The following is a 72,089-nucleotide window of genomic DNA, read 5'->3' on the forward strand; positions in this document are numbered from 1 at the left end:
CAAATTTGTTTAAATCCGTGTTAGTGAGCACTTCTCCTTTGCCAAGATAATCCATCCACCTGACAGGTGTGGCATATCAAGATGCTGATTAAACAGCATGATTATTGCACAGGTGTGCCTTGGGCTGGTCGCAATAAAAGGCCACTCTAAAATGTGCAGTTTTATCTTGAAAAAAGACATTTATTAGGCACTGAACTATGGATCTCACATGACTAGGGCTACAGATATGCATTTTTTGAAAACCAGTCAGTATCTGGTGTGACCATTTGCCTCATGCAGTGCGATACATCTCCTTCACATTGAGTTGATCAGGTTGTTGATTGTGGCCTGTGGAGTGTTGGTCCACTCCTCTTCAATGGCTGTGCCAAGTTGCTGGATATTGGCAGGAACTGGAACACGCTGTTGTACACGTCAATCCAGAGCATACCAAACATGCTCAATGGGTGACATGTCTGGTGAGTATGCAGGCCATGCAAGAACTGGGATGTTTTCAGCTTGCAGGAATTGTGTACAGATCCTTGCAACATGGGGCCGTGCATTATCATGCTGCAACATGAGGTGATGGCGGTGGATGAATGGAACAACAATGAGCCTCAGGATCTCGTCACGGTATCTCTGTGCATTCAAATTGCCATCAATAAAATGCACCTGTGTTCGTTGTCCGTAACTTATGCCTGCCCATACCATAACCCCGCCGCCACCATGGGGCACTCTGTTCAAAACATTGACATCAGCAAACCGCTCGCCCACATGATGCCATACACGCTGTCTGCCGTCTGCCTGGTACAGTGAAAACCGGGATTCATCTGTGAAGAGAACACTTCTCCAAAGTGCCAGACGCCATCAATGGTGAGCATTTGCCCACTCAAGTCGGTTACGACGATGAACTGCAGTCAGGTCAAGACCGCACATAGATAAGCTTCCCTGAGACGGTTTCTGACAGTTTGTGCAGAAATTCTTTGGTTTTGCAAACCAACTGTTGCATCAGCTGTCGGGGTGGCTGGTCTCAGACGATCTCGCAGGTGAAGAAGCTGGATGTGGAGGTCCTGGGCTGGTGTGGTTACACGTGGTCTGCGGTTGTGAGGCCGGTTGGATGTATGCCAAATTCTCTGAAACAACATTGGAGACGGCTTATGGTAGTGAAATGAACATTCAATTCACGGGCAACAGCTCTGGTGGACATTCCTGCAGTCAGCATGCCAATTGCACGCTCCCTCAAAACTTGCGACATCTGTGGCATTGTGTTGTGTGATAAAACTGCACATTTTAGAGTGGCCTTTTATTGTGACCAGCCCAAGGCACACCTGTGCAATAATCATGCTGTTTAATCAGCATCTTGATATGCCACACCTGTCAGGTGGATGGATTATCTTGGCAAAGGAGAAGTGCTCACTAACACGGATTTAAACAAATTTGTGAACAAAATTTGAGAGAAATAAGCCTTTTGTGTGCATAGAAAAAGTCTTAAATCTTTTATTTCAACTCATAAAAAATGGAAGCAAAAACAAGTGTTGCGTTTATATTTTTGTTCAGTATAGAGCAGACGAACGGTTCTTGAGATATGCGAAGGAGACACACACACACACACATAGCCTACATACAGACAGAGATTCCTTGCTTTATAGTACTAGTGCAGTGCCCGTTTGCCCAGCTGCTGCACAGAGCGCTGTTTGCTTGTTTATTCAATGTTTATTAATATTGAACATGTCGCGTGTCCAAATTGCACCAAATCCAACACTGCACATCCTTGGGTCCCCAGCAATACACCTGCCAAGTGTAAAGTAGATCGGACGAACGGTTCTCAAGATATGCGAAGGACACACGCACACACACACACACACACACACACACACACACACACACACACACACAGATTCCTTGCTTTTATAGTAGGATGATATCCTGTCTTTTTTTTCTTTGCATTATTTATTTATATTTTTACACTTTCTATTAGACACTTTTTATCAGACACTGATGGAAAACATTTAGCACAGAAAATATGACCAGTTAATAAAAATGTTTTAATTTCAAACCAGTTTACTTTGAGAGAGCAGTCAGCGTGAACATAGTTGGACCACTGATCCTATTTGTTTAACCGACAGAGGCACTAAGGATGGAAAACTTCCTGGCGATAGATTACAGGACACTTAACATGTATTTTTTTTTACATTTGATACTTATAATGCATTTAATGGTAACACTTTAATACTTGGGAAGACTGAGTACTATTCTATCATGGTAGATGTACTCCTATTTTTATCTAGTGAGTGCTATTCTATCAGGGTTGTTCGACTTTCTTTTAAAGTAGAGGATTTGTGTGGTTCTACAATGTCTTTACTATGATGCTTTGCTAGAACATTTCCACTGTTCAGCAAATATCAGTTCTGTAGGGTTTTTAGTCTAAGTTTCCAAATTTAAAGTTAATGGCGCTTACTCCGGGTCCCCAGAGTGTCCAGCATGTGTTTGACCCTTCAACATACAGCACCTCATAGAGAGGTATGTTCGCTAAACAAGATGTTCTACTTGACTAGAGAGAATGACCTATGTTTGCCCCATGTACACTGGCCTGGTAGAAATGACCAGTAGAGGGCAGCAGTATGTTGCAACAACAGTATGTTATTCAGACCTGTGGGAAACTGAGAGTCTGCAGTCTGGATGCATATCTTTGGACATGGGACTCAAACCTGGGACCTTCTTATCTGAGGTGACAGAGGTAACCGCTGACGTCACTTTTATGAATGAAGAGACTCCACGAAGAGGTTCCAAAATGGGATATCCACCATTTTAAAACATGACACCTACTCGACCATACTGATTGCTGGTGTGAAAGTTAAATATATTATGGGTTAGTATTGAAGTCAGGAGTCATCTGAAGATTTTATTTTTCATAAAAGCACCATTGATTGATTTATTATTATTATTATTATTATTATTATTATTATTATTTCTAAATATATTTCAGGTGGCAAACCTTTTCCAAACAGAGTTTTGGAATTAAAATGCTGAATAATTTCCCTTAGAATTTCAAATGAAACGCTTTTAATAAATATTTTTTGCCAAATATTGCCCTATTTTGGAAGTTTATCAATATATACTTTTAAAAATAAAGGTCGGCTTTACTCCAGAAAACAAACACATGTAACAAACATGTAAAACTCACTGAGTTGATCAAAAGCTCAAATAAAAAAATCCAGACTGAACAAAATATCTTCCAAAGAATTGCTTTTTAAACAAGGCCAGCTGTATGGTTACAGTGAGTGTTGACATGCACAGGGTTTTCTGGACAGCAGCTTGTTTCTTTGTAAAGGCCACATTTTTGGATAATGGGATCCGTTACAGTAATGACTATTTTTCTGTGGAGTGAGGCTGCCCTCTAGTGGTTTGTATTGGCTACAGCAGGTGCACAGGTTAGCTGGTTTACTGTAGTTTTATATCGTTGCTCTGAAAGTAAAGGATCAGTATGTTGAAAAAAAAATTATGTGTATACATGAGTACTATGATAAATATATGTAGTTTGATATGTAAGTATGTTGTGGGTACTAAGGGACGCTTTAGGAAACACTCATTGCCATAAAATCAGTAGCCCCCCTATGTGGATTTATTAAAAAAGTACTGCTACTAGGAGTAGTGGTGACAGCAGTAGTAAAAGTAGGCTATCAGTAATATTAGGTGTAGTAGAAGTTGTTATACTAGTTGTATTAGTAGTACTACTAGTAGGCCTATAGTTTAGGTGAGTTTGGTGAGGGGATGACAGCAGGCCTAACTCCTAACTGGTTAATCCCTCTCTCTCTCTCTCTCACTCTCTCTCTCTCTCTCAAAGGTTGAGCACTACTAGTAGTCAGCTGATCGATCTTATTCGAGTTGCGGTTGATAGTGGGATCTTGCTGACATGCTCCTTCACACTCCTTCCAGGCCAGGCTCTTCCTGTGTCTCACCAGGAGTGGTTCTTGTGCGCTGCATTGCTTTCTCCAGCCCAGCCGGCATTTCATTTTGGTCTGGTAGATTTTCAGGCCATGTAGACCTTGCCACAAATGCAACTCACACTTGTTGTTAATTCATTCGCCATGGTTGTCTTCCTTTGGTGCTTCTCACCAAAGGTCCCTTGGTGTGTGTGTGTGTGTGTGTGTGTGTGTGTGTGTGTGTGTGTGTGCAGGCTGTCAGGCTGTCTGCTCACAGAGGAAGGCTGTACTTCTCTGGCCTCAGCTCTGAGCTCCAACCCCTCCCATCTGAGAGAGCTGGACCTGAGCTACAATCATCCAGGAGACTCAGGAGTGAAGCTGCTCTCTGCTGGACTGGAGGATCCACACTGGAGACTCTCAGGTATGGAGAGGCTTGCTATCATTTATATGGGAGTTTATTAAAAGCCCATGTAAGTGTGTAAGGGTGTCTTTAGTTTAATTTGTGAAAACAATGCTACACACATTCAACTGTTCAGATACTGTAGTTGCACTGTTGAATTCAAGAATAAAACACAATAAGGCACAGTACAAATAGTTCAACAGCTTCTTCTGTCACTAAATCAAACAAGCATGATGATGTTTCTCTGCTATAACTATGAACCACTGATTGAGGAACATTGATTTAAGGCAGTTAAGATTATACATGAAGCATTTTGGGATTAAAGGTTACACCAACCAAAAACAATATGTTTCATGATTAAAGTGTCAAGAAACGAAAAGTCAAATTGTTAATAAACAAATAATGGATAGAACATGTTTATTAGATGGAAAAACTGCTGTATTGTGTGTTGTTCTCCCCTTCAGATGCCTGTGAACTCACACTGGACCCAAACACAGCACACAGAAACCTCTTTCTGTCTGATCACCTAGAGAGATTTGACATCTCAAAACAGGTGCTGTGTAGAAATGGTCTGACTGGGCGCTGTTACTGGGAGGTAGAGTGGAGAGGAGAGGTTTCTGCTCTGGTAATAGTTACTCTGCATGGCACAATCACAGAAGAACAGACATACGTATCTCCACCTCTGGCTATGACAGAGTAGCAGTGTATCTGGACTGGTCTGCTGGCTCTCTGTCCTTCTACAGAGTTTCCTTTGACACACTGATCCACCTCCACACCTTCCACGCCGCATTCACTGAACCCCTCTACCCTGGGTTTAGGGTTAAACTTTGGGTTTGGTTTGGGGTTTGGTTTAACGTTAGGGTCGTTTGGCTCAGTGACTCCTCAGTGACTCTGTCAGAGTCCCCTGCTGTGTGGAACAACACTCACCCTGCTGCCCAGTGACAGCTGGAGAAATGATAGTTCTCTCCGTACAGAATCACACAAACACACACATACATGCACACACTTATCTTAAACTGAGAATATTAATGCGTGTGTGTGTGTGTGTGTTCATATAGGTTTTCTACTAATTTTACTGTAAATTGGATGTATTCTGAACAGGGTTTTAACATCACACATGTGCAAGATCATGGATATTTTATTTAGAAAATGAAATTAATGAGATATGCTACCAGAAAAAATCTGATTGTTGTTGTTCATCTTAAAGTCATTTGTTGATGACTGACAGATTAAAATATCTTGTACTTTATTTTATTTGGCATTTTATTCATCTCACCACTCCAAGCTAAACATGCATTTTGTTTTAGTAATATTTTTAAAACTATATTATAGGAAAATTGTCAAAAGATGATTTGGAGTTCAGAGACTTTGGAGAAAGTCCACTAGGCCACATTTGATAGTAAATATCCTGTTTATATATTTTACTTCTTTTCCTTCGCTCTGTGTATCAGACACATGCTGATGAAAATCATTTAGCATAGAAAATGTCATCAGTTGATGAAAATCCTTAAGGTTAATGCACTGAGGATGGAAAACTTCCCACAAGGACAGGAGATTTAACTGTACTATTACTTTTGATGCTTACAGTGCATTTAATGGTAATACTTATAATGTTTTCACAATTGGATGAAGATGTTTTGTTTTCATTGTTTTGAGGACTTTTGTATCTGGGCAGTTTGAATCAAAGGAGAGGATTTGTGTACTTCCAGTGTGTTTAATATGATGCTTCACTTTGGTAGCTAGAACTTTTCCACTGCACTCCTCCATCAGTTCAGCAGCAACAACATCAGCTGCCCTGGGATCCACTGTCACCACTGATCAGCTTCAGTATTGATCATGGAAAACGGGAAATATTAACCTACTTCTGAGTATGATCCAGGACACAGAATTAAATAATATAATCTTAGCCTTTTGTTGCCCCACCCCCGCAACTTGGACCCCCGCCCCATCGCCCCCTCCATCGAGCGACCCCGTCTGTATTTTAAGGAATAGGCTACTCTCAAGTCATCGGCGTGGCGCAGATAATTGTAACAGGAGAAGGTACAGTAATCAACAGTTTACATTACAGTTTACAGTGTATGACTATCTCAGCATGCCTTTGCTGTCACCGCCTACCGTTAGCTCACTGTAGGCCTATATTTAGCCTATAAAAAAGAGGAAATCTCCAACTTTCGCTTTAGGATCAAAACACAGCTCAACACTTTTCCAACAGGTTTCCAACATAGCCTATGAGTGTTTGAGTGTTAAGGTTAAAGTCGTGTAATCAGTAATTTGTTGTGTTGCTTTCTGAACATGTTTAATCGGGACAGCAGATTCCTGCACAGCCTGCAGGTTTAATGGAAAACTCTTTGACTTTCACTTGCACTGCCAATGATACCAAAGTGGGCTTTTTGACCATTACGTAATATAGCCTAAATGTAACGGTTTGAATGTCCTAAGAGGTGGGTAGTGTTTAACAGGATATACCTCTAAAATAACTTAAAATAAGAGTCCTCAGACAAGTTTCACATTGATGATGCTTCCTACTGTGGAAACTATCTTTTCATGTATTATATTTACTTAGCCAGGCTAGTTTTCACTGAGAGGGCGACTGACTCTCTTTCCAGGGAGAGCTGTAGGAAGTTGCATAACGTGAACGTAAAGCAACTACAGCACAACAGTGTAGCCTACGTCACCATACAATAACAGTCAAACTGCGATTTAAAAAACAAAAAACAAAAAAGGCATTCAAATCTCTCGATAGAATAAGCGTTTCATCTCCTGTTATGGTCCACCTCAGCAATACATTTTTTTTTATATTGTAGCTCTCAGTTTGTGTCAAGTCATATTTTAGATCTAAACCGACATTCTCTCTCTGTCACTGAATTTTAAAGAGATACAATTTCTGTAGCTCTATGCATTATGTCTGTGTGCTGGGGTTACTCAGTTCACAGTAGATGATGTGGTTAATGTGCACCATCTAATGGACAAATAATAGAACTACATCATCTGCTTTGTGATGTCTCTGCCACAGGTTTCTGGCCACAGGTTGGGATGTTGGCTGTGTTTCTGTAAAGGTGTTCGCTCTGCTATGAGTCAGTCTAAGGAGAGAGAGGAGGGGGTCCCTCCCTCTAAAACCACTCTGTCTGGGGAACATGACAGCCAGACCAAAGCTGAGAGGTAAGATGAGGATCTCTAACTGTCCATGACTGTTCTCCACGTCAGAGTCTGTCTCTGTTGTGTTGAAGCCCAGTTTAGCAGGAGAGACCAGACTCTCCTGTACCCAGCTGTGTGTCCATGAAGAGTGACTGGTCTATTTCTGAGCCCTTAAACTTTAGAGATGGAAATCACTCTATGGTGCAGAGGTGAAAATGTGTGAAATAGATGATAAAAAACAGCTAAACATCCACATAACATGGCATTTAATGATGGTGGGGATCCTTCCTGTATTTCTACCAGAGTCCAGCAGGAGAGACCAGACTCCCCTGTACCCAGCTGTGTGTCCATGAAGAGTGACTGGTCTATGGAGCCACCTATTGCCTTCAAAGATGGACACCAATCTACTGAGCAAAGGCAAGACTTGAAAAGAAATGAGTATGTTCTTATCTGACTCTACTGAGCATAGGTAAGAAGTTATAATATATAGATTTGGTCTGGCCCCTTTTATTGATTTAGTTTCCTATTTAAAAACACTAAAATCATCAAATGATCAAAGCAGAATTTACAGTGGAGTTCATCTTGTGTTTCTTCTATGATCTGTGTGTGTGTGTGTGTGTGTGTGTGTGTGTGTTGATATCCGGAGACCGAGATCTAATCCATCATGTTTCCTCTGCAGGGTCCATCTGAAGAGTTCAGAGGTTCCCAGTGGTCAGTCTGCCCAGGAGCATCAAAAAGACCTGGACTCCATATTTATGGTGTGTAAATGTACAACACATTTTACTTCAGCTACATGAAATGCAAAACAACAATTATGGTAATTTCTGCCTTTGAATGTATGCAAGATAGTTTTGATGTGTTCCACAACTTTAATATGTACATTTAATTGATATATTATTCTGTTCCAGCTGCTTGAGGAGAACATCATCACTTTTGTGAAGGATGAGCTGAAGAAGTTCCAGAGGGTTCTGAGTCCAGATTACCCAGAATGCTTAGAGAGGCAGAGGGAGGATGAGGAGGTGGTGGATGGTGAGGATAAAGAACAGAGGAGGAGCAGAGAGGCACTTCTGAAGATCACACTGCACTTCCTGAGGAGAATGAAGCAGGAGGAGCTGGCTGACTCTCTGGAGTGCAGTAAGAGGCTTTTAACAGGTTCAGCATGATGTAAAGAGGAAATTGTGGGAAAATGGGAGTCGTTTACATTTCCAGACTGTTATACATGTTGATATTTCTCAAGGGACGTCTATACAACTCCATATTAAATGGTGAATTAGCACAATTGAAAAGAATCTCAATGCTGAGAGGGTGATAGCTCTATGGAGTCCCACTCACTGGCGACTATGGGTAATGACAGAGACAGATGATGCAGTTCAGTTTGTTTGTATATTATTTCTTTGCAGGGGGTTAAACAGCACTAGGCATTACATTATGTACATGAATATAGATGTTGAGATGATGATATGTAGCTTGCTGGTGCCCTCCTATGGAGTATGGTGTCTGAAAGACAATGAAGAGGAGAGGGAAAGCCACAAAGTAATGGGCGGAATACAAGCAGGATACTTTATACGCTTAACACCATAAGTAGTGTGGGAAATATCAAAGCCACTTAATAATGGATAAATCATAAAGATAAACAATAATTAGTAATTAAGCGCTTTTGGTGTGTTTAACAGATTAATATTACTGAAGTGAATCCCCAGAATAAGTTTAAGAATAAGCAATACATTTAAGAATGAACTTAATTGCAGGACTTTTATCATTATCACAACCATTAAAAAGACAGCCCATGTGAAACAAACAATAAGCTGGGCAAGTGCAGGAGGAGTAATGACGTGGCATTACAGACATTGTCCGATGCGGGATATCAAGCACAGGATGCAGTGCGCACACCAGGCAATTAATAATCAGGTAATATTGTGGTCCTTTCTCAAATTAGAAATAGTTCAGGATCGTACATATTCAAAGACGCATACGAAGGCACTTGCTCAGATTAGTTGGTAGCAATGGAGAGCGTGTCCCTCTACGTGGCAGCCACTCCCCGCTGAAGATTCCCAGTGTGTTACGCACGGCGCACAGGCCAGCCAGCAGAGAGAGCGCGAGAGGGGGGGGGGGGGGTATGTTAATAGACCAACAGCGCAATAGTTGCCTTTCTTATTAGGCTGCACACACAGACCTGTCTGTCCATCAGTGATGAAATGAATAGATACCATGGAGTGGGAATACATACATTCACCCAAAAATATTCACATTTGTCATATTCACCATAACATTCACCCATTGATATTATTTGCTGTTTCTTCATTCAGAATCTCTTCCTGATGGTTGCCAACGTAAACTCAAATCTAATCTGAAGGAGAAGTTTCAGTGTTTGTTTGAGGGGATTGCTAAAGCAGGAAACCCAACACTTCTGAATCAGATCTACACAGAGCTCTACATCACAGAGGGAGAAAGTGGAGAGGTCAATGATGAACATGAGGTCAGACAGATTGAAACAGCATGCAGGAAACCGGCAAGAGCAGGAACACCAATCAAATGTGAAGACATCTTTAAACCCTTACCTGGAAGAGATGAACCAATCAGAACAGTGATGACAAAGGGAGTGGCTGGCATTGGGAAAACAGTCTTAACACAGAAGTTCACTCTGGACTGGGCTGAAGACAAAGCCAACCAGGATATACAGTTCACATTTCCATTCACTTTCCGAGAGCTGAATTTGCTGAAAGGGAAAAAGTACAGCTTGGTGCAACTTCTTCATCACTTCTTTATTGAGACCAAAGCAGCAGGAATCTGCAGGTTTGACAAGTTCCAGGTTGTGTTCATCTTTGACGGTCTGGATGAGTGTCGACTTCCTCTAGACTTCCAGAACAACGAGATCTGGACTGATGTTACAGAGTCAACCTCAGTGGACGTGCTGCTGACAAACCTCATCAAGGGGAAACTGCTTCCTTCTGCTCACATCTGGATAACCACACGACCTGCAGCAGCCATTCAGATTCCTCCTGAGTGTGTTGACATGGTGACAGAGGTGAGAGGGTTCACTGACTCACAGAAGGAGAAGTATATCAGGAAGAGATTCAGAGATAAGGAGCAGGCCAGCAGAATCATCTCCCACATCAAGACTTCACGAAGCCTCCACATCATGTGCCACATCCCAGTCTTCTGTTGGATCACTGCTACAGTTCTGGAGCATGTGTTGAAAACAGATGAGAGAGGAGAGATGCCCAAGACCCTGACTGAGATGTACATCCACTTCCTGGTGGTTCAGTCCATACAGGGGAATGTCAAGTATCATGGGAGAGCTGAGACAGATCCACCCTGGACTTCAGAGACCAGGAGGATCATTCTGTCTCTGGGAAAACTGGCTTTTGAGCAGCTGGAGAAAGGCAACCTGATCTTCTATGAAGCCGACCTGACAGAGTGTGGCATTGATATCAGAGCAGCCTCAGTGTACTCAGGAGTGTTCACACAGATCTTTAAAGAGGAGTGTGGGCTGTACCAGGACAAGGTGTTCTGCTTTGTCCATCTGAGCATTCAGGAGTTTCTGGCTGCTGTTTATGTCTTTCTGACATTCATCAACACTGATGTCGATCTACTGTCAGAACTAAAATCCTGGTGGTCTACACTATTAAGAAACAACTCTAGCGTAAAACACCTCTACCAGAGAGCTGTGGACAAGGCCTTACAGAGTCCAAATGGACACCTGGACTTGTTCCTTCGCTTCCTCCTGGGTCTTTCACTGGAGACCAATCAGAGTCTCCTACGAGGCCTGCTGAAACAGACAGGAAGTAGCTCACAGACCAATCAGGAAACAGTCCAGTACATCAAGGACAAGATCAGGGAGAATCCTTCACCAGAGAGAAGCATCAATCTGTTCCACTGTCTCAATGAGCTGAATGACTGTTCTCTAGTAGAGGAGATCCAACAGTACCTGAGATCAGGAAGTCTCTCCACAGTCAGTCTCTCCCCTGCTCAGTGGTCGGCTCTGGTCTTCATCTTACTGTCTTCAGAAAAAGAGCTGGATGTGTTTGACCTGAAGAAATACTCTGCTTCAGAGGAGGGTCTTCTGAGGCTGCTGCCAGTGGTCAAAGCCTCCAAAATATCTCTGTAGGTGCATAGATAAGTGGACAGATTAAATATATTAAATATTAAAAAAAATGTCTGATGTTAAAATAAAAATATCCAAAATTATTGTTTCTGTCTTATCAATTATACTTTTCAGGCTGAGTGGCTGTAAGCTGTCAGAGAGAAGCTGTGAAGCTCTGGTCTCAGTTCTCAGCTCCGAGTCCTGTAGTCTGAGAGAGCTGGACCTGAGTAACAACGACCTGCAGGATTCAGGAGTGAAGCTGCTCTCTGCTGGACTGGAGAGTCCAAACTGTAGACTTGAAAGTATCAGGTCAGTATTCCAAAACCTGTTCAACACATGACCATTTAAATCCTGGTTTACATATAGGTTACTTTAAGTGAATAAATATGGGCCAGATTTGTCTAAAAATTTAAATAAATGCACAAAACAAGTTTCACAAATGTATATCATGTAAATAAACAAGGATGATCATGATTGTATTTTTCACAAACAAATGCCACCCAACTTGAATAAATGTGAAACAATTCTACAAAGAAATACCCCAGCTTGAATAAATGTGAACATTTCCACAGTATATTTGCAAGTTGGAAGTTTTTTTCAGTTATATATTATGTCATTATTATATGTAATTATTGTTCAGTATATTATATTATGAAAATGATGTCATTATCTACTCACCCTTGTGCCAGTTGAAACTCAAGTTAAGTCTGTTAATCCATTACAATCCATAACAAACAGGGAGGTTGCCAGCACAAGTCCGCAGCCTCTCTAACACTGTAAAATTACTACCAAAAAAAAAAAACATGTTCACGCTTGCACGCATCCTCGTACGTTCATGTGAATCTTCCCCAATTCCATGTTTACACTGTTACGTTATGACATGTCAGGCCTTTTCACCAGCACGTGAACGCACCACACATTTGTGGATTGAAGGTCTAGAATAGTCTGTAAAACCCGCAAACAAATGCAATCGAATCCACACGTGTCAGGTGATTTGTGAATGCAGATTCGACAACCTGTAAATAAATACAAAACTCATGTTTTTTGATGTAAATATGTAGATGAAGAACTTCAAATGCAATTTTTATGATATTAATATATAACATTGGAAAAATAAACTTCCGACTTGGAAATATTAAATATATCTATTTAATACTTGTTTCACATTGATTCAAGTTGGGTGGTAGCCTATTTATTTGTAGAATTGTTTGATATTTATTCAAATTGTGTGGCAGTTGTTTGTACACAGGAAAATACACTTGTGATCATCCTTGTTTATTTTGTGATATACATTTGTGAAACTAATTTTGTGCACTTATTTTTTAGACAAATCCATAAATAAACACCTACATTGTGTAAGATTTTCTCTGGTTAGGTAATTTTCAAACAAATTGTGATACCAACGTGCTAACTACCATGTCCATGTCGAGATTTCATTATTTCCTATCCTTACTGCCTCTGTTGTTGAAGCCTAAAATACCAGAAAGAACTTTGTCACAAATTGAGTCAAAAACATTTCAAACCAATTGGACCAAATGAAAACACAAAGCAGATCATAGGATCAACAGTCTGTACTGGAGATAATTATAGATTTCCCTAGCATTTGACTGCATTATCACAATTAAGAGCTGTGTAGTAATGAAAAAATCTAACATGTAACTTGTCCCTTTAAGGACACACACATACATCTTGATAAAACTGTATTGACATAATAGTGTTAGAGAAGATGCACTGTGCCGGGACAAAGGTCCCAGGGATGCAGAGGTACTGTTGTGTTAGTGTTATCAGCCTCAGGAATCCTACTTGGTTGGCTTTACACCAGTCCAGTGGATTTGTATCAAGTGGTGGAGGCATTTCTTAGAAGTAGCCCTCCACTTCGGTTCCATGGTCATTTGTGCGGTTGGGCCGGCTGCGATGACGCAATTCAAAAAGTCGTTAACTGTTAAGGTTAATAAATCGATCATCAATTTTTCTTGAACATCCCTAATCATTAGGATCACTTTTTCTCATTTGTTTTGATCTAGACGGAAGCAATTCTTGCTCTGGCAGATGCACAACCCCACTTGGCAATGAGGCTCTTTGGCAGTGGTCTGGTTAGGGGTCCAAGCATGTAGTGCTGGAACCCTATGGTATTTGCTGGAATTCTTCTTCTTCTTCTTTGTCTTTCTTTCTTTCTTTCTTTCTTTCTTTCTTTAGGGGTCCAGGCATAGGTGCTAGAACCCTATTGTATTTGCTGGAATTCTTCTTTTTCTCCACTTACATTATCTGACCCCCCACTATTCGCTACTCATAGTATTCCCATGATGTCGCATGCATGTCCTACCAATGTGGCGCTTTACAATACACACAGCTCATTGGCTGTGTTTGTCATTTGATTGTAATCACCTGTTATTTTCCTACCAAGATGGCCATGTGGTGATGGAACAGAATACTATGAATAACAAGTAACTTGAAGTTTTGGCCAATAACTTCCGCAGTGCTTGTCATACATATTGGATTTTCCACCATTTTGAATAAAAACCCCCACTTTTTTCACAACTCCTCCTAGGCCATTCATCAAGTGCATTTGGTATCTTAAATAGAGGGCCTGATATGAGTTGTAATGAGTAGTGTGTACCATGTATCTAGCAGTGCGAGTTGTCTGCCTGAATTAGCTTTGCCAATGGGAAATGCCAAATGGGAAATTGTAAAATTTTAATTGTAATGATGTCTATAAAGCCATGTTTAAATTGATTAATCAAGGGCACTAATACAGTTATAATATCCTTTCTGAGGCTTTCAACATAGGTTGGACTGTCACAAAACTTGTCTCTTTGTTTTGTTTCCCCATGCTGGCCCACCAAAGTGGAAGTTGGCCTTGTGTTTAAGGCACTGTGTTTGCAAAGCACAAGATTGAGAGTTCAAATCCAAGACCTGACATCACTAAGTCATGAAATAATAAGACCCTGACAGAATATCTTCCACCAACAATCTTGCTACTTCTGCAGCTCTAAATCTTTTCCTTGCCATACTTCCCTGCAATAATATACAGAACAGAAAAGACACTCAGAGCTGAAATGTCACCTATTGTTTATTTCCCATCAGAAAACAATGAACATTAAACAATGAACCCCTAGAGGAACAGTGGTCTCCGTGGGAAACCAACTATGTTTTCCCTCTTAAGGGAGGGGGGTTACTGGGTGAAACCACCAGTTTTTTTTTCTCTATAAAATCACTATCTTTATTTTAACAATTATTTTTTGGTCATAGCAATTCTTTGGAATGTTTTCTACAATAAATAATCATAGAAATTGCAAGAAAACAAACCTGGATCATACTGTAACCCAATTGTGCGGAGTACTCACAAACCACACATGGACCATGGAAGTATTATATTATATAGTATTATATATAACACTTTGAGGTATATGTCCTCAGTGTGAATGATAATGTGATTTTAGGAGCAAGCCATGGATATGTGATTTCTGCAGGCATGAGCAATCCTCAAAAATAAACAATAAATAACTCTATAATAACAAAGTGTGTGTGTGTGTTTGTTGTATTCTGTAGGTTGTCAGGCTGTCTGCTCACAGAGGAAGGCTGTGCTTCTCTGGCCTCAGCTCTGAGCTCCAACCCTTCCCATCTGAGAGAGCTGGACCTGAGCTACAATCATCCAGGAGACTCAGGAGTGAAGCTGCTCTCTGCTGGACTGGAGGATCCACACTGGAGACTGGACACTCTCAGGTATGGAGAAGCTACCCAGAGGCTAAGGCTATTTAATGCCCAAAGTATGTATGCTGGTTTGACTTTGTTTATCCATCCCCAGTCTGGACCATGGTGGAGGACAGTGGTTGAAATCAGGTCTGAGAAAGTGTAAGTTATTTATGAAAACAAACATTTTACTATTTAGATGGAAAGTTTTCCTACTGTGAATGAAGATGATGGCTGATGTAATGTGTCATCATGAGTCAAACTGTCAATAAATCAACAAATAATTAACAGAACAGGTTTATTCAGGTTAATACACCACTGCTGTATTATGTCTTGTTCTCCCCATCAGATGCCTGTGAACTCACACTGGACCTAAACACAGCACACAGAAACCTCTCTCTGTCTGAGGACAACAGAAATGTGACAAAGGTGAGAGAGGAGCAGCCATATCCTGATCACCCAGAGAGATTTAACTACTGGCCACAGCTGCTCTGTAGAAATGGTCTGACTGGTCGCTGTTACTGGGAGGTGGAGTGGAAAGGAAGGGTTGATATAGGAGTGACATACAGAGGAATCACAAGGAGAGGAGAGGGTGAAGACTGTAGGTTTGGATGGAATGACAAGTCCTGGAGTCTGTACTGCTCTGGTGAGAGTTACTCTGTCTGTCACAATAACTTAAGAACAGACATATGTATCTCCACCTCTGGCTCTAACAGAGTAGCAGTGTATCTGGACTGGTCTGCTGGCACTCTGTCCTTCTACAGAGTCTCATCTGACACACTGATCCACCTCCACACCTTCCACTCCACATTCACTGAACCCCTCTACCCTGGGTTTAGGTTTAGGTTGAGGTTTGAGGTGTCTGGTTCCTCGGTGTCTCTGTGTCAGATAGAGGAATAGAGTCGCCTGCTGTGTGGAGAAACACTCACATTGCTGACCAAAGGCAACTGCTGAAATGATAGTTCACTCTGGACAGGATTACTCACACACACACACACACACACACACACACACACACACACATACACATGCACACACATCTATATCTTAAAGTGAGAATATTAAAGCTACACTAAGCGATTTTCCAACCACTAGAGGGTGACAGAAATCGCAACACATTTTGTAAACACACACAGCAAAACTACTGGGCGACGGAAGCCTTTAAGGACAAACCGTGCATAAAGGCTAATGGCTAAAATAAACGTACCTACGGAGTTACCAGTCTCACTTTGCCAGATTTTTCTCCTGCTGAAGGTTACATGTCCCACAATGACAAGTGAAGAGGTAGGTAGCAAGTTTACTACTTGAAAAGGTTTACTCACTCGCTTCACCGATTCACCATTACCAGAATGTTTTTTCAGGGATAGGAGGGGGAGAGCGGCGCTTTCAAACAGCGAGGGAGGAGACAAGCTAGTTTTAAAAAAAGGAAAAGCTACGACTCGGGCCGAACATGACAACAAGCTGTAGAAAAGAGGAGAAAACAACAACACAGCCGCTGCTGTGTGGCTATTTGTTTATATCATGACGTCTCACGGAAATCTCCACATAGCACTAGTTTTAGGATTGCCTCTAGGGTCTGAAATTGCTTATTGCAGGTATAATGTATGTAATGTATTTTCATAAAGGTTTACTACTATTTTTTCTGTAAATTGAGTGTATTCTGTGTGTCCAACACATAGAATACTGAACATGGTTTTAAGATCACACTTATATAACATCATGGACATTGCATTTAGAAAATTAAATGAATGAGATATGCTACCAGAAAAAATGTGAATTATTGCTGTTTATCTGAAAGTCCGTTATATATGTTAAATATCTTTCCTTTGTACTTTTGTTTGGTATTTTATTAATCTCACCATTCCAAGCTAAACATGTATCTTGTTTTCTACAACTGTTTCACATAATTACATTTTAAATGTATAGCCTATTGTATGATCTTCTTCTTTTCAAGCAAGCATAGTTTTATATTTTATATATTATTCTTTTGTTTTCTAAGTTGGCATGAATTTTCATCACTGAGGAAGACACAATCTATGACAGCATTGATTTTATATTGCCAAACCAAGAAGTCAGGGTCATATTAATGCCAATAAACAAGAACTGTGATAAATGAATTAATATTTTTTTTTAATTTAGATGCAGGTACATGACTGTCCATAAAATCAATTTTCTGCCAACTCAGGTAATACATTTTGGTTTTTTTTTAATTTAACCTTTAAGTTTATTCCCAATGAGATGAAGAATCTCTTGTTTCAAGGGAGACCTGGTCAAGAAAGAAGCATCATGACAATCATAAAAGTAGCAGACAAACAACTACAACAACAACTGTCATGGCCCTGCTTCCCCAGCCCTTTCTCTCTCCCTGGTCTCTGTGGGCTTGGTCTCCTGTTTGTCTTGCTTCTCTTGCCTCTCTTATGGTTGTTTTTCCTGTGGGGCCATGTACCACAGCCTTTTGTTTGAGTTTAGGTTTATACTTTGATTGTGATTCACCCAATGCCACATGCACACATTCCTCACTCATGCAACTCTTTGCACTCAGTCTGATTGTACTCATTGAACACATCCCATTCCATTTAGTTGTTGTGCTTTGTAGTTTAGTTGAGGTTTAAAATAAAATTTGTTTACCATTTACCATGTTGTGGTGCCCCTTTGTGATGGCTTTGAGTCCAATCAGTGTCACCTTAAAGAAAGACCAAATTTTCTGTAAAAATGCTCCAATAGGAAGTAAACCAATATCAAACCAGCAGGCTGATGAACCAAACCTTTTTACATCTTGACTAAACAAAGCAAAGAGTTCCTCATTGAGTCTGACACAAGATCAGTCATGTCAGAGGATTGCATTCTGATTGATTGTGAGAGCTCATAACTGCAAACTCAAAACAAAAAAAGATATCACTAAATTCAAGGAAATTGTCAAATTTTGTAAGAATAACAGTGAATTTGGGTAAAATCTCCCTTTCAGCAGATGCAAAGAGTAGTCTTCCCCCATTGGGGAACTGAAGACTAATAAAAGTCCCGCGGTTGATTTTTCAATGCGGAGGCAAAATAACACAATGTCGTGGTTTATTTTTTGAGGGGGACGTTTTAATCATCTTTTAATATTGGAGGGGACATGTTCCCCCTGTCCCCCGTGCTTCCTACGCCTATGGTAATAGTAGGTGGGTTTGGTGAGGGGATGACAAATGGGATGACAGCAGGAGAGAGCTGGGCGTAGCTCTCTCTCTGTCTGTGGTCGATTTCCTTGTTGAAGCTGCGGACTACTTTCACTTTAATTTACCGGCCGCAGAGAACACCAAAAGGTAGGCTACTGTAACCAACAGTTTACACGACAGTTAGTGTATTATGCTTCTGATCTGTCAGCGTAGCCTTATGTTTTATCATACTGTTACAGCCGACAGTTAAAAGCGGAAATCTTCGTCTCGTCCGTGATCTTATCTTGTTAACGCCCTGTTTAGACTAAAAACATCACTCGACAGTGTTCAGACATGTTAATGTAGGTTTCATGAACTGTAGCTAACATCAATCAATTCAATACAAAACACATTAATTACAATTGTTCGCATACAATTACTGAAACAGTTAAGTCCATGGTATAAAGATAGATTATGATCCAAAAAGACTTACAGGGCTTGGTGAAATAGGGCCTTGTGATAATTAAGGTAGCCTGTTATTCACATACAGTTATCCGTACAATTATCCAATCAGCTGTTGCATCCAGTTTATTGTAGGCTACATAGCTAGAGTGTTGACACATGCAGTTTACTGTGTGCTAGAACGCTTTAAACAGGCACTGACAAAGCCTTGACAGGACAGTCATTAAATGAATAGTTCACCCCCTTCATTTCAAAAATTGGTATTTGCTTTCTTACCACGAAATAACTTAAAATGCAAATGGAAATGGGAATACATACTTTGGTTTTATCCATGCTGCTAATAATCGATGATAGAGCTGGACCGCATAGCAAAAACAAAGTTGCTAGTTTATTGAATGGAATATACCACCAATAGTTACCAGCTACTTTGTGGGAAACTGGGAGTCCAACTGTACTATTGCTACGGGGTCAAACTCTTAAATTGCTATGGTATATTATTGGCTGCATGGATAAAACCAGGAATTGCATTGGTTACCTGCTTGCATTTTGTGTTTTGACTACTTTTGATATAACCTCTACTACAGTGCGTTGTGGTGCCTGATCTATCCTGCAATGGAAAACTTGATGTAGTCAGTCCAACCAACACAGCATGTTGCGTGAGTTTCTGTAAGGCTGTTCGCTCTACCATGAGTCTGTCTGAGGAGAGAGAGGAGGGGCTCCCTCCCTCTAAAACCACTCTGTCTGGGGAACATGACCGCCAGACCAAAGCTGAGAGGTAAGATGAGGATCTCCAACTGTCCATGACTGTTCTCCATCTCTTTCACAGCCCAGCAGTGAAAATAATTATACCTTCATTATTCAGAGTAAAAGGTCTGTCTCTGTTGTGTTGAAGCCCAGTCCAGCAGGAGAGACCAGACTCCCCTGTACCCAGCTGTGTGTCCATGAAGAGCAATCAGTCTATTGAGCCACCCATTGCCTTCAAAGATGGACACCACACTACTGAGCAAAGGCAAAACTCACTTACTCACTCACTCACTCACCCACAGTTAGCCTGACCCCTTGTGGTCGTTAGGTCTACAGACAATGTCTACAGACAATTAAACAAGGACACAGTGTCATAGATTTAAAACGGCCTACACAGTTCAGCAGTACTGCAGAGAGGATGCGAGTGAATGTTCACTGCCATGCCTCCTAATGGCCACATGGGATCAGATCGGCTAACTGTGAGTGAGTGAGTGAGTTACAGGATCATTCACGCACCTCCTCCTCTACTGCTGAACTGTGTAGGCTGCTTTGCATCTATGACATTGTGTGTCCTTATTTAACAAATATTCATCCAAGAATGGCTTTACCAAGTATATATGTTTTTTTGCTGCATTAACCTGCTTCACATTCATGCAGTTAGAGAGCTGCTCAGTATAACCATAGCCTTCTACTGTTGGTCAGCAGCTCTAACAAAACAATTTGGAGATTAAGTTCCTTGCACATTGGTGGTAGCTGGTGGGACAGTTACACATTCGTTCTGATTTTCAAAGCGGATATTGGGATTCAAACCAACCTGCTGGTCAAAACCCTGCTTCTCTAACATTTTTACTACCACCTTTGTTTTATAAATCCTTTGTTTTGAGCAGGATCCAGCAGGGAAGACCAGACTCCCCTGTACCCAGCTGTGTGTCCATGAAGAGTGACCAGTCTATGGAGCTGCCATTTGCCTTCAAAGATGGACACCATTCTACTGAACAAAGGCAAGACTTTACAACAGATGAGTATGTTCTTATCTGACTCAACTGAGCAGAGGTAAGAAGTCATAACATATAGATTTGGTCTAGCCCTTTATACTCTGTTGATTGAGTTTCCTATTTCAAAACATCACATCAAATAATCAGAGCAGCATTTACAGTAGAGTTCACCTTATGTTTTCTTGGTGGAACCATCATGACAGAACCCAGCCACCTTTATCTACCAGTGTGTGTGTGTTTGTGTGTGTGTGTGTGTGTGTGTGTGTGTGTGTGTTGATATCTGCAGACCTAATACATCATCATTATGTTTCCTCTGCAGAGTTCATCTGAAGAGTTCAGAGGTTCCCAGTGGTCAGTCTTCCCAGGAGCATCAAACAGACCTGGCCTCCATATTTATGGTGTGTAATTGTGCAACAGCACATTTTACTTCTGCTACAAATAAAATGCAAACATCCATTCTGGTCATTTCTGGCTTTCAATCTATGCAAGATGGTTTTGATGTTGTCTTCCACAATTTTATTATGTACATTTAATTGATATATTATTCTGTTCAAGCTGCTTGAGGAGAACATCTTCACTTTTGTGAAGGATGAGCTAAAGAAGTTCCAGAGGGTTCTGAGTCCAGATTACCCAGAATGCTTAGAGAGACAGTGGGAGGATGAGGAGGAGGTGGACAGTGAGGAGGAAGAACAGAGGAGGAGCAGAGAGGCACTTCTGAAGATCACACTGCACTTCCTGAGGAGAATGAAGCAGGAGGAGCTGGCTGACTCTCTGGAGAGCAGTAAGAGGCTTTTAACAGGGTTAACATGGGGGGAAAGGGTAAATGGTGGGAAAATGGAAGATGTTCTAATTTGCAGACTGTTATATAGAGATTCCTCAAGGGAGGTCTATACAACTCCATATCAAATAGTAAATAAGACCAATCCCAATGGATAATCTGATAAAACTATTGACTGGTTAATATCTGTGTAGAATGTTGAACACAGTGGTGCATGTTAATAAACAACAGTCGTTGTTTATAAGCAACAGATGATCAGTTATCATCAACATCATCATCAACAGAGTTGCCTTTCACATTGAGCTGCACACATAGTCAAGACCTATTTGTCCACCAATGATGAACTGAATTGGTACCATGGTGTGCGAAAATACATATATTTGCCCAAAAGGGTCCACATTTTTCATATTCACTGTAACATTCACTCTTTGATGTTATTTGCTGTTTCTTATTCAGAATCTCTTCCTGATGTTTGCCAGCGTAAACTCAAATCTAATCTGAAGGAGAAGTTTCAGTGTCTGTTTGAGGGGATTGCTAAAGCAGGAAACCCAACACTTCTGAATCAGATCTACACAGAGCTCTACATCTCAGAGGGAGAGAGTGGAGAGGTCAATCAGGAACATGAGGTCAGACAGATTGAAACAACATCCAGGAAACCAGCAAGACCAGAAACAACAATCAAATGTGAAGACATCTTTAAACCCTTACCTGGGAGAGATAAACCAGTCAGAACATTGATGACAAAGGGAGTGGCTGGCATTGGGAAAACTGTCTTAACACAGAAGTTCACTCTGGACTGGGCTGAAGACAAAGCCAACCAAAATATTCCATTCACATTCCCGTTCACTTTCCGAGAGCTGAATTTGCTGAAAGAGAAAAAGTACAGCTTGGTGGAACTTCTTCATCACTTCTTTATTGAGACGAAAGAAGCAGGAATATGCAGGTTTGACAAGTTCCAGGTTGTGTTCATCTTTGACGGTCTGGATGAGTGTCGACTTCCTCTAGACTTCCAGAACAACGAGATCTGGACTGATGTTACAGAGTCAACATCAGTGGACGTGCTGCTGACAAACCTCATCAAGGGGAAACTGCTTCCCTCTGCTCGCCTCTGGATAACCACACGACCTGCAGCAGCCAATCAGATCCCTCCTGAGTGCGTTGACATGGTGACAGAGGTGAGAGGGTTCACTGACCCACAGAAGGAGGAGTACTTCAGGAAGAGATTCAGAGATCAGCAGCTGGCCAGCAGGATAATCTCCCACATCAAGAAATCACGAAGCCTCCACATCATGTGCCACATCCCAGTCTTCTGTTGGATCACCGCTACAGTTCTGGAGCATGTGTTGAAAACCAGTGAGAGAGGAGAGATGCCCAAGACCCTGACTGAGATGTACATCCACTTCCTGGTGGTTCAGTCCAAACAGGGAAATGTCAAGTTTCATGAGAGAGCTGAGACAGATCCACTCTGGACTACAGAGACCAAGAAGATGATTCTGTCTCTAGGAAAACTGGCTTTTGAGCAGCTGGAGAAAGGCAACCTGATCTTCTATGAAGCCGACCTGACAGAGTGTGGCATTGATATCAGAGCAGCTTCAGTGTACTCAGGAGTGTTCACACAGATCTTTAAAGAGGAGCGTGGGCTGTACCAGGACAAGGTGTTCTGCTTCGTCCATCTGAGCATTCAGGAGTTTCTGGCTGCTGTTTATGTCTCTCTGTCATTCATCAACACTGATGTTAATCTACTGTCAGAGCCACAACCAACATCCTGGTGGTCTACACTATTAAGAAACAACTCTAACATAAATCACCTCTACCAGAGTGTTGTGGACAAGGCCTTACAGAGTCCAAATGGACACCTGGATTTGTTCCTCCGCTTCCTCCTGGGTCTTTCACTGGACACCAATCAGACTCTCCTACGAGGCCTGCTGAAACAAACAGGAAGTAGCTCACAGACCAGTCAGGAAACAGTCCAGTACATCAAGGACAAGATCAGGGAGAATCCTTCTCTAGAGAGAAGCATCAATCTGTTCCACTGCCTCAATGAGCTGAATGACCGTTCTCTAGTGGAGGAGATCCAAGAGTACCTGAGTTCAGGAAGTCTCTCTACAGAGAAACTCTCCCCTGCTCAGTGGTCGGCTCTGGTCTTCATCTTACTGTCATCAGAAGAAGAGCTGGGTGTGTTTGACCTGAAGAAATACTCTGCTTCAGAGGAAGGTCTTCTGAGGCTGCTGCCAGTGGTCAAAGCCTCTAAAATCTCTCTGTAGGTTTATATATAACGGGACAGATTGAATCTATAAAATAATTTTTTTCTGAAGATAAAAAAAAAATCCAAAATAATTGTTTCTGTGTTATCAATTATGCTTTTCAGGCTAAGTGTCTGTAAACTGTCAGAGAGAAGCTGTGAAGCTCTGGCCTCAGTTCTCAGCTCCGAGTCCTCTAGTCTGAGAGAGCTGGACCTGAGTAACAACGACCTGCAGGATTCAGGAGTGAAGCTGCTCTCTGCTGGACTGGAGAGTCCACACTGTAGACTGGAAACTCTCAGGTCAGTAATCCTCAATCTGTTCAACACATGACGATTTATTTCCTGGTATGTATATAGTTTACTATAAGCAAATACACACCTAAACTATGTAAGTTTTTCTTTGCTTATGCAATTTTCAAAACCAATTGTTATACCATCTTTTGATACTCCTTTCTACCGTCTGTGAACTACTGTCCATGACCATATTTCCTTACCTCCTCTCCTTACTGCCTCGGTTGTGGAAACCTAAAATACCAGAAAGAAGGACAAAAAAATGTTCAAACTGGACCAAATGAAAACACAAAGCAGATCATGGGATCAACAGTTTGTAGTGGAGATAATTATAGACGTTCCTAGAATTATCACAACTAAGAGCAGTGTACTAAGGAGAAAATCTAACATGTAGCTTTTCCTTTTAAAGAGTAGCTAAATCCCCAACCCAAATTTGTGGTGAACCCTGGTACCTAATGGTGCCAGGTGATGTCAACTACAATAGATGTACAATTACAAGTACAATAGATGGTGACATCACCTGGCAGTAGGGGAGACTGGGGATAATAATAATAATAATGATAATGATAACTTTAAATATAGCACCTTTTGTAAAAACAGAGTTTACAAAGTGTATTCACAGTCAAAATAAAAGCAGAACACTCAAAAATTTAATTTAAAAAACAATAATAAACAGTGATTAAATTCAGATAAGAGGACAGAGGTGGAAAAGAGCAGCATTCAAATAAATAGTGGATAAGATAAAAAACAGTGAGGATAGAATAAAAGATACAATGATAAAAGACTGTAAAAATACAATAAAACAATGATAAAAAGATAAAAAGACGACATCACATAAAAGCAAGTCTATAAAAATGTGTTTAAGAAGTGATTTAAAAGAAGTCACTGATCATATGGAGTCAACATGTCTGTTATGTATGCCAGACCCAAACATGCTTTAAAAGTGATCAGTAAAATCTTAAAATCAATTCAAAAATGATCAGGGAGCCAATGGAGAGATGTGAGTATTGGGAATAATAATGATCTATATAATAAACTGGTGTGTGTGTGTGTGTGTGTGTGTGTTTATGTGTAGGTTGTCAGGTTGTCTGCTCTCAGAGGAAGGCTGTGCTTCTCTGGCCTCAGCTCTGAGCTCCAACCCCTCCCATCTGAGAGAGCTGGACCTGAGCTACAATCATCCAGGAGACTCAGAAGTGAAGCTGCTCTCTGCTGGACTGGAGGATCCACACTGGAGACTGGACTCTCTCAGGTATGGAGAGGCTTGCTGCCAGGCAGAAGAAATGTCTTACAGAGATATTAGAGTTGGTAACAATTTTATCAGTCATACCGTAAAGCTTTATTGTTTAATGCTTAATGTTGGATATGAATGACATTGTATGGAAAATCATTCATAGGGATTTAAAGCCCACTTGTCAAAGAGACTATGCTGGTTTTAATTTGTTTATCCATCCCCAGTCTGGACCATGGTGGAATGCAGTGGTTGAAATCAGGTCTGAGGAAATGTAAGTGTGAAGATAGTTTTATTTTTAATTTTTATCTATGCATTCAAATCCTACTGTGAACGCAGATGATGGCTGGTATAATGTGTCATCATGAAACATCAAGAAATTGTCAAACTGTCAATAAATCAACAAATAAGCAGAACAGGTTTATTAGATCAGAAACTGCTGCTGTATAGTGTCTTGTTCTCCCCTTCAGATGCCTGTGAACTCACACTGGACCCAAACACAGCACACAGAAACCTCTCTCTGTCTGAGGGAAACAGAACGGTGACAGCAGTGAAAGAGGAGCAGCCATATCCTGATCACCCAGAGAGATTTGACTGCTGGTATCAGGTGCTTTGTGGAAATGGTCTGACTGGTCGCTGTTACTGGGAGGTAGAGAAGAAAGGAAGGGTCGATATAGGAGTGACATACAGAGGAATCAGAAGGACAGGAAACGGTGAAGACAGCAGGCTTGGATGGAATGACAAGTCTTGGATTCTGTACTGCTCTGGTAATAGTTACACTCCCTGGCACAATAACGTAACAATAGCCATACGTATCCCCCCCTCGTCTGACTCTGACAAAGTAGGAGTGTATCTGGACTGGTCTGCTGGCACTCTGTCCTTCTACAGAGTCTCCTCTCACACACTGGTCCACCTCTACACCTTCCACTCTACATTCACTGAACCCCTCTACCCTGCATTTAAGTTTGGGTTTAGGGTTGGATTTGAGTTGTTCGGTTCCTCAGTGTCTCTTTGTCAGATAGAGGAGGGAGACTCGCCTCCTGCCCAAAGACAGCTGCTGAAATAATAGTTCACTCTGTACAGGATCGCGCACACACACACACACATTGTTTGTGTTTTCATATAAGTTTACTACTCATTTCACTGTAAACAAACATGATTCATCAGTCACTGTAAATAGAGTGTATTCTATGTGTTGTGTACTGAACATGGTTTTAACATCACATATGTACAAGATCATGGATATTTAGAAAATGAAATGAATGAGATATGCTAATGGAAAAAAATTGAATGATTGTCATTCATCTTTAAGTCATTTGTTGATAACTGACAAGTTAAAATATCTTTCCTTTATTTTACTTTTCTATTTATTGATTTTTTTAATATCTTTTTATTAGTTTTGATCAATCATTATCCATAGTATTTGTACAATGATAATCAATTAGGATACACTGTAAATTATAGAGAAGATAGTAGCAATAGCAACGATAGTATCAACAGAGACAATAACGCTGTCACATCATCCAGGTGGGTGCCATACATTGGCAGTGGCTAAATGTGTATTTTGTTTTCTATTTTTTTCCCCCAGAATTTACATCTAAATGTACATTAATTGATCTACTTTTCCAACAAGCATCATCTTATATATTCTCATAATCAAGGAAAATGTGATCTCTGATTTACATTACTAAAAGTCAAACCAAATGTAAAAGACAATCAAATTTACATATTTATGTAAAGCATATGTAAATAATAATACTAATAAAATTAAATATACAGATTTTGAACCAGTTTATTCCCAGTGACATTAATGTCTCCCTCCAGTGACCTCATGACCACCATTCAAATCACTACGCTTCCTGAAAACACTGCATCTCAGAAGGTGATGTATGATTATCTCCACCAATCACAGTCAAAATGAGGTCCAGGAATTCAACAGGGGAATCAAAGCTGTGCTGGTTTTAGTTGGCAGAACTCAGTTAGCAGTAAATCAATGGTTTACAGGGTTTACAGTTTGGTTTACATGGTTTACAGTTTACACTTGTGGGTACATGAGTCACCCTGGACGCTCCTCACCCAGGACATCTCCTGAGTAGGAGAGAGACCACCCCCTATCAAGGAGGTTTGTTTCAGAGCTAAAGCGATGTGTAGAGATGAGCCCAACTATATCTAGTCGGTACCTCTCAACCTCACACACCAGATCAGGCTCCGTCCCCCCAGAGAGGTTATGTTCCATGTCCAGAGAGCCACTTTCTGTTGCCATGGTCCACATGACCTAAATCTGCTCCACCAAAAAGTCACAAAACAATAAAAAATATTACTATATTATAGGGAAATTGTAAAAAGATGATATGGGTACAATCTCCCTTTAAGCAGGGGTGAAGAGTAGCCTAGTATTTTCACTTCAGAGAAAGTCCACTAGGCCAGTGGTTCTCAATGTGGGGTCCGGGGACCACCAGGGGTCCTTGAGGGGGTTCTAGGGGGTCCCCAGCAAATTAATGAATTGTTAAACTTCACCATTATTTCATTTAAAAGTTAACACAATTAGAGAATGTAGAAGAATGACTATTTTGATCATAGTTGCACTGTTATCTCTCTACCTACAATACAGTCATGGAATTCTGGACAAAATCATATCAAACAATAAAAGTATTCTCAGTTTTGGGTCCGAGAGACAACATTTCATCAAATTGGGGTCCGTGGCCCTAATGTGGACTAAATTAGGGGTCCTGGATATGAAAAAGGTTGAGAATCACTGCACTAGGCTACATTTAATAGTAAATATCTTGTTTATATTTTTTATTTTTTTCCTTCTGTCTGTATGCAATTACTTGCATACAGACAGAACTTTGATGAAAATGTAGCTTAGAAAATGTGATCAGTTGATGAAAATGCGGAGGTTAATGCACTGAGGATTGAAAACTTCCCACAAGGACAGGACATTTAACTGGACTATTACTTTTGATGCTTACAGTGCATTTAATGGTGATACTTCAAATGTTTTCACAATTGAATGGAGATATTTTTGTTTTCATTGTTTTGAGGACTTTTGTATCTGGGCAGTTTGAATTAAAGGAGAGGATTTGTGTACTTCCACAAACTGTGTCTTTAATATGATGCTTCACTTTGGTAGCTATAGAATTTTTCCATTGCGCTCCTCCATATCAGTTCAGCAGCAACATCAGCTGCCCTGGGATCCACTGTCACCACTGATCAGCTTCAGTATTGATCATGGAAAACGGGAAATATTAACCTACTTCTGAGTAAATATGATCCAGGACACATATAATATAATCTTAACCTTTTTTGCCCCGCCCCATCGCCCCCTCCACCGAGCGACGCCGTCTCTATTTTAAGGACTGGACTACTGTCACTGCAAGTCATCGGCGTGGCGCAGATAACTGTAACAGGAGAAGGTAGGCTACAGTAATCAACAGTTTTCATTACCGTTTACTGTGCATTATACTTACATAACTATATCAGCATGTCTTATTATACTGTGACCGCATACTGTTAGCTCACTGTAGGCCTTAGCCTATAAAAATAGGAAATCTCCAACTGGGCCGTTCTAATATAGGCTAGTGTTTGGGTGTTAATGTTAAAGTTGTAGGCTATAAATAGAATAATGGTGTTGTGTTGCTTTCTGAACATATTAATCGGGACAGCAAATGCCTGCACAGCCTGCAGGTTTGAGGGAAACATCTCAATGCCCGTTAACTCTCACTATCACTGCCAATGATGCCAAAAGGAGGCGTTTTCCCAGTGAGCATTTTTCCGTTGAAAAGACGTTTAAATAATGACTATGGTCACCGGTGAAAAGACGTTCTAAACAGGTTCAAAAGTGAAAGTTTTTTCACCGACTATTTGAAGACCTTGATTGAACGTTCACATTTAGACCATATTTCACCGGGATATTACACCGGTGAAATATGGTCTAAATGTGAACGTTCAACGTTCAAAGACAGGAAAAATAAAGGGAGAGAGAGAAAAATGAAGAGAGAGAGATAGGGAGGGCGACATGCAACAAAAGTCCATAGCCGGATTAGAATCGCAGACGTGAATATGAGGTATGCGTCTTAACCAGTAGGCTACTGGAACGTGCTGCAAACTGCAGTAAACACGCCCGGTTTGTTATTGCTGCCATATTGCCGGCTGACACTGACAGTACCATGGATAGCGCCACGTCTCCCCTCTCATTACATGAACGAGAAAGATACTCTGAAAAGATTGCGGTTCTTGGAGGATGTGAGCCATACTCTTTACCATCAACTTCGCTGACACCCCTGAGGTCTGCATGTAAACTCCCAGAACTGTCCTTTCACGATATTTATCTACCGTGTTCCCAACCCGTGTCCGTACACTGGAGAGGCTTTAAAGGCTTACAAAAGTACGGACGCCTTCAGGTATTTCACCGCAGGATGGGTAAACGAGCCAAAAATACTCCATCTACAAGACAAGAAGATGTTCCTGATAACAGGCAAAGTAAGATACTTTATTAAATTATTTCTTTGGCGATCTAAATTAGTTTGTTTACAGTGTTTACAGTAGCCTACCATTTGATAACGTCAGCCAGGTTTACAGTGGTTTATTTCACACAGAGATGGCCTCACTATGGATAGCGGTGACAGTGTTGCTGTGTGGTTTATCCCAAATTAATTAAGAATAATTTTGATAATTGTGATATCAGCTATAGACATACAATCGTCAAGAAATCAACCTGAGCCGAACGGGCAAGTTCAGCTACGCTAGTTTTAGGCCATTTGGGCTAGAGCTACATTTAGCAACATTATGACATTAATCTGGCCATTATGTGTGCGCAGAGCAATCGTAATAGAAAAGATAGCTGGCTGTTCAGGAGGATGAAACTGTAACGACGGCACACTGCACCTGCAAGGCAGGTCTGGGAGAGGCATGTTCCCACGCTGCTGCATTAATGTATGCCGTCTGGGCAGCTGTGGGGGTGAAAAGTGGACAGGCGTGTACTGACAAACCTTGTGCGTGGGATCAGCCAAGTGAAGGCGCAGTCAGGAAAGTCCAGTATGCTGAAATCGGCAAGATAAACTTTGACAAGATGAAGGCCTGCCCTGCTGTTCCATCCAACTCTACTCAAACACCATCAGAGGAGGAAGTCCAGTCCCTATTCCAACAGCTACATCAGAGTGAGACGCAGGAAGTCAAACCCTGTCAGAGTGCTGTCTTGTCCATCATAGAGGGACACTCAGAGAGACATCCCAAAGATGTTGAAGCTGGACTTACCACCACCTCTGCCAGCCTTGTACGAGAAGAAAATTATTCAGTGGGATCTGCCAATGCTTCTTATAGAGAGCTCCAAGACATTTGATCAGCTACATTTAACAGAACAGCAGGTGTGTAATTTTGTCAATAGGTCACAGCACAACGTGGGTGAGCCATTTACAGTGAGCCATTTACAATGGATTTCCTCTACAATGCTTTTTACACACATTTAAGGACATTTAGTTAGTTAGTTAGTTAGTTAGTTTTATTGTCCCTGGGGAAAATTCTTTTTCACAAAACTGTACATCACAAGGAGAACCAACAGTACACTTTACACACATCATCACAGAAACAACATAAAAAGACAAGACTCATAATTCCCTCAGCGAGTCACCCTGTTTAGGGCTGCTATGGCTGCAGGTATCAGGCTTTTGGGCAGTGCGGTGAAGTGGCGATTGAGTGGGTGTGTGATGTCCTGTGCTATTGTATTTGCAATGCGTGTGATGGCCTTACAGTTGAGCTCTGAGAAGTTGGGAGTGGGGAGACCTATTATCTTGGCAGCAGTGTTGATTATGCGTGTGAGTTTAACCCGGTTTGTGACAGAGAGCATGTTAAAGAAACAGGTGGAGCAGTAGAGCAGGATGGGTTGGACAGTACTATGGTACAGCAGTATGAGGAGATGGGGGGCGACATAGAGTCCTTTGAGTTTACGGTTGGCTGATAGTCTTTGATGGTTCCTTTTTTGAATGTTTGTGTGCTGGTCAAAGCTGAGTTTATTGTCCAGTGTAATTCAGAGATATTTGAAGCTGTCAACTATTTCAACGGTTTCGTTGTTGATGAGGATGGGATGCTGGGGTGACGGGGTACCTATTGCTATTTATTTTGTTTTCCTGACATTGAGATGAAGGTAATTATGCTCACACCACTGGGTGAAATGTGCAACAGTGTTATAATAGTCCAGGACAGAATGGTTATCTGTGAGAAAAGCGAGAACGGCAGTGTCATCAGAGTATTTGAGGTAAGTGGGGGTGGGTGAGGGGCTGGTGCAGTCATCGGTGTACAGCGTGTAGAGGAACGGGCTCAGCACACAACCCTGCGGTGGTCCGGTGTTGGTGGTGAGGGCATTTAACACTCCACCAACTGAGTAAATTTCTATTAACACATATATCAGTACCGTCTTGCTTTCCAGTGTTTGCTGATAGAGGAGGAGATCAGAGAACAGACTAAGAGTAGGGTTTGGTATGACCAAAGAGCAGGGCAAGTGACAGCGTCAGTCTTTGGTGAGGCAGTAAGAGCTAAGCAATCAACATCACTTACCATTCTTTTAGCAAAACAATTTGTGTTGATGACGGACCTTCTTCTTTTATCCACATATCTGAATACTTAAGAAGGCAGCTTCTATAATCCGTGCGTGAGAACGGAGAAAAACTCCATGGTGTTTTTTTTGGAAGTTGTTTGTGCCATCTACTGTCAGATTGGAGAACGTTGTGTATTTTGTTCTCTGACACAATAAAACATAGCAGAGGGGGGGAAACTATGGAGGTATTATTGGAGCAAAACATCTGAGCACCTGTGACAGTGGAATTTGTAGTTGTAGAAAATACTCACACATGTGTATCAGTAAATTTGAAGTCACAGAGAAAAATGCTTTAAGAGTGGCAAACTTGTAGAATTTTTTTCTCTCCCACAAACACAACACAACAGTTACACCTTCTCAAATTCTTCATTTACAGGTGCACAAATCCTATTCTACGAATCACAAATTAAGAAACTCATACGCTCACATTTTTGCTACAGTCACATACAGCTAAAAGCCTCTGCTAACAACCAGCTAGCTGTATAGCTTGTCAAGAGTGGAAGTAGAAGCGGTGAATGCGCATGGAGCGTTCCCGTGGCCTAGAGGCGCGTTCACGGAGCTCCAGAAAATACAGCTTTATACAGCTCTTGGTGGCCTCCAAGGAAAAATAAACCAATGATTTAAAAATTGATAATTCAAAGAGCCGAGTCTGCAGCAGCAACAGTCATTCAGAACCTAGAACCTAGAAACCTGCACATGAACGCGCCGTCATCACGGTCGCTATGACAACGCCACTAGACTCGTTCATGTGGGCCATGCAACTCTTAAAGCATTTTTCTCTGTGACTTCAAATTTACTGATACACATGTGTGAGTATTTTCTACAACTACAAATTCCACCGTCACAGGTGCTCAGATGTTTTGCTCCAATAATACCTCCATAGGAAACGTGCCCCCACCAGTTAATAAATTTAATGATCAGAGGAAGGTAAATCAAAAGCAAAAGATCCCGCCCCCCTGGCAAGTCGCACCCTGATTCAGATATGTAAATACAGGGATATAACGTAAGTATTTAAACCATCTCCATTACCCCCTATTTAGTTAATTATTTTTGCTCTATCTTATACTGAAAAGCGCCAGGGAGACGCTACTGGCTTTGTCAATATTATCGGTTATATGTACTTTTCACAGAAATAAATTCAGTATAGCCTCTAATTATCGATTTCTTTTCAGATATGGAGTTTCAAGTGAACCGCTTGCGAGAGCCAGTTACCAGGCTTTAATGGAGCAGAGGCATGCCGAGTTCTTCATGAGACCCTCAGGTCTTATCATCAACCCAGAATTCCCATGGCTTGGTGCCTCACCTGATGGTGTACTCTCCTGCTCATGTCATGGCCGTGGCATCCTTGAGATCAAGTGCCCCTACTGCATCAAGGACAGCACCGTGGCAAAGGGATGTGCAGATAAATCATTCTGCCTCAGTAATACTGATGGGAAAATGGAACTGAAAAGAGACCATCATTACATGCATCAGGTGCAAGCCCAAATCAGGGTTCCCATGTGTCCTGGAAAACCTGGAAATTTAGAGACTAGTTTTCCAGTCATGGAAACACGTGGACATTGATTAAAATGACCAAATATCCTGGAAATAATCTATGTTGTCCTGGAAATTTTTCATTGTATTTTAGCGCCTCACTCAGATTGCCTGTGTAAACCTAGGTGTGTGTTTTGTTTGAAACTCGACTGTTGGTAGGATAAGCTGTGCGGTATGACAGGTATGCCCTCTCCTGGCACGAAATGTCTCCACCTAGTGGTGGCTGTTTTGTTAAACCCATTGGGCAGTTTGAGTTTGAGTTGTAACCCTATGAGGTTGCTGTAGCTGGTCAGCGTGGAGTGTTAAAGCCGCGGCAGATTGTGTTAGCAATGTGAACTCAGCAGCTATTAGTTCGTTTCCACAGAGCAAAAGAAATATATGCCTGTAAGTATGAGCACACATGTCATTTTATGTTAAGCATGTGAAGTAAAATGGATCGTTTGTTAAGATAATATTATCGCGATCGCAATGTTTTTTTCCGTTAGCGCGTAACTAAAACACCGGATCTTTAGATTTAAGGACTTGATGACATATTCTAATGTCAGCTAGCCGGTAGCACCAGTTTGACTTTCAGCCGTTTCAACTCCAGTCTAGGCTGAAAGACAAGTATGATACGTGAATATTACAGTCATTTTTTTCAATATATTGCTATGTTCTTTCACTTAAGACTGGACATAGGTGTAACTTGGATAGATGTAGGCTTAATAAAACTGTGTGTGTGTGTGTGTGTGTGTGTGTGTACTGAAAATGTACAGATTATGCAATTCAGTTTATTCAAATTCAGATTTTTGCACTTAATTCTATGTGAAACTTTGCCATGGCAATAGAAAATGTAGTAGAAAATATTTGATATCATAATGGTTAATTCAGATTATTTATTTATAATTACAGAAGTGAGTGAGGCAGGGCAGAATGTCTTTACTACTTAATCACATTTTGAAATCGTTACAGAGGTAGAACATAGTCAATTTTTGTCCAAGTTTGAAGTTCATATGGAGTATAAGCCAGTGTTTGGAGTGAGTATTGTAACTGCCACAATTCAAGTAAGTGTAACACAGAACATGTTGGTGTTTTTTGTTGAGTAGAGCTTTGTAAGTAAAAAAAAAATAAATAAAAAAAAAATATACCAGTGCTGATCACGTCTAACAAAAATAGGATTAGTCATATGATTACTTGCTTACTTTTCAATCTAAACATCTGTTCAAATTCTGCCCTTATGCACACATTGAATGCTTTCCTTTTTTATATTGAAGCTACACAAGAATTGTCAAATCATATCTGTATTATAAAAAAATTATATTGTATTAAATTTTTCTTATCAAGTTTTACACTTTAAAATATTGTGAAATTAGTAATAAATGACACTTCAACAAGTACTGTATTGATTATTTATTGTAAACAATTAAGAATTAATAGAATTAAGTAAATCCTTTGTATGGCTGATACAGTATACAATACTAACAAAGTAGTTACAGTGTCAGAAGACACCGTTTACAAAATCTTTATAGGACACGGGTTACACTATTTACAGAGTATAATATTTAGAGACTAGACTACACTATTTGCAGAATATTTACATTATGTATAGTTCACATCATATTTGCAGAGGGTAAGATTATATATACAGATTATAGATTACAGGCAGGGTTTCAATCACTCAGAAGGCACAATTGAGAGGGGCACAACACACTAAAACAATCTTGTCCAAAGAGGTGAAGTCCTCTGAGTCCTCTCCATGGCACAAAGTAATGGGAATGGTTCTCTGAAGGATGGTGAATTTGTTCCTCACAAGCCCAATCACTCTCTCCACATGGATCCATACAGCTGCAAGACCCCTGGTGGACTCAATTTCAGTTGGGTGCAGTTGGGACTTCCCCCTTGTGAAAGCAGGTATCTTCAGGTGTGCACATGCCAAGCCGACTCTCTGACATTGAAGCCCCTGTCTGCCAGAACCACATCCCCTGGGGACAACTTCTCGATGAAGCCACAGTTCTCTGTGATGTGCTTGTCACTGGTCCTGCCTCCCCAGCCTTTGGAGACAAAGGAGATGACTCCCTGCGGTGTAATGCCAATCAGGTACTTGGCAGTGTTATGGTGCTTGGAAATGAAAGTGAACACCACCATCAGCTTGGCATATGAAGGTAGCTCTGTCAGCTCCTGAACCTTCTCGTCATTTCCCTTGAAGCTGGCTTGACTGAAAGACAGTGTCTCAGTTCCTTCTCTAAGTTGTTTTTCTGTCTTTCTCAGGTGGTGGACTTCGGCTTTCAGTGAATCACATTCCCCTTTCAGTGTTTTCATGATGGACACACATTTTGGATAATTGCACGGTGGGACGTCATACAAGCTTCTAGCGTCAACTTCCACAGTGGTGTCCTCTGATCTCTCTCTTTCCTAATCCCCCTTTCCGATTCCTCTCCCATCATTGCACTAGTCTGTTCCTCAGTTTGCCTCCTTTTCCTCTTCATGGCCTGCCTTGCCTCAAACTTCTGTGCACTGTACATCACGGTATGCTTCTGAGGAGAACATACATGAGCGAAGATGAAGGGCACAAAGTCTAGGCTCAGTGGGTTGTCACTCTTTCCTGTAAAAAAAATATAGCAAATGTATTAGTGTGTTGTGTCTGTAGCTAACCATACTACCATACTAGTGGCTGAATAACACCAAGAGTATGACTTGTATCATGTCATTCACTACCCAAGATACAGTAGTCTTTGGTTGTAAAGGGTCCTGTGTCAAGCTGCACTGCTGTGACTAAACCAATGGTGTAGATATGCTCCCATTACGATGTCCTGGAAGCTTCTTGTTGGCAGCACACAGCCTATATAATTCCATATATATGACATTTTAAATGAAACATTAAATGCGTTGAAATTGCCTCTTCGTGTAGACCACATTTCGCCTACCAGTGCAATATGACTTTGGAGAAATACCTTCACACTAATCAATACTGTCTCTCTTTCAAGCTACCAAATTGTCAAATGATTAAACAAATTTGTGCTTTGTGACACATTGATGTTTTAACTGCATTAGCTGTTTAGCTGGTTGAAAAGAGGGTGAAAAGAGTGGCGAATATCACCCAGTTTTCAACTAGAAATCAACGTTGAAATCTGGTTGGTGCTCACTGATGTAACACCAACATCAATGTAAAAAACGGTTTGAACGGCCTGGTGGCATAAACAGGATAGACCTTTAAAATGACTTAAAATAAGGGTTCTCAGACACATTCCACATTCATGAAGCCCCATCAACAATACTGTGGAAACTATCTTTTCATTTATTATATTTTACTTCTTTAACCAGGCACACTGAGAGGACAAACTCCTTCTCAAGGGAGAGCTGGTCAAGGTCATTTTTTTATATTGTAGCTCTCATTTTGTGTCAAGTCAGACATATTTTAGATCTTAACTGACATTCTCTCTCTGTCACTGAATTTTGAGGAGATACAAGTTTCTGTAGCTCTATGCATTATGTCTTTGGGTGCTGGGGTCACTCTTTACTTCACAATAGATGATGTGGTTAATGTGCACCATCTAATGGACAAATAGTAGAACTACATCATCTGCTTTGTGATGTCTCTGCCACAGGTTTCTGGCCAGAGGTTGGGATGTTGGGTGTGTTTCTGTAAAGGTGTTCGCTCTGCTATGAGTCAGTCTGAGGAGAGAGAGGAGGGGCTCCCTCCCTCTAAAACCACTCTGTCTGGGGAACATGACAGCCAGACCAAAGCTGAGAGGTAAGATGAGGAACTCTAACTGTCCATGACTGTTCTCCATCTCAGAGCTCAGCAGTGAAATCATTACACCTTCATTATTCAGAGTAAAAGGTCTGTCTCTGTTGTGTTGAAGCCCAGTTCAGCAGGAGAGACCAGACTCCCCTGTACCCAGCTGTGTGTCCATGAAGAGCGACTGGTCTATTTCTGAGCCCTTAAACTTTAGAGATGGAAATCAGCCTGCTGTGCGGAGGTGAAAATGTATGAAATAGATGATAAAAAACAACTAAACATCCACATGACATGGATTTTAATGATGGTGTGGATCCTTCCTGTATTTCTACCAGAGTCCAGCAGGAGAAACCAGACTCCTCTGTGCCCAGCTGTGTGTCCATGAAGAGTGACTGGTCTATGGAGCCACCTATTGCCTTCAAAGTTGGACACCACTCTACTAAGCAAAAGCAAGACTTTAAAACAGATGAGTATGCTCTTATCTGACTCTACCAGTATTTTAACCAGGAAGGCTTTTACTGAGCATACAGACTGTGTATACATCACCCCTCTTGTCAATCCTTTGTTTCTTCCAGGATCCATTCGGAGAGACCAGACTCCCGTGCACAAAGCTGTGTGTCCATGAAGAGTGACTGGTCTATGGACACACCTATTGCCTTCAAAGTTGGACACCACTCTACTGAGCAAAGGCAAGACTTGAAAAAACACATGAGTATGTTCTTATCTGACTTTAGTAGAGGTAAGGAGTCATAATATATAGATTTGGTCTGGCACTTTATATTGATTTAGTGTCCTATTTAAAAACATCACATCGAATAATCAGAGCAGCATTTACAGTGGAGTTCACCTTGTGTTTTTTCTTGGATCCAGACTATTAGAGACCTAATACATCATATTACCTCTGCAGAGTCCATCCACAGAGTTCAGAGGTTCCCAGTGGTCAGTCTGCCCAGGAGCATCAAACAGACCTGGACTCCATATTTATGGTGTGTAAATGTACAACATCTCCTTTTACTTCTGCTACAAATGAAATACAAAACAACTATTCTGGTCATTTTTGTCTCTGAATCTATGCTAGGTAGTTTTGATGTTGTGTTCCACAACTTTAATATGTAAATTTAATTAATATATTATCCTGTTCCAGCTGCTTGAGGAGAACATCATCACTTTTGTGAAGAACGAGCTGAAGAAGTTCCAGAGGGTTCTGAGTCCAGATTACCCAGAATGCTTAGAGAGGCAGAGGGAGGATGAGGAGGTGATGGACGGTGAGGAGGAAGAGCAGAGGAGGAGCAGAGAGGCACTTCTGAAGATCACACTGCACTTCCTGAGGAGAATGAAGCAGGAGGAGCTGGCTGACTCTCTGCAGAGCAGTAAGACGCTTTTAACTGGTTTAACATGGTGGAAAGACGAAATTCTGGGAAAATGGGAGATGTTTACATTTCCAGACTGTTATAAATGTTGATATTTCTCAAGAGAGGTCTATACAACTCCATATTAAATAATGAATTTGCACAATCCCATTGGAAAATATGTTAAAAGCACTGACTGGTTAATGTGGATGTAAAATGCGAAATACAGTGATGCATGTTAATAGACCAACACTGCAATAGTTGGCTTTCACATTAGGCTGTATATACAGTCAAGACCTGTTTGTCCACCAGTGATGAAATTAATAGATACCATGTAGTGGGAGAATACATACATTCACCCAAAAATATTCACATTTCTCATATTCACTGTAGCATTCACTAATTGATGTTATTTGCTGTTTCTTCATTCAGAACTTCTTCCTGATGATTGTCAGCGTAAACTCAAATCTAATCTGAAGGAGATGTTTCAGTGTGTGTTTGAGGGGATTGCTAAAGCAGGAAACCCAACACTTCTGAATCAGATCTACACAGAGCTCCACATCACAGAGGGAGGAAGTGGAGAGGTCAATGATGAACATGAGGTCAGACAGATTGAAACAGCATCCAGGAAACCAGTGAGACCAGAAACAACAATCAAATGTGAAGACATCTTTAAACCCTTACCTGGAAGAGATAAACCAATAAGAACATTGATGACAAAGGGAGTGGCTGGCATTGGGAAAACAGTCTTAACACAGAAGTTCACTCTGGACTGGGCTGAAGACAAAGCCAACCAGGATATACAGTTCACATTTCCATTCACTTTCCGAGAGCTGAATTTGCTGCAAGGGAAGAAGTACAGCTTGGTGGAACTTCTTCATCACTTCTTTATTGAGACCAAAGCAGCAGGAATCTGCAGGTTTGACAAGTTCCAGGTTGTGTTCATCTTTGACGGTCTGGATGAGTGTCGACTTCCTCTAGACTTCCAGAACAACGAGATCTGGACTGATGTTACGGAGTCAACCTCAGTGGACGTGCTGCTGACAAACCTCATCAAGGGGAAACTGCTTCCCTCTGCTCGCCTCTGGATAACCACACGACCTGCAGCAGCCAATCAGATTCCTCCTGAGTGTGTTGACATGGTGACAGAGGTGAGAGGGTTCACTGACCCACAGAAGGAGGAGTACTTCAGGAAGAGATTCAGAGGTGAGCAGCTGACCAGCAGAATCATCTCCCACATCAAGACTTCACGAAGCCTCCACATCATGTGCCACATCCCAGTCTTCTGTTGGATCACTGCTACAGTTCTGGAGCATGTGTTGAAAACAGATGAGAGAGGAGAGATGCCCAAGACCCTGACTGAAATGTACATCCACTTCCTGGTGGTTCAGTCCATCCAGAGGAATGTCAAGTATCATGGGAGAGCTGAGACAGATCCACTCTGGACTACAGAGACCAAGAAGATGATTCTGTCTCTAGGAAAACTGGCTTTTGAGCAGCTGGAGAAAGGCAACCTGATCTTCTATGAAGCCGACCTGACAGAGGGTGGCATTGATATCAGAGCAGCCTCAGTGTACTCAGGAGTGTTCACACAGATCTTTAAAGAGGAGCGTGGGCTGTACCAGGACAAGGTGTTCTGCTTTGTCCATCTGAGCATTCAGGAGTTTCTGGCTGCTGTTTATGTCTTTCTGTCATTCATCAACATGAATGCCAATTTACTGTCAGGACCACAATCAACATCCTGGTGGTCTACACTATTAAGAAGCAAATCTAGCTTAAACCACCTCTATCAGAGTGCTGTGGACAAGGCCTTACAGAGTCCAAATGGACACCTGGACTTGTTCCTCCGCTTCCTCCTGGGTCTTTCACTGGAGACCAACCAGACTCTCCTACAAGACCTGCTGAAACAGTCAGGAAGTACCTCACAGACCAATCAGGAAACAGTCCAGTACATCAAAGAAAAAATCAGAAAGAATCCCTCTCCAGAGAGAAGCATCAATCTGTTCCACTGTCTGAATGAGTTGAATGACCGTTCTCTAGTGGAGGAGATCCAACAGTACCTGGGATCAGGAAGTCTCTCCACAGAGAAACTCTCCCCTGCTCAGTGGTCAGCTCTGGTCTTCATCTTACTGTCATCAGAAGAAGAGCTGGACGTGTTTGACCTGAAGAAATACTCTGCTTCAGAGGAGGGTCTTCTGAGGCTGGTGCCAGTGGTCAAAGCCTCCAAAATATCTCTGTAGGTGCATAACTGGCTAGACTCATCATATTAAATGTGATCTGTGATCTGTGTGATTAAATATATAACATATGTCATTTTTTCTGAAGATAAAATAAAAAATCCAAAATGATTGTTTCTGTCTCATCAATTATACTTTCCAGGCTGAGTGGCTGTAAGCTGTCAGAGAGAAGCTGTGAAGCTCTGGCCTCAGTTCTCAGCTGCCAGTCCTCTAGTCTGAGAGAGCTGGACCTGAGTAACAACAACCTGCAGGATTCAGGAGTGAAGCTGCTCTCTGCTGGACTGAAGAGTCCACACTGTAGACTGGAAACTCTCAGGTCAGGATTCCTCAACCTGTTCAACACATGACCATTTAAAACCTGCTTTAGGTTACTTTAAGCAAATAAACACCCTGTGTAATTTTTTCTCTGCTCATGCAATTTTCAAACCAATTGTGATTCCATCTTTTGGCACGCCTTTCTACCTTCTGTGAACTACTGTCCATGACTATAGTTCACTATTTTCTGTTCTTGCTGCCTCTGTTGTTAAAACCTAAAATACCAGAAAGCACGTTTAAGATTCTGGACCAAATGAAAACATAAAGCAGATCATAGGATGAACCGTTTATTATAGAGATATTTACATATTCCTAGCATTTGACAGCCATGGGATCAGGATCCAAGGTCATTAAGAAGGTGGGTACCACTGTCCTTTAATGGGCAATTTTGAACAGTTCATTAACTTTTTGGATTTTTATGTGTAGCAATGACTAAGCTACTGTGGGGTCCCGCACAGCACAGGAGAAAGGAGTTAAGTTAAATTACCGCTCTGGTGTCTTTATTCATACACAGTCACTAATAAGGTAAATCAAAATACAGCGGTGTTCTCTCCACCACTGTCTGTGCTCTGAAAGTGTGAAAGTGTGTCTGTTTCCATCCACTGTGAGTGTGTGTGTGTGTGTGCGTGTGTGTGTGTGTGTGTGTGTGTGTGTGTGTGTGTGTGTGTGTAGGTTGTCAGGCTGTCTGGTCACAGAGGAAGGCTGTTCCTCACTGGCCTCAGCTCTGAGCTCCAACCCCTCCCATCTGAGAGAGCTGGACCTGAGCTACAATCATCCAGGAGACTCAGGAGTGAAGCTGCTCTCTCCTGCACTGGAGGATCCACACTGGAGACTGGACACTCTCAGGTATGGAGAAGCTTGCTGCCAGGCAGAAGCAATGTCTGTATGTATAGAGAGATAAGAGTTGGCAACCATTTTCTCAGTGGTGCTGAGAAGCTGTGGCATATTGTTTAATGCTTAATGTAGGATATGAATTATGTTTTATGGATAATCATTCAGAGGGAAGGTTATTTAATGTCCAGGTATCAAAGAGACTATGCTGATTTGACTTTATATATCCATCCCCAGTGTGGACCATGGAGAAGTGCGGTGGTTGAAATCAGGTCTGAGGAAATGTAAGTGTGTATTTAGTTTTATTCATTAAAACAAACAGCACACTTTTAAGGATTTAGATGGAAAGCCCATCTGCACCGCAGTATGTGAAATCCATTCATTTAAATCCTACTGTGAATGAAGATGATGGCTGATGATGTGTCATCATGAAATGTCAAACTGTCAATAAATCATCAAATGATTAACAGAACAGGTTTATTAGATCTGAAACCCCTGCTGTATTGTGTCTTGTTCTCTCCTTCAGATGCCTGTGAACTCACACTGGACCCAAACACAGCACACAGAAACCTCTTTCTGTCTGAGGACAACAGAAAGGTGACAGCAGTGAAAGAGGAGCAGCCATATCCTGATCACCCAGAGAGATTTGACTACAGATACCAGGTGCTTTGTAGAAATGGTCTGACTGGGCGCTGTTATTGGGAGGTAGAGTGGGAAGGAAGGGTTGATATAGGAGTGACATACAGAGGAATCAGAAGGAGAGGAGAGGGTGATGACTGCAGGCTTGGATGGAATGACAAGTCCTGGTGTCTGTTCTGCTCCTGCTCTGGTGAGAGTTGCTCTGTCTGTCACAATAACGTAAGAACAGACGTACATATCCCCCCCTCTGACTCTACCAGAGTAGGAATGTATCTGGACTGGCCTGCTGGCTCTCTGTCCTTCTACAGAGTCTCCTCTGACACACTGATCCACATCCACACCTTCAATTCCACATTCACTGAACCCCTCTACCCTGGGTTTATGTTTAGGTTTAAGTTTGCCTCCGAGTTGTTTGGTTCCTCAGTGTCTCTGTGTCAGATAGAGGAGGGAGAGTCGCCTCCTGTGTGGAGAAACACTCACACTGCTGACTAAAGACAGCTGCTGAAATCATTGTGTACAGGATCACACACACACACACACACACACACACACACACACACACACACAGGCATGCACACATACATGGTTTTAACATCACATCTGTACAAGATCATGGGCATTTTATTTGGAGAATCAAATGAATGAGCCTAATTACTGTTCAATAAGTATGAATCAAGACACTGAATAAAATAATATGATCAGAATTTTCTTTTCCCTGGTTGTAAAGGTCAGGAGTAGCATCTTTTAGACTACAGGTCCCTAGAGCTTCCATGGCTGTGCTGTGGCTCATAAAAGGCTGGATTTACATAAGATAAAAAAGTTTTGTCGTTTATTTTTATCATGATTTCCATATAAATTGCCAAATGTAACCCCTTTTAAACCAAATGTTTCCCTATTTTGGAACTTAACCTCCTAGCTCAAAATACAGATCAGTCCAAAGACATGCAGGTCAGGTGGATTAAAGACCCTAAATTGCCCATAGGCAGGAGTGTGTTTGTGTGTAGTATGGTACGTGATGTATATGATGTAGTTAATGATGTATATGAAGTATGTATATGGCATAGTATAGGATGTATATGCTGTGTATATGTGATGTAATATGTATATGACATGTATATCATGCTATGTAAAGCCCTTTGAGAAATGCTTGTGATAAAGGGCAATATAAATTAAGAAGACTGAATACAAAATAAACAAGACTCGATTACTCCAGGTTTCATAAATGTTAATTTCATATGGAAGCCTCTGTAAACTTTATTTAACCCAATTTTACACAATTTTAGAACTTTCTTTTACAAACCTTTTACCGTCTTAATATACTTGTCCTGTAAAACACATCTGCCACTGACTGACTATCCTTGGATAAAAACATCCAACAATATATTACAGACTGAATAAAAAGTCTGACAGTGAGTGTTAACATGCACACATTCTTCTGGAAAGCATCTGAAATGTTCAGGTAACATTTGGGATAATGGGATCCGTTGGTTGAAGTCTTTGTGTGGAATGAGGTCTCCCTCTTGTGGATTGGACTGACTACAGCATGTGTGCAGGCTGACTGGCTTTCTGTACTTTTATATTGTTGCTCTTCGTTTTGTTTCTGCTCTGAAAGTAAAGGAGCGTTATGTTTAAAAGTTTATTTTCCTGCCTTAAGGCCTACATGAGTCATATGACAAATGTGGTAGGTAGTCTGTATAAGTGGTCTGTATTGTTGTACTATTGTAGCCTACCTATTAAAGACTCTGTTAAGGGCAGTTACAGGAAACATTTCTTGTCAAAGCTCAGTAGCTCCCCCTTCTGGACTGACAAAGAAACGACTGTATAAAACATCATACAGAGGTAGTATTCACAGGTAGTATTCAGGATGCTAGCTTATATCCCTGATAATCAAATTGGCGATAGACTTGTTTACATGTGTATCCATATCCTAACAAGAACATCCACATGGAACAGCAGTTGGAGTATTACTATGGAAACAGAATTTAAAAAATATAAACAATATAAACCAACAGTTAACAGGATCCAATGTTTACATGCATCAGCTAATAGTAAGCTAATAATATACCAGCTAAGCAGTATTCAAGTTTGTAAAAAGCAGGGTTTGTGCTCATCAGTAATATGACATTTACACATGCCAACTCTTAAATTTAATAATAAATAATCCAGAATAATATTGTAATATTAATGGCATGTTAACAACACAGTGAGAAAGCTGTCTACATGGTAATTTCACTAAGAGCTTCATCACTGTGCTTCTGCTGCTAATGGGAGGACAAACACACCACTAGTCACAACATGTGAGATACATCTACCATATCAAACACTAATTCACCTGAAAAAGAAACACATGTACAGCTGAAGAGATCAAACTGAGTTCTTTATCACCAAAATGCAGCAATCCTGCTCTAATCCTCCCACTATTTAGGTAGGTGACATGATTTATCCAGGAGGGGCTGGATGGTATTAAATGTTAAAGCACTGGTGAAATCAAGAAACATGATTCCCACTGTGTTTCAGATTCATCCAGATGGTAGTAAACCCTGTGGAGCAAGTAGATGATCCAGCATCATCCATTCCTATATGAGTTTGGTAGCAGACTGCAGAGGCTCCAGGAGTCTCACAAGAGGTCTAAGATGATCCAAGACAACTTCTCCGAGGTCTTCATGATGTGCTCGATGTTAGTACCTCTGCTCTGTAGTGCTTCAGGACACTGGACCAGCCCTTCTTGAACATGGGGACAATACAGGATGTTTTCTGCAGCAGTGGCGCCCTCTGCAGGCTCAGTGAGAGGCTGAAGAGAAGCTGCAGGAGCCTCACAGCTGATTGGTCCATGTTTTGAGCTCAATGGAGCTGATGTCATCAGGAGCCACTGTCTTGCAGGGATGGAGCCTCCTCAGCTCCCTCCTCACCTGGTCAACAGATGGACGGGCTGGGGAGAGAGCTCAGTGTCTTCCTGGACAGTCTGAAGTCTATAGGCTAAAGGTCAAAGGTGACAGGGCCTTTGATGTGCAAGTTCTTGGGCTTTGGAAGGTCCTGCCTGAGGAGCTGAGGCTGGTAAAGTCACCTTCATACTGTAGTTCAGATCAGAAAACACATTTTTACAGACTTTTTTTTTTTTTTTTTTACAGATTGTAGATATCTGCAAGTTCTATTCTTTGATTCTGTTTTTATTTCATGTCGGGAAATTGTGTTCATCTTAATTATTTTTATATCGCCTTCAAATCACATTGAAATCTTATGTCTTATTAAAATGTTATAAAATATAGTTTATTATTATTTAATTTAATGCCACTATTATTATTACTATTATTACTATTATTAGTTGTTGTCTAGTTGTTGTGGTTGTTCTTCTTCTTCTTCGTCTTCTTCAGCAACCAATATACATGACATTTTACAGTGTTTTATTCTCCAATTCTTCAACCCCAGCATATCTCTAATTGTTGCCGTCGATTTTTGCTTCATCTGTAAAAGTTGAACAATCGGAATCATAATCAGAATCACCTTTATTCGCCAAAACAAGAACGGAGAATTTGACTTGGTGAGGTTTGGTGCAGGTACATATAAACCTGAATGTGTCTAATTCACAGGTGAAGATACACAGCAACAAATACATATAGTACAGACATCACATTTAGTTTTTAATCACATTTAGAAATGACGTGTTAAAACTCATTAAGTCTCAAAACATAACTTAACACTTTTCTGTGACAGTTTGTGAACACGTCAGTATTTGGGTGTTAACGTTGGAGTCATAAAGAATTTTATTTGTTGTAAGGCTTCTCCAACATGTTTTAATCAGGGCAGGGTGGCTCTTTAATTCTCTGTACGTGATGTGGTTAAATTTCACCATTTGATAGATGCATAATAAAACTTGCATAAAATAATAAAACGGACTTGCTTTCTGCCAACAAGTTAAGACTGGTTTAGACTTTAGACTAGATAATGAAGTCATGAGGATGTGACAGCAGCCTGCAGACACCCAGGACTGCGGAAGGAGAAGAAGCAGTGTCTCTCAGATTTCACTGATTTATTCATTATGGATATAATCTTTATTTAACCAGGTAGTCCCACTGAGATTAAAATAAAGCTGTTTTTCTACAGAGACCTGACCAAGACACAAGTGACCTGGTGGAGTGACTGACATTCATGGGAATAACTTGAGTAAGTGTAATGCTGTGTGATTTGGGGAATTCAATTCATTTGAGTCTCTTATATTTTCCCTTAATTAGAAACAACATATTCTTTATGTATTAGTATATTGAACTCCATAACATAATAACAGGCTAATAATTTCATCACTTATTTCTCAGATCACTTGTCTTTGATCATGGCTCGGTACAACAATATTGTTGTTTTTGAAGATTTCATGATATATGTAGGCTATGTCCAAATAATATATCAGCTCAATTTTTAAATTTAAAATAAATCCTTTAATCTTAGTGTAAAATAGGACCTACACATAAATTTGGTTATACATTTAATCTTGTATTGATGTTTCATTTTACATTAAACACCACTTCTTTTTTATAAACTGTTTCTTTTAAAAGGTATACAAATCTCAGAATAATAGTAATTCCTCTACAATAACAGCAGAAATTACCAAAAGCAGCAGTAGCAGCCTATATATACCGTGTTATTGTGCAAACAATTAAATGATAAATGTGTAGACAATAGCTTTAAACCCAAGTCTCCATTAAAGTGACACAGAGTTTTCCTGATGAGACAGGAATAAGATCAAACTAGAGTCTGTTTCTCAGAGTCTGTAAACTAATGATTAATCCCTCTCTCTCTCTCTCTCTCTCTCTCTCTCTCTCTCTCTCTCTCTCTCTCTCTCTCTCTCTCTCTCTCTCTATCTATCTATCTCTCTCCAGTCTACTTTCACTTATCGGTGTGGCAGCAGGTTATTTCCAACATGGAAAGGTATTGTATTCAACACTATATATTACAGTTTATAGTGTATTATTCTTCAACACATTAATACTTACTCTTGATTGATTTAACTGTAAGAAGACAATAATGCAGAATTGTGATTGGGGGGTGAAGGTATGTGAGGAATCTCACTGTTTAGGTTCAAAACATAAAAACATTTTTCTGTCAGTTTGTGAACACATCAGTGTTTGGTGTTAATGTTAAAGTCATGAACATGTTTATTTGTTGTAAGGTTTTTAAACCTGTTTTAATCAGAGCAGGAAGGCTGCTGTATAGTTCTCTGTAGATGATGTGGTTAAATTAAACATTAACCATTTGACAGATGGACTTTGGACTGGGTGCTGAAACTGGAAATTTTTTAAATATTTGATAGCCTACTGGACATTACTTTGGACTTTGATACTGGACTTGTTTTATATACACTGTTTGTTCTTGTTTATTCATGTCAAGACCTTTATTTATCAAAATATTTTTAACGGTTATCTGATAATATTTTACTTACAGTATTCATGTTACTCTAGAGCGATCATTTAAGAGTGAGTAGGGGCAAGAGTTAAGGGGTGAGATAGGGGGAGTTTACTTTCTTTCTTTTTTTTTTTATTTTAACTTCATCAAACTTTGGTGTGTAAATACTTTTGTTTTTGATACCTCGTAGTTTCCACCTGCTACTGCGGCTGTTTGACTAAAAAGTTAACTTCCCACTTTTGTGGTTTTCCTCTCTGTCTATCAGGATCCAGCAGGAGAGACCAGACTCCCCTGAACCCAGCTGTGTGTCCATGAAGAGTGACAAGTCTATGTTTGAACCTACTGACTTCAAAGATGGACAGCACTCTATTGATCAAAGGTAAGAACTTAAAACTCATGATAAAAACGAGTTTGGTATTTTCAGCTTCTCAGTCTTGAAATACTGTTTATTTAACTTCCTCTTCCAAAACATCACATCCAATAATCAGAGCATTTACATTGGAGTTCATCACAGAAGACAACACCTTTAACTACCTGTGTGTGTGTGTGTGTGTGTGTGTGTGTGTGTGCGTGTGTGTGCGTGTGTGTGTTTTGATAAATGGAGACATAATACATTTCTCCATAGAGTCCACCAGGAATGGTCTAGCATCAAAATGTATTCATGTTTTAAATATTTTTTATCCAGACAAAGTTTGCTAAGTGTGCTTGGTCTTTTTCAGCATCGCTCTTCTACACATGCATACAGTTTTATATTCACACCTGGGAGCTGCCCAGTGCAACCACAGGCTTTGACTGCTGGCCAAGGACATGTTGTAGTGTTTCTCATTTACTCTCCTCAGACTCAACCTCAACCTGCTGGTCAAAAGCCTGCCGTCTCTCTATCCTTTTCACTACCATCACCTCTGTTTTGTTCATCCTGTGTTTCTAACAGGATCCAGCAGGAGAGACCAGACTCCCCTGAACCCAGCTGTGTGTCCATGAAGAGTGACAAGTCTATGATTGAACCTACTGACTTCAAAGATGGACAGCACTCTATTGATCAAAGGTAAGAACTTAAAGCTCTAGATAAAGATGGGTTTGGTATTTTCAGCTTCTCAGTCTTGAAATACTGTTTATTTAATTTCCCCTTTCAAAACATCACATCCAATAATCAGAGCAGCATTTACATTGGAGTTCATTACAGGAGACAACACCATTAACTACCTGTGTGTGTGTGTGTGTGTGTGTGTGTGTGTGTTAATACATCATATTTTCTCCACAGAGTTGACCAGGAGAGTTCAGAGGTTCCCAGTAGTCAGTCTGCCCAGGAGCATCAAACAGATGTGGACTCCATATTTATGGTGTGTTATACAACAAATTTTACAACAACACATGATACTTCAGCTATAAATTAAATTAAAAACAACCATTCTGGTCATAATAGTCTCCATGCTACACTCTTTAGACCAGTGGGCTTTCAGTGTATGAGGGATGGATTTGAAGCTGGATTCTAAGAGTTTAGTATGAAATTTTAGCGTATTCTGTTCCAGCTTGTTGAGGAGAACATCATCACTTTTGTGAAGAACGAGCTGAAGAAGTTCCAGAGAATTCTGAGTCCAGATTACCCAGAATGCTCCGAGATGCCGAGGGAGGATGAGGAGGTGATGGATGGTGAGGGGGAAGAACAGAGGAGGAGCAGAGAGGCACTTCTGAACATCACACTGCACTTCCTGAGGAGAATGAAGCAGGACGAGCTGGCTGACTGTCTGGAGAGCAGTAAGAGGCTTTTAACAGGTTTAACATGATGGAAAGAGAAATGGGAGATGTTTACATTTCCAGACTGTTATAAATTTAGAAATTCCTCAAGGGAGGTTTATACAACTCCATATGAATTAGTAAATGAGCACAATCCCACTGGATAATCTGGTAAAGATATTGACTGTTTAATGTAAATGTTGAACACAGTGATGCATGTTAATAAACAACATCACAACAGTTGCCTGCACACACAGTCAAGACCTGTTTGTCCACCAGTGATGATATGAAAAGCTACCATGGAGTGGGAAATTAAATACATTCACCCCAAAAATGTCTACATTTATCATATGTCATATTTCTCACTGTAACATTCACTGATTTATGTTATTTGCTGTTTCTTCATTCAGAATCTCTTCCTGATGTTTGCAAGTATAAACTCAAATCTAATCTGAAGGAGAAGTGTCAGTGTTTGTTTGAGGGGATTGCTAAAGCAGGAAACCCAACACTTCTGAATCAGATGTACACAGAGCTCCACATCACAGAGGGAGGGAGTGGAGAGGTCAATGATGAACATGAGGTCAGACAGATTGAAACAGCATCCAGGAAACCAGTGAGACCAGAAACAACAATCAAATGTGAAGACATCTTTACACCCTTACCTGGAAGAGATAAACCAATCAGAACAGTGATGACAAAGGGAGTGGCTGGCATTGGGAAAACAGTCTTAACACAGAAGTTCACTCTGGACTGGGCTGAAGACAAAGCCAACCACAATATACAGTTCACATTTCCATTCACTTTCCGAGAGCTGAATTTGCTGAAAGGGAAAAAGTACAGCTTGGTGGAACTTCTTCATCACTTCTTTATTGAGACCAAAGAAGCAGGAATCTGCAGGTTTGACAAGTTCCAGGTTGTGTTCATCTTTGACGGTCTGGATGAGTGTCGACTTCCTCTAGACTTCCAGAACAATGAGATCTGGACTGATGTTACAGAGTCAACCTCAGTGGACGTGCTGCTGACAAACCTCATCAAGGGGAAACTGCTTCCCTCTGCTCGCCTCTGGATAACCACACGACCTGCAGCAGCCAATCAGATCCCTCCTGAGTGTGTTGACATAGTGTCAGAGGTGAGAGGCTTCACTGACCCACAGAAGGAGGAGTACTTCAGGAAGAGATTCAGAGATGAGGAGCAGGCCAGCAGAATCATCTCCCACATCAAGACTTCACGAAGCCTCCACATCATGTGCCACATCCCAGTCTTCTGTTGGATCACTGCTACAGTTCTGGAGCATGTGTTGAGAACAGATGAGAGAGGAGAGATGCCCAAGACCCTGACTGAGATGTACATCCGCTTCCTGGTGGTTCAGTCCAAACTTGGGAATGTCAAGTATCATGACAGAGCTGAGACAGATCCACTCTCAAATAAAGAGACCAGACAGATGATTCTGTCTCTGGGAAAACTGGCTTTTGAGCATCTGGAGAAAGGCAACCTGATCTTCTATGAACCTGACCTGACAGAGTGTGGCATTGATATCAGAGCAGCCTCAGTGTACTCAGGAGTGTTCACACAGATCTTTAAAGAGGAGCGTGGGCTGTACCAGGACAAGGTGTTCTGCTTTGTCCATCTGAGCCTTCAGGAGTTTCTGGCTGCTGTTTATGTCTTTCTGACATTTGTCAACACTGATGTCAATCTACTGTCAGAACCACAATCAACATCCTGGTGGTCTACACTACTAAGAATTAAATCCATGCTATCAAGAAATAAGTCTCAAGTAAATCACCTCTACCAGAAAGCTGTGGACAAGGCCTTACAGAGTCCAAATGGACACCTGGACTTGTTCCTCCGCTTCCTCCTGGGCCTTTCACTGCAGACCAATCAGACTCTCCTACGAGGCCTGCTGACACAGACAGGAAGTAGCTCACAGACCAATCAGGAAACAGCCCAGTACATCAAGGACAAGATCAGGGAGAATCCTTCTCCAGAGAGAAGCATTAATCTGTTCCACTGTCTGAATGAGCTGAATGACTGTTCTCTAGTGGAGGAGATCCAACAGTACCTGAGATCAGGAAGTCTCTCCACAGACAAACTCTCCCCTGCTCAGTGGTCGGCTCTGGTCTTCATCTTACTGTCATCAGAAGAAGAGCTGGATGTGTTTGACCTGAAGAAATACTCTGCTTCAGAGGAGGGTCTTCTGAGGCTGCTGCCAGTGGTCAAAGCCTCCAAAATATCTCTGTAGGTGCATAACTGGCTAGACTCAACATATTAAATGTGATCTGTTTCATGAAAGATAAAATATAAACATTTTCATTGTTTGTCTTTTCCCGTGTCCATTGAGGTTGAGTGGCTGTAAGCTGTCAGAGAGAAGCTGTGAAGCTCTGGCCTCAGTTCTCAACTCCCAGTCCTCTAGTCTGAGAGAGCTGGACCTGAGTAACAACGACCTGCAGGATTCAGGAGTGAAGTTGCTCTCTGCTGGACTAGAGAGTCCACACTGTAGACTGGAAACTCTCAGGTTAGATCAGATGATGATGCTTTTGTGTAATAATATGCTCTAACTATAACATTGCTGTATGCCCTGTATCTTAAAAATGTATTGTGGCATATTCCTCTTCTTTTCTCTGCTGTTCCTCTACCATTCTTTTCAAATGGTGTGCAAGGTTACAGCATGATGTGCTTGATCTCTGAAACCTCAAATGTTCCTTGTCCAAGTGTACTTCAGCAAGACATTGTACCACTTCCTGCTCAATGATAGTGAGAAACTCTGGAAAGCTAAATTACTAAAATAAACATTGCACAAAAAGTTCAGAACTTTGTGTTTGGTAGATTATTTCTCTGTTGTAACAATGCTTCTTGGCAATACATTTTATACCGTTGGAAAGCCTGTTTATTTCCCTTTTAAATGGTGCCTCATTTGTAAGGAACATGCATTTGTGGGATGAGCAGCACAGCTGAGTATGTGGGTTGCGCTCATGTAAAATTTGCCAAATCTTCTCTGCCAATGCCAAACAGCTTATTCTGCTGTTGCTATTGACTCTTGTTTTGAGCTTCTGGTACCCCCAGGTGCTGACAATCAGGTACCTGATTGGCACCTGCACTGGAACCTGAACTGGAACCTGAACATGTGGAGGAACGTTATGTTCAGCGATGAGTCCAGATTCTGCCTACGGAAGTTGGATCGTAGGGTCAAAGTGTGGAGAAGACGGGGAGAACGCTATGCTGATCGCTGCACCGATAGAGTAGCACCTTTTGGTGGAGGCAGTGTGATGGTGTGGGGCGGCATCTCCATCACTGGAAAAACAAGGCTTGTCATCATTGGAGGCAATCTCAATGCAGAGAGATATCGAGATGAGATTCTGCAACCAGTGGCAATCCCATATCTCCACAGTCTGGGACCGAACTCCATCCTCCAAAATGACAACGCTCGCCCCCACAGAGCGGGGTTTATCAGAGACTACCTCCAGAATTTGGGAGTAGAGAGAATGGAATGGCCTGCCAACAGTCCTGAATTCAACCCAATTGAACACTTATGGGATCAGCTTGGGCGTGCTGTTCGTGCTAGAGTGACCAACACAACCACGTTGGCTGACTTGCGACAAATCCTGGTTGAGGAGTGGAATGCCATCCCACAGCAGTGTGTGACCAGGCTGGTGACCAGCATGAGGAGGAGGCTGTTGTGGCTGTGTATGGTTCTTCCTACTGAGGCTCCTGACTGTTTAGTTAAATGAATAAATTGTAAAATTGCCAATATGTCTTGTTTCTTCCTTGTTACTGATAGACGTCAATCATCCAATCCACCAAACAACACCAAACAAGAGTCAATAGCAACAGCAGAATAAGCTGTTTGGCATTGGCAGAGAAGATTTGGCAAATTTTACATGAGCGCAACCCACATACTCAGCTGTGCTGCTCATCCCACAAATGCATGTTCCTTACAAATGAGGCACCATTTAAAAGGGAAATAAACAGGCTTTCCAACGGTATAAAATGTATTGCCAAGAAGCATTGTTACAACAGAGAAATAATCTACCAAACACAAAGTTCCGAACTTTTTGTGCAATGTTTATAAAGGAAAATGTTTCTGTTTTGGCAGGTTGAATCAAAACAAGGTCACAAAGAAATACTGTAAGAAGTTGTCATCAGTTCTCAGTTCCCAGTCCTCTAGTCTGAGAGAGCTGGACCTGAGTAACAACGACCCGCAGGATTCAGGAGTGAAGCTGCTCTCTGCTGGACTGGAGAGTCCAAACTGTAGACTGGAGATTCTCAGGTCAGTATTTGTGAACCTTCAAAGGGTGACACTGCAAGTTTAACATCAGGATTTAACAGCGATTTTACTTTTGTGATGCTCAGTTTAATTGGAAAGGAAATATTGAACATTTTCAAATCAGTCTTCTTCTCATCCAGCTTTACATACACAACCCTAAAAGCAATTAGTAACAAAACACAGGTATCGATCACATTAAATTTAAGTGAGTAACATTTTCATATCTCTACATCTTTATTGAGGCTGAGTGTCTGTCAGCTGTCAGAGAGAAGCTGTGAAGCTCTGGCCTCAGTTCTCAGCTCCCAGTCCTCTAGTCTGAGAGAGCTGGACCTGAGTAACAACGACCTGCAGGATTCAGGACTGAAACTGCTCTCTGCTGGACTGGAGAGTCCATACTGTAGACTGGAAACTCTCAGGTTAGATACATTTAATTTTGATTTTTGATTTTTTTTCAATTGATTTGACACATTTCTCCACACTAAATTCCATGCTCTAAAACAATTTATTTCATGTCAGTATTCCTGAATTTTCAATAGGTCTTCCTGAGGTTTCAAGTCAGGTCAAATTTATATACCCCTAAATCACAAGCATGTCTGAAAGGCTTTACAGGGAACAAGCCTACCTAGATCTAACAAATCAACAAACAATTACAAAACAAAACGATACAATACAGTATGCAACAAAACAAAACACAATGAAACAAACCAAAGCACAAGACACAAAATAGCATGTTGCAAAGACGTAACAGGCCACGTAACCTACCTAGCCGAGCCTAGCCTAGACCACCAACCTCAGACCCCCGAAAACTCCCAAGTAAACCTTATTAGGAACAAAAAACGGAAGAAACCTTGGGTAGGCCAATTTAAACAGGGATCCCCCACCAGGACGGCTAAGCGTACAGGTGTCGGGACAAAGCAATAAAATGGACAATAACATGGACAATGGCAATGAGATAAGAAAGCAACTAAGACAAAGAGAAACATGATGAGACAGGAAGATGGGCCTTGGCCCTGCTATGCCACTGCTGGCATCCACAAAAGCTAGGGCAGCACCTGACGTCCATTGCTAGGTAAAATCACTGCGTGCAACAGGTGTTTGAAAGAGAGGAAAGACAAACAGCCAGCCACACTCATACACAGCCATAGTAAGCATGACCCATAAACTCAGAGCAGACATATTCAGCCACATACTTATAAAGACAGCAGACAGGAAGTGAGTGTAATGATGCAGACAGACCAAGAGGCAACCCTCGATTGGGTTCCTATAATAATGCTGTCTAAATCAAAGTAAGAGAAGAGTATGTGTTGATCCCGAACTAGACAGGACTAGGGTTGGTCATATGACAGTGAGAATAGATTTGAATAGATTGAGTTTGGATTTGAAGATTTCCAAAAAATTGAGAGCTTCCTTATACGCAAGAGGGAGGTTCCATAGATAGGGAACTCTGAAAATGCTCTGCTGCCTGCTTCTTTGGACAGTACGGTAGCCAGCATCCTGTGATCGGAGGGTATGAGGGGGTACATAAGGGACAATGAGGTCAAATAAATATGACAGTGTGAGCCTGTGTAACAATTTATACGTTAGCAGAAGCACGTTAAAGTCAGATCTGGCTTGAATTGGGAGCCAGTAGAGCAAGTTCAAAATGGGTGAAATGTGACCATGATTTCAGAGCCATTTTAAATTGTCATTTTCAATTTCACTGGAGAGAAAGTCTTGGAATTTTACAGCACCTGTTTTATTCTTATCAAGCTTCATATACACAGCTACGAACCTCCATTATTTAGAGAAGGTCATCCATGCTTTGATATCATGTCATTTAGATTACTGCACCTCACTCTATTCCTGTCGCAGCCATAATTCACTTTCACATCTCCAACTTGTTCAGAATAGAGCAGCTAGGATTTTAACTAGTGCCAAGAAGAGATCATATATCCCCAATTTTAGCATCTCTCTACTGGTTGCCAGTAAGATATAGAATTAATATTAAGATTTCACAGAGCACATTTAAAGCATTACTAGTTACTAGCAATGAGTTACATTTTGGATCACTTAGTTCCCTATGAGCCGGAGTGCTCAAGCTGGGATCTTCGGGTCCTTCTGACTGTCCCACAGTCCTGATTCAAGACCAGTTGTGATTACACTTTTGCCATCAGGCCCCCTTGGCTGCAGAATACCTTTGTGAGGGACTTAATGTTGACATTACAAAATAAAAAAATAACATTTTCATAACTTGGACAGCGCGGTGGCTCACTGTCGCTTCACAGCAAGAAGGTCCTGAGTTTGATTCCCAGCCCCTTTCCTGTCTGTGTGGAGTTTGCATGTTCTTTCTGTGTTCACATGGGTTTCCTGTGGGTGCTCCAGTTTCCTCCCACAGTCCAAAGACATAGAGGTCAGGTGAATTGGAGAATCTAAATTGCCCATAGATGTGAATGTTCCCCATACCTCCATGATCCTGAATAGGAATAAGCAGATATAGAACATGAATTAATTAATGTTCATATCATTTCATGTCCATTCAGGCTGAGTGGCTGTAAGCTGTCAGAGAGAAGCTGTGATGTTCTGGCCTCAGTTCTCAGCTCCCAGTCCTCTAGTCTGAGAAAGCTGGACCTGAGTAACAACGACCTGCAGGATTCAGGAGTGAAGCTGCTCTCTGCTGGACTGGAGAGTCCACACTGTAGACTGGAAACTCTCAGGTCAGGATTCCTCAAGCTGTTCATCACATGACCATATACAGTTGTGCTCATAAGTTTACATACCCTGGCAGAATTTGTGATTTTTTGGCCATTTTTCAGAGAATATGAATGATAACACAAAAACTTTTTTTCACTCATGGTTAGTGGTTGGGTGAAGCCATTTATTGTCAAACAACTGTGTTTACTCTTTTTAAATCATAATGACAACAGAAACTACCCAAATGACCTTGATCAAAAGTTTACATACCCCAGTTCTTAATACCGTGTATTGCCCCCTTTAACATCAATGACAGCTTGAAGTCTTTTGTGGTAGTTGTGGATGAGGCTCTTTATTTTCTCAGATGGTAAAGCTGCCCATTCTTCTTGGCAAAAAGCCTCCAGTTCCTGTAAATTCTTGGGCTGTCTTGCATGAACTGCACGTTTGAGATCTCCCCAGAGTGGCTCAATGATATTGAGGTCAGGAGACTGAGATGGCCACTCCAGAACCTTCACTTTATTCTGCTGTAGCCAATGACAAGTCGACTTGGCCTTGTGTTTTGGATCGTTGTCATGTTGGAACATCCAAGTACGTCCCATGCGCAGCTTCCGGGCTGATGAGTGCAAATTTTCCTCCAGTATTTTCTGATAACATGCTGCATTCATCTTGCCATCAATTCTGACCAAGTTTCCTGTGCCTTTGTAGTTCACACATCCCCAAAACATCAGCGATCCACCTCCGTGTTTCACAGTAGGAATGGTGTACCTTTCATCATAGGCCTTGTTGACTCCTCTCCAAATGTAACGTTTATGGTTGTGGCCAAAAAGTTCAATTTTGGTCTCATCACTCCACATGACTTTGTTCCAGAAGTTTTGAGGCTTGTCTCTGTGCTGTTTGGCGTATTGTAAGCGGGATGCTCTGTGGCATTTGCGTAGTAATGGCTTTCTTCTGGCGACTCGACCATGCAGCCCATTTTTCTTCAAGTGCCTCCTTATTGTGCATCTTGAAACAGCCACACCACCTTTTTTCAGAGAGTCCTGTATTTCAGCTGAAGTTATTTGTGGGTTTTTCTTTGCATCCAAACAATTTTCCTGGCAGTTGTGGCTGAAATTTTAGTTGGTCTACCTGACCGTGGTTTGGTTTCAACAGAATCCCTCATTTTCCACTTCTTAATTAGAGTTTGAACACTGCTGATTGGCATTCTCAATTCCTTGGATATCTTTTTATATCCCTTTCCTGTTTTATACAGTTCAATTACCTTTTCCCGCAGATCCTTTGACAATTCTTTTGCTTTCCCCATGACTCAGAATCCAGAAACGTCAGTGCAGCACTGGATGAAAGATGCAAGGGTCTGTCAGGAGCCCAGAAACTCACTGACCTTTTATACACACACACTGATTACAAGCAAACAGATCACAGGTGAGGATGGTTACCTTTAGTAGCCATTCAAACCCGTTTGTGTCAACTTGTGTGCATGATATCAGGCCAAAATCTCCAGGGTATGTAAACTTTTGATCAGGGTCATTTGGGTAGTTTCTGTTGTCATTATGATTTAAAAAGAGTAAACACAGTTGTTTGACAATAAATGGCTTCACCCAACCACTAACCATGAGTGAAAAAAAGTTTTTGTGTTATCATTCATATTCTCTGAAAATGGCCAAAAAATCACAAATTCTGCCAGGGTATGTAAACTTATGAGCACAACTGTAATTCCTGGTTTACATGTAGGTAAATGTCAATGAAGACACCGTACCATCTTTACACGATTTTCTCTGCTTATGTGATGTTCAAACTTCTTTCAAGCCCTATGAATTGCTTTCCATGATTGTATCATTATTTCCTCTCTTTACTGCCCCTTACCGGGACTTCTAAGTTTCTGTCACAAATTGAGTTGAGAACTCTCAATCTAGACAAAATGAAAATACAAAGTAGATTATTGGGACAACTGTTTGTAATGGAGACAATAGAGATTTCAGAGCAATATACTAATGGGAAAGTCTAACACTACTTTTTCACCAATTTACACTGAGAACTAGAATCTTTTTAAAACAAAACCTCTGTGTATAAACATATACAAAAGCAATCCTCTCAACAATAAATCAAACTCAAACTACACATGAGTTGAAGAAACTTCAACAGTAGGTACCTATTTGCTGCTTGTATGTGTGTGTGTGTGTGTGTGTGTGTGTGCGTGTGTGTATAGCTTGTCAGGCTGTCTGGTCACAGAGGAAGGCTGTGCTTCTCTGGCCTCAGCTCTGAGCTCCAACCCTTCCCATCTGAGAGAGCTGGACCTGAGCTACAATCATCCAGGAGACTCAGGAGTGAAGCTGCTCTCTGCTGGACTGGAGGATCCACACTGGAGACTGGACACTCTCAGGTATGGAGAGGCTTGCTGCCAGGCAGAAGAAATGTCTTATAGAGGGGTTAGAGTTGGTAACAATTTTCTCAGTCATACTGTGCAGATGTGTCAGATTGTCGAATGTTTGAAAGTGGGTATTATGGAAAATCATTCATATGGAAGGTTAAGGTTAATTAATGTCCATGTTTCCATTATCAAAGAGAATATGCTGGTCTGACCTTGTTTATCCTTCCACCCACCTCCAGTGTGGACCATGGTGGAGTGTGGAGGTTGAAAACAGGTCCGAGGAAGTGTAAGTTAGTTTTATTTGTGAAAACAAAGTGAGTATCAAGTACTTAGACACATACAGTATATGGCCCAGCAGTTATGTGAAATCCACTGATTCAAATCCCACTGTGAATGAAAACGTCATGTGTCATCATGAAAATTTTAAGAAATTAACATTCAAGCTATTAATAAACCACAGAAAATTCACAGAACAGATATAGTAGTTTGAAAACTGTTGCTGTATTGTTTCTTGTTCTCCCCTTCAGATGCCTGTGAACTCACACTGGACCCAAACACAGCACACAGGAACCTCTCTCTGTCTGAGGACAACAGAAAGGTGACAGTGGTGAAAGAGGAGCAGCCACATCCTGATCACCCAGAGAGATTTGACCACTGGAAACAGGTGCTGTGTAGAAATGGTCTGACTGGTCGCTGTTACTGGGAGGTAGAGTGGGAAGAATGGGTTTATATAGGAGTGACTTACAGAGGAATCACAAGGAGAGGAGAGGGTGAAGACTGCTGGCTTGGATGGAATGACAAGTCCTGGAGTCTCTACTGCTCTGATAATAGTTACTCTGCCTTTCACAATAACAGAGAAACAGACATACGTATCCCCTCCTCTGGCTCTAACAGAGTAGGAGTGTATCTGGACTGGTCTGCTGGCATTCTGTCCTTCTACAGAGTTTCCTCTGACACACTGATCCACCTCCACACTTTCTACTCCACATTCACTGAACCCCTCAACCCTGTGTTTGGGTTTAGGTATGTTGTTGGGTTTGATTTCGGGTTTGAGGTTTTTCGTTCCTCAGTTACTCTGTGTCAGACAGAGAAGTAGAGTCACCTGCTGTGTGGAGAAACACTCACACTGCTGACCAAAGGCAACTGCTGAAATGATAGTTCACTCTGGACAGGATCTCTCTCTCTCACACACACACACACACACACACACACACACACACACACACACACACACACACACACACACACACCTTAAAGTGAGAATGGTAATGATGCATTTTCCATATAGGTTTACTACTCATTTCACTGTAAATACACATGTACAATACAATTTAATTTAGAAAATGAAATGAATGAGATATGCTACCAGAAAAAAAAAATATTGTTGTTGTTGTTGTTATATATGTTAAATATCTTTCCTTTGTACTTTTGTTTGGTATTTTATTCATGCCACCATTCCAAGCTAAACATCTATCTTGTTTTCTACAATTGTTTCCCAGAATTACATTTTAAATGTATATTGTTTGATCTTCTTCTTTTCAAGCAAGCATAGTTTTATATTTTATATATATATTTTTTGTTTTGTAAGTTGGCATGACTTTTCATCACTGAGGAAGATGCAGTCTATGACATCATTGATTTTATATTGCCAAACCAATTTGTCAGAGACACTCAAATTTACATATTAATGTCAATGTTGTTTTTTAATTTAGATACAGGTGCATGGCTGTCCATAAAATGTATTTTCTGTCAACTCATGTAATGCATTTTTTTTTAATTTAACCTTTATTTAAGTTTATTCCCAATGAGATGAAGAATCTCTTGTTTCAAGGGAGACCTGGTTAAGAAAGCAGCATCATGACAAACATAAAAGTCGCAGACAAACAACAACAACAACAACTGTCATGGCCCTGCTTCCCCAGCCCTTTCTCTCTCCCTGGTCTCTGTGGGCCTGGTCTCTTGTTTGTCTTGCTTCTCTTGCCCCTCTTATGGTTGTTTTTCCTGTGGGGCCATGTACCACAGCCTTTTGTTTGAGTTTAAGTTTATACTTTGATTTTGATGCACCCAATGCCACATGCACACATTCCTCCTCACTCATTCAACTCTTTGCACTCAGTCTGATTGTAGTACTCACTGAACACACCCCATTCCATTTAGTTGTTCTTTGGAGTTTAGTTGAGGTTTAAGAAATAAAATTTGTTTACCATTTACTATGTTGTGGTGCTTTTTTGTCATGGCTTTGAGTCGGTCTTGACACAACGTACAATGAAGAGTACAATCTGAGTCGCATTAAAGAAAGACCACAGTCAAATTTTCTGTAAAAATGCTGCAATAGGGAGTAAACCAATATCAATCCAGCAGGCTGATGAACCAAACCTACATCTTGACTAAACAAACCAAAGAGTTCCTCATTTTGTCTGACACAAGATCAGTCATGTCAGAGGATTCTGATTGATTGTGATAGCTCATAACTAAAAACTCAAAACAATTAAAAAAAGATATCATTAAATTCAAGGAAATTGTCAATTTTTGTAAGAATAACAGTGAATTTGGGTAAAATCTCCCTTTCAGCATATGCGAAGAGTAGTCTTCCCCCATTGGGGAACTGAAGACTTGACATTTAGAAGCACATGTCCTGTTAATCATCTCAAACAATGCTAACTTTGAGAGAGCAGAGTGAGCTATAGCTGAACCCTGATACTTTTAGCTGAGGTTAATGCACTGAAGATGGAAACCTTACTGGCTATGAATTACAAGCACAGGACACTTAATATGTATTCTTACTTTGAATACATGAAATGCATTTAACGTCAATACTTTAATAGTTTTACTTGAAGCACTTTGAATGGAGAATTTGAATATTCATCTAACATACTATTTTAACATGGTATGGAAATGGCCAGTAGAGGGCAGCATTCATTAAACACAGCTACCGCAATCCACCTGCATTATGTCTTTGGAGGAAACCCATGTCAACACGGGGAGAACATGCAAAGTCCACACAGAAAGACACAGGGATCGAACTGGGGGCCGTCTTGCTCTGAGGTGACAGCAGTAACCTTCACTTGAATAAATGAATACATGAATACAAAGGTTGGAACCAAAATGAGATGTCCACCATTTAAAAACATGACACCTACTCTTCCGTATTGATTGCTGACGTGAAAGTAAACTATATTATGGGTTAGTACTGAAGTCAGGAGTCATCTGAAGACATTTGTTCATTAAAGCATCATTTTTTGAGGATAGTCATTCATGTTCAAATATTGCCTGATATATTTCAGGTAGCAAACCTAAAAAGTGTTTGCAATTAATATGCCGAATAATTTTCCTAAGAATTTTATTTGAAACCCTTTTTAAAATTCAATTGTTCCAAATATTGCCCTATTTTGGAAGTTTATCAATATATGCTTTTAAGTCGAGTTTACTCCAGAAAACTCCCTTTGTCACTGATTTGCGTTTTAAACAATGCCAGCAGTGTGGTTACAGTGAGTGTTAACATGCACATTTCTGGACAGCAGCTCGTTTCAAGGCCACGTTTTTGGATGTAGGACCTGTTACAGTAAGAATGTGTTTTTTCTGTGGAGTGAGGACACCCTCTAGTGGTTTGTACAGCATGTGTGCAGGTTGACTGGTTCACTGCAGTTTTATATTGTTGCTCTGCATTCTGAGAATAAAGGAGCATGTTTAGAAAAAAAAAACCCAAAAACCCCCCTCCATATTATTTGATGCAACGAAACTCACGGACATGTAGAGTAACTCACTCACTCACATCCTTAAGGTTAGCATATATCTGACCCCTAGTGGCCGTTAGAAAGCATTGCAATGTCTACAGACACTGAACCAGGATCCTGCACTCCTCTCTGCAACACTGCTGACCTGTGTAGGCTGCTTCGCTTCTATGGTACTGCGTGTGCTTGATCTGTAAACACATGAGTACTATGAAATGTAAGTATTTAGTGGACACTATTGTGCTATTGTAGACTCACGCTAGGTAGGTTTTTCATTGTCAAAGATCAGTGGCTCCCTCCCTGTAGACGGATTATAAATTGACTGGCCCAAATACTAGTAGTAGGCTAGGCTAGTGGTAGCAGTAGTAATAGTAGCAGTCGTCGTTGTTGTTACACTTGTATGGATAAACTTTAATTTGCTGCACATCCTCTTTTTTTCTTTTTTCTCTTTATCAGCACCTGAACAGTAGTGTTGATTGGACATCTTGCCGTTTGATTACCATGAATTTCTTCATCATGATTGAATTTAACGGCCCTGTGCTCGCTGACTGCTCTGCTCCATCAGATCAAGTGAAGAGGCATCACTCTGCTCACAATATAAATGTATTTATTTTTTCCTACACAGTTAATATCATTCCATTGTCGTTTTGCCCACAGAGGCCTGCATCAGAATGTCAGCCATTATATTCTTTACAATCTGCCTTTGCGGGCCAAAAGATCAGTGGAATGGTTTTAATATTGCAGAACAGAACACGTAATTACAAGGTATTTAATTTAGGGCCAGAGTGACACCTCTTCACATGATCTATGCAGCTTTGTTTTTGGCTGCAGTTTGGAGCGCTGCTTTGGCTGCTGTCTGCTCCTCACATCACCGATATGAAGCCCTAAATCTATTTCTTGTGGCGCACTTTTTTCATATGGAGATACTCTCTTCAATAAACTTCATTCCTCACTGCACGAAGTCAAAGTCTTTTCAAAATAAAAGCCCATGGTAATAGTAGGTGGGTTTGGTGAGGGGATGACGCATGGGGATGACACAGCAGGCGAGAGCTGGGCGTAGCTCTCTGTCTGTCTGTGGTCGATTTCCTTGTTGAAGCTGCGGACTACTTTCACTTTAATTTACCAGCCGCAGAGAACACCAAAAGGTGGTAACCAACAGTTTACACGACAGTTATAGCATAGCCTTATGTTTTATCATACTGTTACAGCCGACAGTTGGCTTATTTATTTGACTATTAAGCGGAAGTCTCCGTCTCGTCCGTGATCTTAGACTAAAAACATCACTCGACAGTGTTCAGACATGTAGGTTTCATGAACTGTAGCTAACATCAATCAATTCAATACAAAACACATTAATTACAATTGTTCGCATACAATTACTGAAACAGTTAAATCCATGGTATAAAGGTAGATTATGATCCAAAAAGACTTACAGGGCTTGGTGAAATAGGGCCTTGTGATAATTAAGGTAGCCTGTTATTCACATACAGTTATCCGTACAATTATCCAATCAGCTGTTGCATCCAGTTTATTGTAGGCTGCATAGCTAGAGTGTTGACACATGCAGTTTACTGTGTGCTAGAACGCTTTAAACAGGCACTGACAAAGCCTTGACAGGACAGTCATCAAATGAATAGTTCACCCCCTTCATTTCAAAAATTGGTATTTTCTTTCTTACCACGAAATAACTTAAAATGCAAACGGAAATGGGAATCCATGCTTTGGTTTTATCCATGCTGCTAATAATAGATGATAGAGCTGGACTGCATAGCAAAAACAAAGTTTATTGAATGGGATATACCACCAATAGTTACCAGCTACTTTGTGCTGGGAGTCCAACTGTACTATTGCTATGGGGTCAAACTTTTAAATTGCTATGGTATATTATTGGCTGCATGGATAAAACCAGGACATTCCCATTTCCTTTTGCCTTTATAGTATTTTCAAAATAAGCATACAAATATGAAACTTTTAAATGACTGCAAATTCTTCCTTTAAGGTATTTATCCAGTTATGTTATGGATCCAGTTTACTGTATAAAATATGTTTCTATCCAGGTTGCTATACAAAGCTAGAGTGCTATACTCCAAACCAACTTAATTTCGTGCTGCCTCCTTGCTTTTTTTGTGCCATAGGCAAGATGATAAAATCTTGTGTGTGTGTGTGTGTGTGGGGGGGGTGGGGGTTTGCATTTGGTTACCTGCTTGCATTTTGCCTTTTGACTACTTTTGATATAACCTCTACTACAGTGCGTTGGGGTGCCTGATCTATCCTGCAATGGAAAACTTGATGTAGTCAGTCCAACTTACACAGTATGTTGCGTGGGTTTCTGTAAGGCTGTTCGCTCTACCATGAGTCAGTCTGAGGAGAAAGACGAGGGGCTCCATCCCTCTAAAACCACTCTGTCTGGGGAACATGACCGCCAGACCAAAGCTGAGAGGTAAGATGAGGATCTCCAACTGTCCATGACTGTTCTCCATCTCTTTCACAGCCCAGCAGTGAAAATCATTATACCTTCATTATTCAGAGTAAAAGGTCTGTCTGTGTTGAAGCCCATTCCAGCAGGAGAGACCAGACTCCCCTGTACCCAGTTGTGTGTCCATGAAGAGCAATCAGTCTATTGAGCCACCCATTGCCTTCAAAGATGGATACTGCACTACTGAGCAAAGGCAAAACTCACTCACTCACCCACAGTTAGCCTATCTGACCCCTTGTGGTCGTTAGGTCTACAGACAATGTCTACAGACAATTAAACAAGGACATAGGGTCATAGATGCAAAACGGCCTACACAGTTCAGCAATACTGCAGAGAGGATGCGAGTGAATGTTCACTGCCATGCCTCCTAATGGCCACATGGGATCAGATCGGCTAACTGTGAGTGAGTGAGTTACAGGATCATTCACTCGCCTCCTCCTCTAATGCTGAACTGTGTAGGCTGCTTTGCATCTATGACATTGTGTGTCCTTATTTAACAAATATTTATCCAAGAATGTCTTTACCAAGTATACATGTTTTTTTGCAGCATTAACCTGCTTCACATTCATGCAGTTAGGGAGCTGCCCAGTATAACCATAGCCTTCTACTGTTGGTCAGCAGCTCTAACAAAACAATTTGGAGATTAAGTTCCTTGCACATTGGGGGTAGCTGGTGGGACACTTACACATTCGTTCTGATTTTCAAAGCGGATATTGGGATTCAAACCAACCTGTCAAAACCCTGCTGCTCTAACATTTTTACTACCACCTTTGATTTATAAATCCTTTGTTTTGAGCAGGATCCAGCAGGAAAGACCAGACTCCCCTGTACCCAGCTGTGTGTCCATGAAGAGTGACCAGTCTATGGAGCTGCCATTTGCCTTCAAAGATGGACACCATTCTACTGAACGAAGGCAAGACTTTACAACAGATGAGTATGTTCTTATCTGACTCAACTGAGCAGAGGTAAGAATTCATAACATAGATTTGGTCTAGCCCTTTATACTCTGTTGATTGAGTTTCCTATTTCAAAACATCACATCAAATAATCAGAGCAGCATTTACAGTAGAGTTCACCTTGTGTTTCTTCTTGGATCCATCATGACAGAACCCAGCCACCTTTATCTACCAGTGTGTGTGTGTGTGTGTGTGTGTGTGTGTGTGTGTGTTGGTATCTGCAGACCTAATACATCATCATTATGTTTCCTCTGCAGAGTTCATCTGAAGAGTTCAGAGGTTCCCAGTGGTCAGTCTTCCCAGGAGCATCAAACAGACCTGGCCTCCATATTTATGGTGTGTAATTGTGCAACAGCACATTTTACTTCTGCTACAAATAAAATGCAAAACAACCATTCTGGTAATTTCTGGCTTTCAATCTATGCAAGATGGTTTTGATGTTGTCTTCCACAATTTTAGTATGTACATTTAATTGATATATTATTCTGTTCAAGCTGCTTGAGGAGAACATCTTCACTTTTGTGAAGGATGAGCTAAAGAAGTTCCAGAGGGTTCTGAGTCCAGATTACCCAGAATGCTTAGAGAGAGAGTGGGAGGATGAGGAGGAGGTGGACAGTGAGGAGGAAGAACAGAGGAGGAGCAGAGAGGCACTTCTGAAGATCACACTGCACTTCCTGAGGAGAATGAAGCAGGAGGAGCTGGCTGACTCTCTGGAGAGCAGTAAGAGGCTTTTAACAGGGTTAACATGGGGGGGAAAGGGTAAATGGTGGGAAAGTGGAAGATGTTAAAATTTGCAGACTGTTATGAATATACATATTCCTCAAGGGAGGCCAATACAACTCCATATCAAATAGTAAATGAGCACAATCCCAATGGATAATCTGATAAAACTATTGACTGGTTAATATATGTGTGTAGAATGTTGAACACATGTTGCATGTTAATGATGCATGTTAATAAACAATATCAGTCATCATCAACAGAGTTGCCTTTCACATTGAACTGCACACACAGTCAAGACCTATTTGTCCACCAATGATGAACTGAATTGGTACCGTGGTGTGCGAAAATACATATATTTGCCCAAAAGGGTCCACATTTCTCATATTCACTGTGACATTCACTCTTTGATGTTATTTGTTGTTTCTTATTCAGAATCTCTTCCTGATGTTTGCCAGCGTGAACTCAAATCTAGTCTAAAGGAGAAGTTTCAATGTTTGTTTGAGGGGACATCGAAAGCAGGAAACCCAACACTTCTGAATCAGATCTACACAGAGCTCTACATCTCAGAGGGAGGGAGTGGAGAGGTCAATGATGAACATGAGGTCAGACAGATTGAAACAGCATCTAGGAAACCAGCAAGATCAGAAACACCAATCAGATGTGAAGACATCTTTAAACCCTTACCTGGAAGAGATAAACCAATCAGAACATTGATGACAAAGGGAGTGGCTGGCATTGGGAAAACAGTCTTAACACAGAAGTTCACTCTGGACTGGGCTGAAGACAAAGCCAACCACAATATACAGTTCACATTTCCATTCACTTTCAGAGAGCTGAATTTGCTGAAAGGGAAAAAGTACAGCTTGGTGGAACTTCTTCATCACTTCTTTATTGAGACCAAAGAAGCAGGAATCTGCAGGTTTGACAAGTTCCAGGTTGTGTTCATCTTTGACGGTCTGGATGAGTGTCGACTTCCTCTAGACTTCAAGAACAACGAGATCTGGACTGATGTTACAGAGTCAACCTCAGTGGACGTGCTGCTGACAAACCTCATCAAGGGGAAACTGCTTCCCTCTGCTCGCCTCTGGATAACCACACGACCTGCAGCAGCCAATCAGATCCCTCCTGAGTGCGTTGACATGGTGACAGAGGTGAGAGGGTTCACTGACCCACAGAAGGAGGAGTACTTCAGGAAGAGATTCAGAGATCAGCAGCTGACCAGCAGAATCCTCTCCCACATCAAGACTTCTCAAAGCCTCCACATCATGTGCCACATCCCAGTCTTCTGCTGGATCACTGCTACGGTTCTGGAGCATGTGTTGAGAACAGATGAGAGAGGAGACCTGCCCAAGACCCTGACTGAGATGTACATCCACTTCCTGGTGGTTCAGTCCATACATGGGAATGTCAAGTATCATGGGAGAGCTGAGACAGATCCACTCTGGACTACAGAGACCAGGATGATCATCCAGTCTCTGGGAAAACTGGCTTTTGAGCAGCTGGAGAAAGGCAACCTGATCTTCTATGAAGCAGACCTGACAGAGTGTGGCATTGATATCAGAGCAGCCTCAGTGTACTCAGGTGTGTTCACACAAATCTTTAAAGAGGAGCGTGGGCTGTACCAGGACAAGGTTTTCTGCTTTGTCCATCTGAGCATTCAGGAGTTTCTGGCTGCTGTTTATGTCTTTCTGTCATTCATCAACACTGATGTCAATCTACTGTCAGAGCCACAACCAACATCCTGGTGGTTTACTCTATTAAGAAACAACTCTAACATAAATCACCTCTACCAGAAAGCTGTGGACAAGGCCTTACAGAGTCCAAATGGACACCTGGACTTGTTCCTCCGCTTCCTCCTGGGTCTTTCACTGGAGACCAATCAGACTCTCCTGCGAGGCCTGCTGACACAGACAGGAAGTAGCTCACAGACCAATCAGAAAGCAGTCCAGTACGTCAAAGAGAAGATCAGGGAGAATCCCTCTCCAGAGAGAAGCATTAATCTGTTCCACTGTCTGAATGAGCTGAATGACCGTTCTCTAGTGGAGGAGATCCAACAGTACCTGAGATCAGGAAGTCTCTCCACAGACAAACTCTCCCCTGCTCAGTGGTCGGCTCTGGTCTTCATCTTACTGTCATCAGAAGAAGAGCTGGACATGTTTGACTTGAAGAAATACTCTGCTTCAGAGGAGGGTCTTCTGAGGCTGCTACCAGTCGTCAAAGCCTCCAAAATATCTCTGTAGGTTTATAGATAACTGGACAGATTAAATCTATAAAATCTCATTTTTTCTGAAGATAAAAAAATCCAAAATAATTGTGTCTGTGTTATCAATTATGCTTTTCAGGCTGAATGGCTGTAAGCTGTCAGAGAGAAGCTGTGAAGCTCTGGCCTCTGTTCTCAGCTCCCAATCCTCTAGTCTGAGAGAGCTGGACCTGAATAACAACGACTTGCAGGATTCAGGAGTGAAGCTGCTCTCTGCTGGACTGGGCAGTCCACACTGTAGACTGGAAACTCTCAGGTCAGTATTCCAAAACCTGTTCAACACATGACCATTTTATTCCTGGTATGTATATAGGTTACTATAAGTGAATAAACACCTAAAATGTGTCAATTTTTCTTTGCTCATGCAATTTTCAAAACCAATTGTGATACCATCTTTTGGTACTCCTTTCTACCTTCTGTGAACTACTGTCCATGACCATATTGTTACGACCTGGCTCAAGAGGCCATAACAAAAGGGAAACACACCATGATAAACGTTTAACAAAATAAATATGTATTACAAAAACTAAACCGAATGGCAACTAAACCAAATTAAACCAAATTAACCAAGTTACAAAGAATGAGTTGAGTAATTAAAGTATGAAGTGTGAGCGTCAGTGATGTCAGTAAAATGTGTAAGTGCTAAATGGTGGGTGTGTGTGTATATGTAGGGGTGTTGGAATATGCATAAAAGCAAATAAACTAAGGCAGCAAAGCCAACCAAGCCGGAATGGGTGCCTGTAAGGAGAAGCAGAGAGAGAGTGAATGACTGCAGCCATCGCTTAACTAACTTCAGGGCACCGGGCCCAGGTGCACTGAGTTACTGCGATTAAGTCACCTGCAGGGTAGGTACACAGATTAGACCACAGGGGCCATCGCAACATTTCCTTATTTCCTGTCCTTACTGCCTCTGTTATTGAAACCTAAAATACCAGAAAGAAGGACAAACATTTTTCAAACTGGACCAAATGAAAACACAAAGCAGATCATGGGATCAACAGTTTGTAGTGGAGATAATTATAGATTTTCCTAGCATTATCACAACTAAGAACAGTGTACTAAGGAGAAAATCTAACATGTAGCTTTTCCTTTTAAAGAGTAGCTAAATCCCCAACCCAAATTTGTGGTGAACCCTGATACCTAATGGTGCCAGGTGATCTCACCTTCTATAGAGTACAACAGGTGGTGACATCACCTGCCAGTAGGGGAGACCGGGGATGATAATAATGATAATGATCATGATAACTTTAAATATAGCACCTTTAAAAACAGAGTTTACAAAGTGCTTTCACAGTCAAAATAAAAACAGAATACTCAAAATTTGAATTTAAAAAAACAATAATAAACAGTGATTGCATTCAGATAGGACAGAGGTGGAATAGAGGAGCATTCAAATAAATAGTGGATAAGATGAAAAACAGTAAGGTTAAAATGAAAGTAAGATAAAATTAAGATAAAATGATAAAAGATGGTAAAAAGACAATAAAAAGATTATAAAAAGACGAAATGACATAAAAGAAAGTCTATAAAAATGTGTTTTAAGAAGTGATTTAAAAGAAGTCACAGATCATATGGAGTCAACATGTTATGTAGCTCGGAGCCAGACCCAAACAAAACCCTAATCCTAACCAAACAAAAACTGAACAGGTTTGGGAATAATAATGATCTACGTATATAATAAACTGTGTGTGTGTGTGTGTGTGTGTGTGTGTGTGTGTGTGTGTGTAGGTTGTCAGGCTGTCTGCTCACAGAGGAAAGCTGTTCTTATCTGGCCTCAGCTCTGAGCTCCAACCCCTCCCATCTGAGAGAGCTGGACCTGAGCTACAATCATCCAGGAGACTCAGGAGTGAAGCTGCTCTCTGCTGGACTGGAGAATCCACACTGGAGACTGGACTCTCTCAGGTATGGAGAGGCTTGCTGCCAGGCAGAAGAAATGTCTTCTAGAGATATTAGAGTTGGTAACAATTTTCTCAGTCATACCGTAAAGCTTTATTGTTTAATGCTTAATGTTGGATATGAATGACATTGTATGGAAAATCATTCATAGGGATTTAAAGCCCATTTGTCAAAGAGACTATGCTGGTTTTAATTTGTTTATCCATTTCCAGTCTGGACCATGGTGGAGTGCAATGGTTGAAATCAGGTCTGAGGAAATGTAAGTGTGTATTTCGTTTTACTACTTACCTACTCAGCAGGATGTGACATCCATGCATTCAAATCCTACTGAGAACGCAGATCATGGCTGATATAACGTGTCATCATGAAACCTCAAAAAATTGTCAAACTGTCAATGAATCAACAAATAAGCACAACAGGTTTATTAGATCAGAAACTGCTGCTGTATTGTGTCTTGTTCTCCCCATCAGATGCCTGTGAACTCACACTGGACCCAAACACAGCACACAGGAACCTCTCTCTGTCTGAGGGAAACAGAAAGGTGACAGAGGTGAGAGAGGAGCAGTTACATCCTGAACACCCAGAGAGATTTGACTACTGGTATCAGGTGCTTTGTGGAAATGGTCTGACTGGTCGCTGTTACTGGGAGGTAGAGAAGAAAGGAAGGGTCGATATAGGAATGGCATACAGAGGAATCAGAAGGAGAGGAAACAGTGAAGACAGCAGGCTTGGATGGAATGACAAGTCTTGGATTCTGTACTGCTCTGGTAATAGTTACACTCCCTTGCACAATACATCCATACGTATCCCCCCCTCCTCTGACTCTGACAGAGTAGGAGTGTATCTGGACTGGTCTGCTGGCACTCTGTCCTTCTACAGAGTTTCCTCTGACACAATGATCCACCTCCACACCTTCCACTCCACATTCACTGAACCCCTCTACCCTGCATTTAAGTTTGGGTTTAGGGTTGGATTTGAGTTGTTTGGTTCCTCACTGTCTCTTTGTCAGATAGAGGAGGGAGAGTCACCTCCTGTGTGACAGCTACAGAAATGACAGTTCACTCTGTACAGGATCTCACACAGACAGACACATACACAAACACTTTGCTTTAGACTTTTGTTTGGCATTTTATTCATCTCACCAGTCCAAGCTAAACATGTCTCTTGTTTTTTACAATGCTTTCACAGAAAAAAAGGTTAAATGTTTGATTGTTTGATTGTTCTGCTGAGTCATTACTTCTCATAATCAAGTAAAAAGTAACATTTATTCACATTGCCTAAATTGGCTGAACCAAGCCAGTGTATGTTATTCCCATTTTGGAGAACC

The 72,089-nt window shown here is 41.1% G+C and overlaps 3 protein-coding genes across 3 annotated transcripts in view; all 3 read left to right on the forward strand.

Moving 5' to 3' along the window:
* The first annotated feature begins 525 nt into the window (after positions 1 to 525).
* LOC139644430 (uncharacterized) lies at positions 526 to 28,107 on the forward strand. Its single transcript, XM_071519783.1, has 20 exons — positions 526 to 783; positions 7,313 to 7,458; positions 7,738 to 7,851; positions 8,114 to 8,192; positions 8,343 to 8,568; positions 9,741 to 11,538; positions 11,654 to 11,827; positions 15,068 to 15,241; positions 15,324 to 15,370; positions 15,558 to 16,105; positions 19,389 to 19,579; positions 19,697 to 19,813; positions 20,433 to 20,549; positions 20,863 to 20,941; positions 21,099 to 21,321; positions 21,778 to 23,581; positions 23,690 to 23,863; positions 24,930 to 25,103; positions 25,310 to 25,356; positions 25,553 to 28,107. The coding sequence occupies exons 1-20, from the start codon at positions 526 to 528 to the stop codon at positions 26,146 to 26,148; spliced, it is 7,086 nt and encodes a 2,361-aa protein (XP_071375884.1). The 3' UTR covers positions 26,149 to 28,107.
* An 8,669-nt stretch (positions 28,108 to 36,776) lies between these two features.
* Positions 36,777 to 59,816, forward strand: LOC139644440 (NLR family CARD domain-containing protein 3-like). The gene is made up of 16 exons (XM_071519794.1): positions 36,777 to 36,805; positions 37,050 to 37,166; positions 37,261 to 37,374; positions 37,456 to 37,458; positions 37,501 to 37,614; positions 37,833 to 37,911; positions 38,070 to 38,295; positions 38,707 to 40,510; positions 40,654 to 40,827; positions 41,499 to 41,590; positions 51,569 to 51,659; positions 51,763 to 51,936; positions 56,205 to 56,378; positions 58,559 to 58,732; positions 58,960 to 59,006; positions 59,248 to 59,816. The coding sequence occupies exons 1-16, from the start codon at positions 36,777 to 36,779 to the stop codon at positions 59,814 to 59,816; spliced, it is 3,981 nt and encodes a 1,326-aa protein (XP_071375895.1).
* A 4,935-nt stretch (positions 59,817 to 64,751) lies between these two features.
* LOC139644384 (protein NLRC3-like) overlaps positions 64,752 to 72,089 on the forward strand; it is a 25,162-nt gene continuing 17,824 nt past the window's right edge. The window contains exons 1-7 of the mRNA XM_071519755.1: positions 64,752 to 64,891; positions 65,004 to 65,120; positions 65,727 to 65,861; positions 66,156 to 66,219; positions 66,378 to 66,603; positions 67,039 to 68,842; positions 68,949 to 69,122. Coding sequence (XP_071375856.1) covers positions 64,803 to 64,891; positions 65,004 to 65,120; positions 65,727 to 65,861; positions 66,156 to 66,219; positions 66,378 to 66,603; positions 67,039 to 68,842; positions 68,949 to 69,122 — 2,609 coding nt within the window. The 5' untranslated portion in view covers positions 64,752 to 64,802. The remainder of the gene's footprint in view (positions 64,892 to 65,003; positions 65,121 to 65,726; positions 65,862 to 66,155; positions 66,220 to 66,377; positions 66,604 to 67,038; positions 68,843 to 68,948; positions 69,123 to 72,089) is intronic.

The sequence above is a fragment of the Centroberyx affinis genome, unplaced genomic scaffold, assembly GCF_046629955.1.
Source record: "Centroberyx affinis isolate AG114_WGS23_722 - 3 ecotype Tasmania unplaced genomic scaffold, CSIRO-AGI_Caff_v1 ptg000060l_1, whole genome shotgun sequence".
In the NCBI taxonomy this organism is placed as follows: Eukaryota; Metazoa; Chordata; class Actinopteri; order Beryciformes; family Berycidae; genus Centroberyx; species Centroberyx affinis.

Bases quoted from the DNA above. Each gene is read 5' to 3' on its own strand.
- LOC139644430 (XM_071519783.1), top strand. From the start codon at position 526: ATGGGGCCGTGCATTATCATGCTGCAACATGAGGTGATGGCGGTGGAT. The intron at 11,828-15,067 runs GTCAGTATTCCA...TGTATTCTGTAG, and splicing joins TGTAGACTTGAAAGTATCAG to GTTGTCAGGCTGTCTGCTCA. The intron at 15,242-15,323 runs GTATGGAGAAGC...ATCCATCCCCAG, and splicing joins TGGAGACTGGACACTCTCAG to TCTGGACCATGGTGGAGGAC.
- LOC139644440 (XM_071519794.1), top strand. From the start codon at position 36,777: ATGTCTCTGCCACAGGTTTCTGGCCAGAG. The intron at 36,806-37,049 runs GTTGGGATGTTG...GTTGTGTTGAAG, and splicing joins CCACAGGTTTCTGGCCAGAG to CCCAGTTCAGCAGGAGAGAC. The intron at 40,511-40,653 runs GTAGGTGCATAA...TATACTTTCCAG, and splicing joins AAAGCCTCCAAAATATCTCT to GCTGAGTGGCTGTAAGCTGT.